The sequence below is a fragment of the Pyrus communis genome, chromosome 10 (assembly GCF_963583255.1).
Source record: "Pyrus communis chromosome 10, drPyrComm1.1, whole genome shotgun sequence".
Taxonomy (NCBI): Eukaryota; Viridiplantae; Streptophyta; class Magnoliopsida; order Rosales; family Rosaceae; genus Pyrus; species Pyrus communis.
In genome coordinates this window covers 19,069,238-19,141,326 of record NC_084812.1, presented here as the reverse complement: position 1 = coordinate 19,141,326, position 72,089 = coordinate 19,069,238, and the positions used below count along the sequence as shown (strand labels likewise).

At 35.3% G+C, this 72,089-nt stretch overlaps 1 protein-coding gene across 1 annotated transcript; it reads left to right on the top strand.

The window, feature by feature from the left end:
- Nucleotides 1–43,226: 43,226 nt before the first annotated feature.
- LOC137747698 (protein mago nashi homolog) lies at nucleotides 43,227–46,091 on the top strand. The gene is made up of 3 exons (XM_068487856.1): nucleotides 43,227–43,501; nucleotides 44,976–45,152; nucleotides 45,706–46,091. The coding sequence occupies exons 1-3, from the start codon at nucleotides 43,283–43,285 to the stop codon at nucleotides 45,763–45,765; spliced, it is 456 nt and encodes a 151-aa protein (XP_068343957.1). The 5' UTR covers nucleotides 43,227–43,282; the 3' UTR covers nucleotides 45,766–46,091.
- The last annotated feature ends 25,998 nt before the right edge of the window (nucleotides 46,092–72,089 follow it).

The following is a 72,089-nucleotide window of genomic DNA, read 5'->3' as shown; positions in this document are numbered from 1 at the left end:
GGTCTTTCGATAAGTTGTGAAACTCAATGCTCCAAGTTAATTAGGTCCGCTTAAATTAACTTTCAGATTTCCCTAGATTCGTTGGATTGAATGGAATACGCATTACAACCAAATTATTCTTAATCAAAGTCCCTAACTATGGAATACGCATGATAGAGACATTCAACAAAGATCATTAAGTTCAACGGAAATCATAAACATCGACGAGGCATTCGTTACTATGGAATACGCATGAAACTTATGCCAAGAATTCGTTTAACGCGATTGTTTATAAGCGACCTCCACTACTTGTGAATATAAGTTCATTACGATTAGGTGAAATTCACTTATATTCTAGCGTCATATTTATGCATGAAAATTAAGCGCGCATTCTTAATAAACATTCATAAATAAGTTATCAATCAAACGGTTAAACAAATTGAATCCACAACTTATGAAATTCCAACCAAAAGTAATCAATTCATATTGCAAGCATAAACATGTATTTTGAATCACCCCCTAGCTAAAGGGGGGTTTAGTTCCTCATAACTTTGAAATCAAAGAAACACCTAAACATTCCAACAACTCAAACTTGAATTGTATGAACGTTTAGGCACTCTTCTCTTCCATTACAAAACAAAGAAGATTGAATTTAAACATTGAAATCAAAGAAACACCTAAACATTCCAACAACTCAAACTTGAATTGTATGAACGTTTAGACACTCTTCTCTTCTTCGTTATTGTGCCACAAGGTCTAAGGAGATGTTAAGGGCTTTAGGTGTATGTGGAATGGAGTAGGGAGTGGTTGGAGATGGAAGAATGAAGAGAAAATATGCAGAAAATGAAGGGATCTGCACGGCAAGAATGGGTTTGTTGCTTGGTGTTTGTAACTGAAAATGTGTATGGAAGAGTGAATGAATTGTGGAAGAATGGATGCTTATTTATAGGTGAAATGGGGGAACATGGCAGCTAGGAGGGAATGTGGCTGCATGTTTGAATGATTAAAGGATGCATGTGGGTTGAAATGAAAGGGAAATGCATGTGCAAAGCTGGAAATGCATGTGAAGATGTTGGAAATGGAATGAAACTCACGGCAATAGTGTAATGGTGCTGAAAATGCATGTTTGTGCATGTGATTTGAAGTGATTATTGTTTGGAAATGAATGTGAAGGCATGTGAAAGCTGGAAATGCATGTGTTGAATGATTTCTTGGTGAGGGAATGCATGTGCAAATGCATGTGGAATGTGGCTGAAAATGAAAGGAGGAGTGCAATGGAATGTGCACGGCAATAATGTGTGTTTGTGCATGTGTTTTAGGTTGTAATGTGTAGATAATTATGAGTATGATAAATGATAAGTGTATGATATGTTGAGTGATATGTTGAGTGGTAAGTGAATGATAAGATAAGTGATAAGTGAATGATATGTTGAGTGATAAAATAAGTGGTTATTGATATGTAGATGAATGAATGATATGATAAGTAATAAATGAATGATATGTGGTGATGATAAGATAAGTGTATGATATGATAAGTGGTGAATGAAGGAGTGGAATGTTGGAATGTTATGCACGACTAAGGATATAGGAAAGGTTTAAATATCCTAAAACTAAAGGGAACAAGGTTCCAACACTTTGGTCTTCAATTAGGTTTTCAATTTCGTCCAACACTTTGGCTCCAAGCATAAGCTATCCATCCTTAGCCCAAAAGTGCTCCAAAAGTCTCCAAAATGCATCTTTTTGCTCCTTTAGCCCTTTCGGCCTACAAACACACGAAAATAGCTTAAAGTACTAAAATAACTAAAGAAACATAACGTAAATGTACGAGAACAAGCCATTTAAGTCGCATGAATATGCTCCTATCAATTAGCCAAGAAATACATACATGTTTCTTGTTTTCCAGTAATCTCCAAATCTGATTTTCCACCTTAACTTGATTGAATTGAATCACCAAATAATTTAAAAATACAAATGTAATTTGGAAACGAACTTAATTGCCAAAATATTGCTAAAAAATATTATCTTAGAGTTAATCAGTATTTATCCATGTGATTAACAAAAGTTATAATCAAATCAATGGAACCATTCAACACTCTAGTCGATGATAACAGCTCTACCATGATCGTAGCTCTCTTTTGGATGTCGTCAGTTTTGTCATCAGAGTTCTAGAGAGGAAAGCATGACTGAAGGTGTTCGGTTTAGGAGAGCAAAAGGGGAAGGAGAAGAAGAACAACCCCCTGGCTTAGGAGAGCAAAAGGGAAAAGAGGAGAGTAACCCCCTCTAATTTACACGCCAGTAAGAAAAAAAAGTAGTTTTTTTTTTCCTTTTTTACTTTCTGTAGGAAAAAAAGTTGTTGGGTTCTAGAATAATCTCTTGCCCATCAACGTTAAAAAATATGTAACTTCTTTGTTAAAACTCCAATTAGCATTCCGTTTGCGCTTACATGTTCATGACAAATAGTAATTTAATGATATCCTAAAAATAATAATTCATGAGTTGCACAAGGATGAAGATCGACAAAATCAACATTCACCCTCTATGGGCATTTTGGTCATTTCACATTTTAAAGGGAATACAATACAGTAAAATTAGGGACGGATAGTAACAATGTTTCATTTAGATCCATGAACCACACAGTTTGAAACTGAAGTGGTGGCGCATCCTAGACCTTCAGAGCATTGCTTAAAGCATCTCGAATGCTTTTACTGGTCTAGCGAAAATGACAAGATCACTTAAGCCATCTGCAAACGTGCATGCAAAGATAGACGTACCTAACAAAAGCCAAACCAATATCCTAGAAGGATGAGACCCCACGATCGTGTCAAGTAAGATGCCACACATAGTGGCCGATCTTATTACATTGGAGGCTAGCCAATCGTCTGCTCTCACCCAGGAGGGCGATATACCAGTTGGTTAAAGGATTCATAACATCAGAAGAGGAAACCCATGACACAGACTAATGAAACTAGTGTGGATCCGACCATCGCCTACTCATCCTGTCTAATGCATGAGGTCATTATAGATTATGGAAGCATCCTTGAAGAGACGAACATTCTCCCTAGGAATGAGATGATAGTCAATGATGCATTCGCATATGCCATAACTATTGATATTATGTTGGGTGATGACATTGAGCCATGTTTAGTTGATGAATGTCGATGACATTGGTCAAACTAGAAACAAGCAATCTAGATCAAATTTAATTCAGTTGTGAAATGCAAGGTGTTTAGGCTTGTAGTTCCTACACTGCCATATGTGAAGTTGTCAGCCATAAATAGGTTTTCGTAAGAAAGAGTAATGAGAAGAATGAAATAGAGCGATACAAAGCACGCCTTGTGTCACAAGGCTTCTCTCAACGCCTTGGGATTGCTTACGAGGAAACGTATTTGCCCATAATGGACGTAGTAAGGTTATGTTACCTTATCAGTTTGGTAGTTTTTGAAAACTTGAATATGTAGCTCATGGAAGGGGTAACCCGATATCTTTATGAGGATATTGATATAGAGTTCTTGAAGGACTTACATTGATTGAATCAAATAGTTCTATACAATTACACCATCTCGATTAAATTGAGGTGTTCATTCTATGGATTGAAGCAATTTAGACGGATGTGGTATAACCATTTGAGTGAGTATTTGACTAGTCAAGGGTATGAGAACAACGAACTATGCCCATGCGTATTTATTAAGAAGTCACATTCTGATTTTGCGATTGTTCCAGTTTATGTCGATGACATGAACCTTATCGGGACTCTTGAATAGCTTGAGAAAACCGGGGTGGACCTAAAGTTGGAATTTGAGATGAAAGATCTTGGAAAAACTCGGTAATGTCTAGGCCTGGAGATCGAGCATTGTTTGGATGGTACTCTTGTCTATCAGGCGAACTACATTAAGAAGGTGTTGCGTCATTTTAATAAAGATAAAGCGAAGCCTTTGAGTACTCTTATGGCTGTCCAAATGCTAGATGTAAAACAAGATCTTATCCGTCCTAAAGAAGACGAAGAAGAGGTCTTGGAGCCTGAAGTTCCTTACCTCAATGCAATCGGTGCTTTATTGTACTTAGAATAGTGCACTAGATCGAATATCTCATTCCTTATTAATATTTTCGCAACATACAACCATGAGCCTACATGTAGACATTGAACTAGTGTTAAAGACATATTCCACTACCTTAAAGGTACGACGGATTCAGGCTTGTTCTATCTTTACGAATCTTTGAGAAGTGTTGCTGCCTCCTCATTTTTTTGGTTGATTCTCACCTTATTGGTTATGCTAATGCAGGTTACTTGTTGACCTATAGAAGGCACGCTCTCAAACGGGTTTCATCTTTACTGTTGTAGGCACTGCAATATCTTGGAGATCAACCAAACAGACCTTAGTTGTGACTTCTCTTAACCATGCTAAAATTCCAGCCCTACAATAAGCCACTCAAGAATGATTCTGGCTGAGAGTTGTTGTCGATCATATTTGAAGCACATGCAGACTTTCTTCTGCCGTTGACTTTCCTATAATGATCTATGAAGATAACGCAACATGATCGAATAGATCAAGAAATGATACATCAAATGAGACAACACCAAGCACATTAAGCTGAAATTCTTTTTTTTGCTCATCAGCAATTAGGACATCAAAAGATTAAAGTCAAGCAAATTCATTCCTAAGACAACCAAGCTGACCTGTTCACCAAGTCACTACTGATGTCTATTTTTCAGAAGCTTATTTAAGGAATTGGTATACATAAACTTTCTGAGTTTTAACATAGTTAGTTCTCTTTGGAATTATGTCAAACTCAAAGGGAGTATTCCGAAGCAACTTACTTGACCTTAATGTACTATTTTTCCCTACAATTAGGAACATTTTCCAAGTGCCGGGAACACCATGACACATGGTGTTCCCTCACACATTAGGATTTAGTTTTATTTATTTATTGAAATATAAAATTGAAGGATATCCAAGATGTCAAATCCTAATGTGTGAGGGAACACCATGTGTCATGGTGTTCCCGGCACTTGGAAAAATTTCTCCTTCTGTTGACATATTGCATTCATCAAAACAGGTTGAAGTCTATGTATCTTTTTTTTTCTTCAGTCAATTGGTTCAAGTAAAAGTAAAAGATGGTGGCTGCTGGTAGGTAATTTAATAACCTAAAGTCCGTCGTTAAATTAGCCTTAATTTGTTGAAAACAAAAATGTATCTAACTATTAGAATTTGAAGCTGCCAGCGACTTGGGTCTTCTTCTGGTCGATCGAGTTCCCAAACTACAACCAGGCAGTTTTACACATCAAAAAGCTTGATTTTCCATCATGTTGCAATACTTAATTAATGCAAAAAATCTTATGGTGCATTCCATAACCATTTTAATTTTTTATTTCAAAGAAAATAAAAACAAGAAATTGTTTGGTAACTTATTTCAGTTTTCAAATAAGAAGTGGAAAACTGGAAATTGCTTGTGCTTTTAGATTTCTTCTTAAATGGAACTTTGAAATAAATCTTTCTTTTCTAGGATTCGAATTGTAAATTTGACATCTTAGAATGAAATAGCAATTGACACATAATCCGTACCATATTTTTCTGTGAATATTTCGAAGTTGACTTTTTTTTTGGTAAATACCGGGTCGATAATCCCGAGGCTATTTCTAGTGTCTCGGGGCTTGGACACAGTGCATGATGTTTTTTAGAAATTGAAAACTGAAATTGGACACAGTTCTTGATGTTTTTTACGAAGACTGAAATTTATTACCAAAGAGTTTTTCAATTTTCAATATTTTAAAATAAAGTAAACGAAAAATTGAAAATGATATAATTATCAAAACGACCCCTTAACTTTTCACCTCTATTTAGCCACCTCTAACGGATCATGTTTCGTTGTGTATTGCGTGGATCATGTTCCATTAATTTATGAGAGTTTTAACGAAAAGGACTTGACACTATCCATTCTTAATCAAAATGTTATTTTGTGTATGAAAAGTCTATAATGGGTCAAACTCTTTTCTTTATTTACTCTTATGCCATTAAAAGCGATCCACAATGATGTTGACATTTCTGTTTGGAAATACATTATTTTACATGATGCTATTCAACTTATGCTAATTTGCTGCCAACTTTTCATGCTTCCATCATGTTGTCGATGTTATGCAGCTCTTCTTCTGTCAAATTGTTCCAGTGTTGTTCTTTGCCTTCTACTAGCTTTGCGTCTCTTTCTCTATCTTCTTTCACCTTGTAATACATATCTTTTGTTTCTCCTTTGAAATTTTGAGGCTTCCAGTATGGCTAATGGCGGGCTTTTGACTTGCTGTAAATATGCATTCCTTCTTCTTCTGCTATTAATAACATATCATACCTAAAATCTTCAAACTCATCTAAGGCAAACATTTGCTTCCCTTGAAATTTTAGAATATTGTTGTATGAAGGAGTCCACCTATGAGGAGAGATAGTGGATGGTCTAAAGGACTCTTCATTAATTATGGCTATATGCCTAACTTTCTCCTTATGTATATATACATACCAATCTGGAGGACTATTAATAAAATTTATGCAAATTTTTTTCCATTTTTCCTAATAATCTTCTGCTACTTTCATAAGTTTTTCAGGAAATGATTCTAGTTGGGAAATATGGTTAATGAATATTTTATCGAGATAGCCTAACTCTAATAGTAAGGCTGGGGTAACTTCTACCACATTATGCTTTTTCTGATACTCATAACTAAAATGCCATGGTCTAAAATCTCTCATGTTAATCCTGGCCACAACTATGGTAACCTCTGGTTTACAAATACAATTCTCTATACTATCACAAAGACATGGTGGATACATCTTTGTAATAATATTCATCCCTGGTTTTGGATCAAAGATTGACTGCTACAAAGCACATTGTAATTGTAATTCTTTCATGGGCTGTGATGCTCTGCTTAGGATTTCATTTTGCATGTCTGGTGGCATTATTTTTAATTTTGCTTTTGAAATTTCTTCTAATAAAATATCATATAATATTAAGTCTAAAGGTAAATTTCTAAGAAAACTTTCATACTTTTCTTGTTTTTCTTTGTCACTCAGATGCTGATGCTGCTCATAATTTTGATGTTGCTCCATTTCAATGTATTCTTCTAAGAGCTCAATCTTAATCTTTTTCATGGGCTCATTAACCTCTTGTCTTATGGGTTCAATAACCTTTTTTTCTTTATTCTTATGCTGATCAGTTGCTTCCAAACCTATTTTCAATTCTCTTTTTAGGGTGTCACTTGCCTTTTGCTGCATTCTAAGAGATTGGAGTTCTTGGTTCATTTTGGTAAACTTACTAAGTAATGACTCATGGTCTTTATAAATGACTTGAAGGTTGTGCTCAAGGGAATGAATATAATGCTGGCTTTGATGGAAATTGAAATTAAAACTATCAAACTCCTGTTCTAAGGCTCTAATTAGTTTTTCATGACCTAACCTCATGCTTGGCTGTTTGATTTGGATGTTCCAAAAATTATCTAAGAGAATCTGTTGCTTATCAGAGAGTTTTGGTACCCTTGCCCTATACCTCAGAGTTGGATTTCTGATTCCTTCAACAATATTGCCATTAAAATTGAAAGTGCGTATTGGTGGTGATGTTGGTCTGCTTATGCTATTTTGGAATCTATTGAATGGTGGAGGTCCATGGTGCATCATTATGTTATTGAAAGATACTCTTCTGCCTTGGGGTCTTGTGCCATTTGAAGATGATGGTCCATGATATTCTATTCCTGTTCAAAAAATTAATCTTGATAAGATATCAGCTAATGTATTGTCATTACCTTTTATATGTTCAAAAATTGGTTTAAAACCATTTCTTGTAATTGAATCAACAAAATTAACTCATCTTTAGGCAGCCTGTTTGTTAGCATGTATCTTGTTATAATGAGAAATTATATTTTGACAATCTGTTCTAATCGTAAATACTTCATTATGTAAAAATAAAGAGAATGCCTCAAGTGAGTTAATTATTCCTAAAATTTTCAAATCCGTTTATGGAAATCTTGATTGTACATCACTAAATTTTCCTGATGAATATCTACAAACTTGTTCGTCAGACTTTGGAGACTCCTTATGTTTTTTTTGATATAGTATACATGCCCATCCTAATGATGAAACATCTATTTCAACTATTTTGTAACTATTATCTAATGGTAATGTTAATGGCTTAAGTTTAATAATTTCTTCCTTTATATTTTGAACTAATTTAATATCTTCACTATTAAAATACTTTTGTCTAGTTTTGCTAGTTTTACTGTGTAATACTGCTATTTTTCTTCCTAAACCAGAGATAAAATTTCTTGCATAATTTAACAATCCTAAAAATGCTTGTAACTGTTTTTTGTCTTCTAACTTCTGGAAATTCTAAGACCTTTTTAGCTATATGATCTTGTAATTGTATTGTATCTGACTTGATATACATTCCTAAAAATTCTATATTTTGCTTTTCTAATGCTATTTTATTTTTGCTAATCGCAATTCCATTATTGATAAATTCTTGTAAAACTATCTCTAAGTGCTTCCTATATTCATTTCTATTTTTACTATGTACTAAAATATCATCTACATAAATACTGCAAAATTTATCATATTTTTTGAAATTTTGGTCCATCATTCTTTGAAAGATTGATGGAGCATTTTTAAGTCCAAATGGCATAACAAGCCACTCAAAATGTCCTTTTGGACGAGTAAAAGCTGTCCACTCAATTGATTCTTCTGTTAATCGTATTTGCCAAAATCTTGATTTACAATCAAATTTGCTAAAATATTCACTCTCTTAAATCTTATTTATAAGCTCATCCTTATTTAGTAACTTATAACTATCTTTATATGTATTATTATTTAATCTCTTATAATTATAAACTATTCTAGCCTTACCTTTCTTTAATTTTGAATGTTTTCTCACAATAAATGCTGTTGATTTATGTCTAGACTTGGAAGGTCTAATTACTTTTAAATTTAACAACTCTTTTATTTGCTGCTCAAACTCTTGTTTATTTAATAAACTACAAAGCATATTAGCTATCTTAATGGTTAATTCTAGATTAATTATATCTAATTTTGCTAATATTTTATTTTTATTCCAATACAACTGAGGGTCTTCTCCTATAATTCTAATTTGTTCTGCTAATTGTAATAATTCTTCTAAACTCTTTGGTCTATCTAACTGTAATATTTCTATACGAGTTTTTTTTCTTCTAAAATCTGAGATTCATGTTTGAATATAACTTCATCAAACTCTTCTATATTATTATTATGCTCATCATCTTCTTTTGAGTTTTCTAAATAATAACCATTTTGACTGCTAGGTTCTTCTATACTTATGCTTTTATATGCTTCTACAATATTACTTTGATCAGTTATTGTAATACCTCATTTGAAAAATGTTATGCTAGGATTTATAAATAAAAAACCTTGTAAACTTTTCAAAAAATTCAAACCTAAAATGAATGAGTATGATCCTATTGGTAAAATAAATGTTAATGGTAAATTAAATTGTTGTTTTTCTACTTTGAAAATGGTAAATTAAATTGTTGTTTTTCTACTTTGATAGACTCATTATTAATACAATATGTTAAGTAAACTGGTCTTTCATCAAATTGTGTTATTCTCATTAGTTTTGCTAATTTTTGTGATACTCTTATGATACTCTTTGTACTCCTTGTATCTATCATAACTGTTGTTTGTATCTTATATTCTTTTGCTAATTCTATTTTACAATTTATGGTAATTAAAGAACTATATTTTAGCTTTTCTATACTATAAACAATGTTTCCTAATATTTCAGTATTTTCTTGTGATTCTGCTGAATTAATTTCTAATAACTTATTTTTGTAACACTTTTTGTACAATATTGAATATGTATTATCTATTTTTTTGCAAGTAATTTACTACACTAATGACATTTTTTTGGCCAACCTAAATTAATGTATTTATATTCTTCTTCATGTTATTCGTCTATAAATGCACACATATACTCTTCTAAATCACTATTTGTGTTACTTGAATCTTCACAATATGAATCTATCATGTTAATACTCTCTACACTATAAATACTCTCATTATCACTTAAATCATTTAAACTGTATATTGATTGTATGTCTTCATCTTCTTCTAACTTAAACAACTCCATTAAATGTACTTTTTCTCTTAGCTGTTTACCTAATTTCGGACATTTAGGTCTAATGTGTCCAGCTTCTCTACATGAATAACATTTACAGCTACTCTTATCCTTTGGTGCTTTATATTTTCTAATCCAAGGTCTACCACTTTTCCTAAATTGTTTTGGAAAATATTTTCTCTTCTTATATGTTCTTGAAGGTTTTATGCTGAAATTCTTATGCTGTTTGTATGGTTATTTCTTTTTATATGTTTTCTTATGCTTATCCTTCTTGTGAAAACCATATTGTTGTGGTAAATCTATATTTTTAAAAGTCATGTAAAATTTTTTCCTAATTTGTCTCTTAGCTTTTATTTGACTACACTCTTGTCTAAGTATATCATATACATGTTGAATTCTAAGTCCTATTGCAATATCATTATTCTTTGGATGCTTTTGCCATGCATTCCAAATCTTTTCACCTATTGGTCCTTTTATTTTTGTCAAATAAGTAACTAATAAATTAATATCACTAATTCTACCTGTTCTTCCTAAATATTTAAAGAAATCTGTGGTATTTTCAGTTATATACTGTAAATCACAAATTTGTAATTGTTCTAAATTTCTAATTGCTCTTTTCTGTTCTTGTTCGCTTCTGCCATCTAACCTATTATGATCTAAAAATTCTGGTTTAATCAAAGTAACAAAACCATCAATATTAAAATGTGTTTTAGCAGCCTGATGCTGTTCTAGATTTAGAACTTTCCATGACTGAAAATAATAAAAAACTAAACCATCTAAAATATGCTCAAAATAATCCAACATATTTTGTAAATTACTAAAATCTAACATTAATGCTGCATGTACGCAACCTTTTTCCCATCTTTCAATTGTTCTTTCCCAATCTTGTGGATCTACACTATCTAAGTTTAATATATTACCTGCTATATTAATTTGTTCTAAACCTCTCAACTATGGAATCCTATGTTTTCTAGGTTTTATCATGCTTTCTTCTATGTAGTCTACTCGTGCTCCTTCATTATAGTAATCATTTGTTGGTCTCAAAATTTGTTGATCAGTTCTACTTGCGTGTCCTGGATTTGGATTTTCTACTTTTGATGTACTACTTTTTTCTGCTGGATTACATTCTACTTTGAATTCTGCTCGCAATTCTAATAAATTATTATATTCTTTTGATCCTAAAATATGTTCTACTCCTATTTCTAAAATTAAAGTTTTCATCTCTTCATCTGAAATTCTATGTAGTCCTAAATCATATGTCTATATTTTTCTAAGTTTTGTTCTTCATCTAAATGATCAATATCTTCTATTAGCTTATCTACAATATGATCAAAAATTTCTCAACTAAATTAATATCTAAATTATTAAAAGCCATATGAATACTCTCATTTTCGATCTCGCTTTCATCCTCTTCTATTTTTTCTAGTTGCTTGTAATTACTAAACCTAATTATTGCTTGACCTGTGCTAGTTTCAGATATTTGTACTTTATCTGGTTGTCTATTTTTTGCTACTTGTAAATTAGGTAATGTCCACTAAGTTCCTTCTAAAAAGCTATTATCTACAGGGTTTTCTTCTATCATATTTACATGTTTACTACCAAATGTTTGAACTAAATTTTGAAATTCTAAATTATATCTATCTGACACTTTACCAATATACATTAAGCTAAGACGCAAATTTTTATACTCTCCTTTCATATTATAATTTTTTGTTCTTGTGCTTACTTTAATATATTTACTAAATTCATTAATTGCCATAACATAATTTGGAATACAACCTATGACTGCTAAGTTTGAACTTAAATCTACTTCAACTGTTGCTATTGCTACTTGTTGGTGATTATCCCATTTATCGTCATATATGTATACTAAAACTTTTGTGCCTACTTGTGCTTTGGTCAATCCTGCTATTCCAATTAATATTGTTCCTCTGTGAATTTGACTAAATTATGATTTTCTCAAATGAGTAACTGCTTCCTTACTAATTAAATTAAGTGTAACTTCTTTACCAATACAGCTAACTTCATGTTGACTGATGCTACTTACAATTTTGCTTCTATTTTCAAATAAACCTAATTGATACAAATTATATTTATTTTTCTGTGCTCTCTCAAAACCTCTTTTAATAAATTCTTGTGCTTCTTCTTCATTTGGATAAATATCTTCAGCTCTAACTACTTCTTTTCCTTTTTTTCCTAAAGAGTTCCATTTTCTGTTATCAAAAGGATTTAGCTTAGGTCTTCTATTATTATTTGCACTTAAAGTTAAATTTTCTAATTTATCAAGCAAAGATGGTGGAAGTGATGGAGATGCGTTATGTAAAACTTGGTTTATTTTTGCTATTTGTTCTTCAACTTGATCTAATTTTTCAGCCAAACTTAAAACTAATTGAATAATTAAATTATTTTTCCTAATGGAAATATTACTACTGGCTACTTATGTTGAAAAATCTGTTAAACCTACTGGTTCTTTGTCTAGCTTACTAATTTTTTTCAAAACTTGGATATATTTTCTACTAGTTCTAGAATCAGTCATTAAACTAGTAATTTATCTATTTTATTATGTAGCTTATCTACTTGTTCACTCAACTCTTTTTGTACTAATTGAATTTTTTGAACTTCTAATTTTAGCTGCTCAACTATTTCTAATAATCTAAGTTCTACTTGCTTCGGCTTACTACCTATGAGATCAACAAGCTCTTTTATCTCTCTTTTGCTAGGAAACTTTTAAATATTTTTATTATTATTATCTTCTAACTGAGATGTAATATAGTCTAAATTTTGTCTAATTGTTTTTGTGGAATTTTTCTGAAAATACTCTAACAACTGATTTAACAAATGATTATGCTTATTATTTTTTAATTTTATATTTTCTGTTTAACTAATAATAAGATCTACAATACTATTGGCTTGTGGATTTTTTTCACTATGCAAAATATGATTATGCTTTCTCAATGGAAAATAACAAACTAAACTATTTTGGTCTAAGGTTATTTTTCTTTTTTGAGGTTCGCTTATTTCTAAATTAAGGTAATCTATCATAAACTACAATCTACCTTTCTCTAAAGTTACTGCTAACTGGTTTCTTAGAAACTCTTTTTCTTCTCTCAAGGTCTCTAAAGTTTGATCTATTGCTCCTTTTGCTTCTTCAACTTTATGTTGCACTTCTGTATTATTATATTTATGAATAAATGAAGGATGTTCAAGATAACCAAGATAAAACTTTTGCTTCTTCAAAGTCCTACTAATTCTTTTGGATATGTATGCTAATCTTCTCTTTATGCTAGTTATAGTTAGATGTCTGGAACAATAAATACCTGGTGGTTGTGGTTGACAAGGTTTATAAGGACAATAATATCTGTTGTTTATGCAAAATAAACAAGTGTGATATCAGTTATGTTAATGACTTCCGTCTTCACGGTACTTTACTATTATAATTATACTATTAAAATGCTAAACTTGGCTCTGATACCAGATTCACAAAGCAGGCTGGTTAAATAGTCGAATGGCCATTATAAGAACTAGCCATAAAACCTTGCACATGGAACTCGACATGTTTCAACATGACGGCCACTCACATTGCAGGTATAAGGCCTTAACGGTTGAACTCAGAGGTACCCTGGTTAATGTCCAGTTATTTGTATGGCAAGCATTCAACTATAATAGAGTGCTCGAACAAAGTATGATCGTCAATTTAGCAGGTTAATAATATAACTACAATAGTGTTTCCCTATTTTGGACTAGAAATCTAATTAAGCAAACACACTAAAGAAAGAAAAGAAATCTTACTTAATATTGGAGATTGCTTGAATACATACACTTGAACTTTTATTGATATACAAAATGTTTACAAAAATAACTGTTTACAGGAACAAGGAAGTGTTTACAAGGATGCTTGAAGATGATGTGTGTAAATGGTGAGAGTAGGGTGTTCTTTTATGTTGAGAGTTGAGAAGTGTTTCAGATGTTGAGTTTGAGGTGCCTTTTGCAATGAAAGGAAAATCTCCTTATATACACTGAATAATGATACTAACATACAAAATTCTAATTGAATGGTGTGCCTTATCTTCCTTTTTTGGCACTGTTTCTGAATCTGTAGACACTGTTTCTGCATCTGCCAAACTTGGCTTTTCCTTTTGTTTTGAAAGGCCATGTGAACCCATGTGATCTTTCTGATTTCTTGTCTTCTTTCCCATGCCCAATTTGGGTATTATCACAAAATTTTGTCCTAATGATTAAAATGAAACCTTCGAGGGTGTTTTGGTTAGTTTTCCATTAATTTATATGTCATATACGCTCTTACCATGAGGTGAGTTTGGTATTGTTGTTGTTGTTGGTTTTTTTTTTTTTTTAAATTTTTTTTTATTAAATGCTTTTATTGTGATGTGAGAATAAATAGTTGTAAAATAAAGTTGTTGAGTGTTTGGTAAACTTTTTTTTCCTGGAAAAGTGCTTTTAGCAAAAAAAAATAGTGTTCGAGTGTTTGGTAAACTTTTATATAAATTGCTGATAATATTATATTAAATTACTAAAACTGATATGGTATTTAATATGATATAATAATTGTCAAAGAGAATAATGTAAGGGCAATAATTGTAATTTTATAAAATATATGAGGGTATACTTGTCATTTGAAAATTTCATTAAACGAACACTGATTACTATGCCTTGAAAAAACATTTTTTTTAGAAGCATAGTAGACCATGCTTCTGCTTTTCTATGGTCATTGACAATAGCTTTTTAAAAAAGATTTTTTTAATTTTTTTTAAATTTTTTTTTAAGCGCCACAATCTTAAATTTGCCTTTTTATGTACTAGGAAATTGTGTGAGGTGGAGGACCCTAAGTTATATTTATTTAGGTTTCTTCAAGGTTTTAAAAGACGTTAGGCGCTAGTCGAACGGCGGGCTGGGGCCTAGCGCTGGGTCTAGGTGGGCGCCTAGGTAGACTAGGTGGATTTACATAAATCCATTATATTTCGTGTAAATAAGTGTCTGTTTATAATTAAAATATATATAATTTTATCATAAACTACAAAATAGAATGACATGCATTATGAAGTATTTGAACATAATGAAAACATAAAGAACAAGCATATAGTGTGTGCTCATTTAAGTATTCAACAAGTCTCTTACAATTTATTGAAAAAAAATTAAATGCAAATTGAAAGTTATCTATTTTCTATCCAAGTGAGTTGCAACCTAGGCAGGTGCCTAGCGGGTCTGGACGAGCTAGACGGGCTAGGCGGGTGCCTCAGCTGGTCTAGGCACCATTTCTTAATTTTTAAACGCCTAGGCATTAATCGGGGCTGTGACCAGCTGCCTAGCGCCTAGACAGGGTCTAGGCGGCGCTAGGCGGGATTTTTAGAACAGTGGGTTTCTTATCTATACGTAAAACTCTAATACTTACCTTTTATTATATTGTCATAATTCATAACATAATGAGATAGATAATTCAGTTGAATTAGATTGTTACTCCCACCTTTGAAAAAATCAGATAACAAAATGATAAAACTCCTAATTAGATGTAACCCTAATATTTGTCTTACATTCGGCCACATCGTGTCACATCTATACATGAAATATTTCTTTATGATATAGAATTGATTTCCTTATGTGTGCATCTTTGGGAAGTATTTGATAACAATATTATACTCAGATAAGATTTGACATCAAATATCATCAAATTATAGGACTATGAACCATAATATCTAATGTAGCCTTTATAACCGCATACAAGTAAAGATATTCACATAAAGTATCAACATGTTATGAATCTGATTACATTAATTATGTTATAAACTTCTTATTTAAGTGTGATTGTGTAAATCCTATATTAGATATGGTTCTAGTTATTCTACCATATTAGGACTTGTTTTCCTTGGAGGACAAGGATTTATTCTCTCTCTTATTACTATAAATAAAGGCATTACGTAGGGGGAATAACACATCCTTTACACAACTATACAAACACATCTCGCTCTGTGCTGCCGGTCCTCTCTCTCCCTGTCAATTAAATATAGGCCACAACACGTTATCAGCACGCTCCTACCGCTACACTTAGGAATCTGACATGGAAGTTTTCTGCATCAAACCAGTTTATCAATATCACCACACAAGGAGGTTCTTTCAAAACAATGGTTTTTATGTCGATATTTTTGCCGCCCCGATATCATGAACATTCATCATATTGCGTGACCCAACTTTACATTTTTCAAATTTTAGATTCTACATAAATTGTGTATGCATTATATCCATAATTGTTGAATTGTGTGAATTGATATTGCCATGAATTGCATCATATATCTACTCATGCATTGAATTATATGTTAAATATGCATCAAATTTCATTAATTTTATAATCTGGAACTGAATTAAAAAAAAATAAAAAATTTCTTTAGGGTTTCGTTGAAACCCAATCATGTCGCAATGGCCTTCCCTTTCCTCGAGATGAGAAACCCAATCCTGGAGCCAAGGCTCCAGGCCCAAACCCTAAACCCGACGCCCAAACGGTGTCTGATGTGGTAGAAACTAACACACAAATTAAACCCTTTTTAGACAGTTGTAGTATTAGCAAGTAGGGATCGTTCTAGGCCAGAGATTAGAAGGGATGCTAATCAACACAAACTAAACTTATAAAATTGAAAACTAAGTTAAACTAAAAACAAAACAATGAGGGGGGGGGGGGAGTTTTTTGGACGAATTCTGACTTAAAACAAGTAAATTGAAGAAACAAAATAAGTTTGGTATGAAAATTGGGTGAAAGGCTAGCTAGAGGATTCTTCTCCACACATGAACCATATGCATACAAATCGATTTCCAGCTATTATTCCTATAAACCATGAATGACAATGCCCATTAACTCTCAGATTTTCCTAATTTCATTGAATTGGACTCAGCAATGCAATCAAATTATTCTTATCAAGTTCCCTATGTGAACAACATGATAGAGATACATATCAAAGATCATTAAATTCTGTGAAAATCAAAAGCATTGACAAGCCATTCGTAACTATGAACTGCGTGATACTCCTGCCAGGAATTTACCTAACACAATCATGACTAGTGACCTTTACTACTTGTAAATATAAGTTCATAATGATTAGGTGAAATTCCCTTATATTCTAGCATCAAATCCGTGCATGCAAACTAAGTGTGCACCCTTAATCAACACACAAGAACAAGTTCTTAATAAAACAGATAAGTAAATCGCATTCATGTTTTATGAAACAATAACTGGATGTAATCAATTTATATAAAACATATGATCATGGCTTCGAATTCACCTCTAGCTCAAAAGGAATTTAGTTACACATGTTTGTCATAGCTAAATAAAGACAATCTAATTTAAACATTGAAACTAAAACTAAGAATAGAAAGAACCCAGAAAAGCTTAAGCAATGACAGATTTGGCACCCCCTCTCCTAGATGGTAGATTTGGCTCTTCCTCTCCTCCCAAGGCTGCGGCACACCTCTATTTCTCTCTATTTTTCCTATCTTTTTTTTTTCCTTTTTTCCCCTGAACGTTGCGGTAATAACTTGTATTTATAGGGCTAGGGCACGACCTACTTTGTGGTGGAAAAGGATTGAGTTGTTTACAGTGTTTTAGGACTCCTTAAATCAAATTAGAAGTGGTTGAATGTGATAAGTAATCCCCCTTGGAGCTGGGGATAAGGTAAGATTGAATAAGGATAGGATAGGATTAGATAAGGTTTGTTAAGGATAAGGTTGGATAATGTTTCCCTTTAATTTCTGATTCCTTGTCTTCCAAGCCTTAATCCTAATTCTTCCAGATTGTAGCACATTCCTAGCCTTATTTGACCACCAACAATGTCCATCCCAAGTGCTCCCCACGCATGCTATCCAATCCAAGTCCAAAACTGCTCCAAATTGCTCCATTTTGCCCTTTTTTGTCACCTTTTCCAATTGGACCTACAATACTACGAAAATAACTTAAATTACCAAAATAAATGGAAATTAACTAGGTAAATGCAAAGAAAAAAGATAACAAAATCGCATAAATATGCTTCTCTCAAATTCCCCCACACTTAGCTTTTGCTAGTCCCTAAGCAAAACAAAGAAAACAAAACAAAACCTAAACCTTCCAATAATTGCCTCAGGGATTTCCAATAAAACATGACATGTTAAAAATCACTACCCACATAGATTTTAGCCATCCTTACCCTCAAGCTTATACTTAACCATAGTAACCACTCACTAGCTCACATTTAATCAATTAAAACAACATTTTGAATGTAGTAACATGCCTTAGAGAATTCACTCAATTCCTCACCGGGTATACTCTCTATTTTCACACAGATTTTCTGACTACACTCCCGATACTATGTATATGTGAGAAGATTGATGTAAACATGTAGACTAGCACTCACATATGTTATATCAAAGAGGGCACTTTTTGGAATTATTAATACAACATGTATATGATCTCATGAACGGAATGCCACTACATAGAAGCGATAACCGGGGATTCCATATGCTCGTACCAATTTCAAACTCCACATATTGAATCACATAACAATCAGGATAAAAGTCTAGGGGTTGTAATGGGGCTAAGATATTGGCTAACAAAGAAAGGTTAAGGATAAACAAAGGTTCTTAAAGTGATAGTAAGCAAAGTAATGAAATCAACACTTAGAATTCAACTTTTGATTGCAGCACCCAATTTAAAACACAAAGGGGAGATTTGTACAACTTTTGGGCCAGATTCACATTTTTGGACCCTTCTTCAACAACTAACACTTATTAACTCATTCTCACTTCTTTTCAACCTCTTTTTCTCTTTTCTCATCTTTTTCTTTTCCTTTTTTTTCGTTTTTTTTTCTTTTTATTTTATTTTATTTTATTTTATTTTTTCTGTTTCTTTTTCTTTTCTTTGAAACATACGCACTACTTCATTGGATTCAAAAGAACAAATTCTTCCCCCACACTTGTTTATCTGCAAATTGTAGATCAAAAGGAATTCCCAAGAAGTCATGCTTCACTATTCTTTAAGAATAAGGGTATGGATATTCCTATACTAGGCTAGGTAGGGATAATGCAAGCTAACAAAGAAGATAGGCTAAATAAAGCTCAAATGGGTTAAACCTACAATACATATGCAAGGGACCTTAAGAAATTGTGCCGCATCTAGCCCTATAAATACCACTTAGTGCCGCATAATTCTACCACACACCAGAGAGCCTTAGAGAGAAAAATCAGAAAGACACTTTATGCCGCAGGAAGGAATGAATGAGAGAATGAGCTTTGTGCCGTGCCCTACATCCAAGGATTGTGCAATCTGCCATTGGAGTGCTGAAGCGTTTCTAAGTGTATTCTATCCTTAGTTTTAGTCCAATGTTTGTTTTAATTTGGTTTTCAATTATGATGGACATGTGAAACTAATTTCTTTTTAGCTAGAGGTGAATTCGAACCCATGAACATATATGTGATATGAGTTGATTACATCCAGTTATTGTTTCGTAGAACATGAATGCAATTTACTTATCTGTTTGATTGATAACTTATTCTTGTATGTTGATTAAGGATGCATACTTAGTTTGCATGCATGAATTTGATGCTAAAATATAAGGGAGTTTCACCTAATCGTTATGAACTTATATTTATAAGTAGTGGAAGTCACTAGTCATAATTGTGTTAAGTCAATCCATGGCAGGAGAATCATGCAGTTCATAGTTACGAATGCCTTGTCAATGCTTATGATTTTCATAGAACTTAATGATCTTTGATACGTATCTCAATCATACAGTTCATATAGGGAACTTGATAAGAATAATTTGATTGTGTCGCTGAGTCCAATTTAATGAATTTAGGAAAATCTGATGGTTAATTTGTGCAGTTCACGGTTAACTTGGGGCATTGTCATTCATGGTTTATTGGAATAATAACTGGAAATCGATTTGTATGCATATGTGTCTTGTGTGGAGAATGACCCTCTAGCTAGCCTTTCACCCTTTAATTCATCCAAGGATTGTGCAATCTTTAGTTTGTTTCTGCAATTTACTTATTTTTAGTCAAATTCGTCAAAACAACCCCCCATTTAGTATTTTGTGTCTTTTAGTTTAATTTTCATCCAAACTTGTCTCTAGTTCCAGTTTTGAGTCAACTTAACTTAGTTTAGTGTTATTTGCGTCAATTTAGCTTGTTTTGAGTTGTTTGAGTCTAGTTTTCTGTTTTTGAGTCTAATTAGTGTAGATTAGCATCCCTCCTAATCCCCAGCCTAGAACGATCCCTACTTTCATATACTACAACTATCAAAAAGAGGGTTTAATTTGTGTGTTAGTTTATATCACATCAAATGGGAATATACATATAAGGCTTACAGGATCCTCACCCCTGGGCAATGTGGGATCTAACAATCCACCCCCCCTTAGGGGCCTGACTTCGTCATCGGCACACTTCAGGGCAGGGATTGGCTTTGATACCAAATTGTTACATCCCGGCCCGGGCCCCCACCACATCCCGAGCTCGACTCCGCCGTAGCACGATATTGTCCGCTTTGGGCCCCGACCACACCCTCACAGTGTTGTTTTTGGGAACTCACATGAGAACTTCCTAGTAGGTCACCCATAATAGGATTGCTCTTGCGCACTACTCGCTTAACTTCGGAGTTCCGATGAACTCCAAAGCCAGTAAGCTACCAAAAGGCCTCATGCTAGGTAGAGATGGGAATATACATACAAGGCTTACAGGATATAAACGATGTGGGATCTAACACAAATTATATAATTTTGCTTTAAAAAATGACTAGTTATAATATGCGTGGGACCTAAATGGTAAGGAAAAGATTAATCAAAATTTAAAAAGTAATAGATGTTTAATCAAAGAAGTAGTTCAACAAGAGCTTAGCATGAGCATCAGCCTTCCTTGCTTCCTCCAGGTCGCTAATTCGACCCCAGGTGACTTTCTTCCTTGTCTCTCCTCTCTTCTTTATTTTTATCTTTGTTTGCTTAATTTTTCTTCTTTATTTTTATTTTTGTTTGCTTTTTGTTTCTGTTTTATTTATGCACGATTTCTATTTATTTAGTTTTTTTTCTAGGTAGCTCTTTTATTTGCTTTCTGTTTTTTTTTTTTTTTTTTTTTTTATATTTTATTTTATTTTGTTTTGTTTACCACACCTTGAGGATAAGTTTGGGGGTGGGAAAGTAAAATTTAGGATTTTAATTTTTGTGTTTGTTAAATTTTTTCGTTTTTAAGTTAATATCCATAGATTATTTTAAATGTTAGGACAAATGGACATGGTGAAGGTTAATCCTATAGTAGAGCTTTTCTATTTATCATTGTTTAGACACTAATTCATGAATTGTACTTTGAAATTTGCACATCACACCAACATGGTTTGTGGGGCGTGAGATTGAAACACTTACTTTTTGTCTAAGTGCATTTTAATTTTTGTTATTTATAAATAGAGTTAGTATGTGTTATAAAGTAATAATTGTTCCACCCGAGACTTTGCTTAGGAACTGGGCCAGTCATGCCTTATCAACAATGATTCACGCGTCAAAAGGTAAAGTTTTGGCATGGGGCAGGGTAGTTAATTGGTTTTGTAACCTTTTCAGCTCGAGTTAGTATGTCCTTAGGGGTGTTCTACACCTAGTGCCTTAAAGCCTTAGTGGTTTGGGAGTAATTGACCTAAAGCTCGCTACATGGGTTGGATAGAAAGCTTAAGGAAACTGGCATTGCACGACCACCACTATTAAAAAAAAAAAGAAAAAAAAAATGTGAAGTATGAATAAAGAAGATGAGAGGTAAGGATTTTAATTGAGTCTCTTTAACTATGTTGGTTCACTTTACCAAAGGAAGTTCATGAATTGTTTTCTAATTGATTCTAAATGGCTTAGACTCTATGGTGGGATTAGTTGGAACTTTTGGAAAGATGTTCTAATTTTTAACGTTTTCTTTGGATTGCAACTTGACAATGAAAATTTTGTTTTAGTTAAGTTTTGTTTAAGTTCGTAGTTTGTTGGCTTTTGTTTTTATTTTTGAGTTTTGTTTTGCTTGAGGACAAGCAAAAAGCTAAGTTTGTGGGTATTTGATGAGTCGATTTTATATTATATATTATTCCCTATTCTTAGTATATTTTGGTGAGATTTTGATGCTTTGCTATGTGTTTTTAATGTCGGACATGAAAACTTGTTCTTAGCATAAAGTAATCAAACGATGGAATTTTTTAGTGATTCCAATTGTATTGGGTTCATGAATCCTTCAAGAATGTTGTCTCAAAATTTCATAATTTTATCTCGAAGCGTTTGATCGTGGCGAATTAATTTATGCCCAGCGTACAGTGCTGGCAGATTGGGCTGCAGAGCTTATTTGTAACTTTTAGGCTGAAAGATGATGGATTTTGGACTTGGACTCTTCTTGGAACTTGAAGAGGAGGGCCTAATCTTTAGTTTGAGTCGTTTTGGGCCTGTTTGGAGCCCTGAAGGTCCAAAAACGTGGCTATCTCTGTGTTGGGCAGATTTTCTAGTCATAATAGGAATGTAATTCCTAGTTATCCTTTTATTCTTTTATTTCCTAGTTATTAGAAAACCTTTTCTATGAGGGTTTTAATTTGGAGTAGTATAAATAAAGGCTTTTTAGCCATTAGGGTTTGGGGGCGGAGGCATCAATTTGGAGAACTTAGCTAGGCTTTGACGATTTGTATTTCAATGTGTTTTCTATCCTTTTTCTATTTCAATAAAATTCCTTTTGTTTTATAGTTGTTCGTAACTAATTTCCATTTGCTAGGGTGAAGCCAGGATCCTTAACATGAATATGTGATTTTATTAATTTTCTTATGAATGGATGCATGCTTGCTTTGAATTATTAATCACCACGATTAAACAATCTAATTGTCTTAATGATTCGCGACCATTAGAGTTTTTAGGGAAGTAATTTGATGCAATTTCTACTGGAACATCACCCTGAAATTGAAGAGGGCTTCCTATGAATACTAATTGTAAGTTCACTTAAGGCGAACATCCCGCTCTTAAGGGTTGTATGGTTTTTCAAAGGGTTTTCACGAAGCTTAATGAGTCTTGCATGTTTATATTTAATCTGAACATCACAGATGGGTTGCATGTTAGATACATGTTTTCGCTTGAACATCACGAGGAAAATATGTATTAGGAAAACCTAACCTTCAAGCATGTATGTAGAAATTCATAAGTAATTTGTAAAATTGCATAGGATTGTTAAGGGAACGGCGGAACCTTAGACTTTTACAATTTGGTTTTCAAAACGTTTTCCTTTGTTTTCTTTACTTTGCTAATTTCTTTAACCTTTTTAATTAAATTCGTTTTTATTATTTTGTAAATTCAAAATCAACATTTTCCTATCTTTGTTTTCAAATAATTACATAAATTATTCATTCAATCCCTGTGGAAAACGACCTTACTTGAGCTGCTATACTACGACAACCTTGTACTCTTGCAAGTATTTTTAAGTGTTTTTATCCCTACTTTTGTAGGCGGTAAAAATCCTATCACAGATTCTAGCTTGCAGCTGAAGAACCGGTGCACTGCACCGTGTCCCACCTAATCCATGCCCGTCTTGGGCCTCTGATATATTGGGCCTGAAACCCCTTTGGCCTGATTAACCAAACCTACCCGATTTTGGGCTTGGGATGCACAACACCCTTTTATTAAGCCTACTTGTGGGTTTAGGCCTCATTTTGGGCCCCGAGTTCAATTGCCTAATTATTTTTAGGCCCCAATGGGTTTTATATTTTTTTGCCCACACTTTAAATTGGCCCTAACTCCAAATAATTAATTCAATTATAATTATAGACCTGAAGTTTTACTTGCATATTTCCTTGTTGCATAATTTTTTGTGTATATATTTGCGTTTGCCTGCAAGAACATATGAACCTGAAGTTCATAATTATTTGTGTTTGTGTTGAAGTTCCTTTCGAGTGCAAATATAAGGATAATATAGTGGCACAAGTAAGGGTGTCGAACCACAGGGACTGATAAACAACTTAGTAAAACCTTTGACTCTTACATATTAGCATTAGTTAATGGCTCCTATGATTTAAAATTTGGGGGGGGGGGGGGGGGGGGCGGGTTGTTTAAGTAATTCTGGAAAAGAAATAAAAACAAAAAGAAAAGGGAAAAATTATAACTATCTAAACACAAACCTAAGACATGGAATAGGTTAAAAATGTTTTTAGGACATAAATCTGACTTCAAATGAACAAAGGCCTTCCCCTAAACATTCCTGAATCAGTGATATGATCTTTTAACTTATCCCTTTCAAATGCACAACTAAGATGTTCACATATCTAGCATGGCATATAACTAGATTGTATGAATCCTCTGTTATTTTGCATGTTAGATGCATGGCATATACATAAAACTTATATTTGTATGTGCAACCTAGCATGGCATATACTCAGATTTAGCACCTAGAAACTTATTAAGAACGAAGAGGATTATGAACATCACATGAACCCTAGAACATGGCATTTATCCTAGAACTTCATGGAATCAATTTACATGATTAGTTCTAAACCTAACCACATGTTGCTAATGAATGAAAGAAGATATGGCAGTCATCCATATCATTCTCAACAGAAATCAAATATAAACAAGGTAGCTAAGCTTGAAAATATGTGCTTGAAATAATTGAAATAGAAAACTGATTTTAGCTTGCAAATGAAATTGATAAACTAAAACTTCATCATAAAATTAATTCAATCATGTCTAGGGCTTCAAAGCAGCCCTAAGTATCCATAAAAACAGAATACATAAAAAGTCAGGAAAGCTAGAAGCTAGAAACGGCTCGAGGTGGAGGACTCCTCTTCCTCTTTGATGTTGTGTATCTCCTCCTTTTTTTTTCTCCTTCAGATTCTGTGTATTTTTCTCCTATTAAAAGGCTTAAGAGTTTTCTAACATCTGACACATTTACATCCTTAAATTGACTCTCACTTATAGCTCATTACAATCAGCTTTTAGAATAGGAGTAACTAAAAACTAGCTGTTATAGTAATTTGTAACTGAACAGCTCATCTTTATTCTGTGATAATTTCTTGTCAAAACCTCCAAATCACAAGCTGTAAAAACTGAAGACTTCTAGGGCTTTCTAACCATACATGGCCCATTTTCTAATTCGCTCTGAGCACTTCCGTGCAAAGCTCGCAAGTTGGCTGTTTTGCAAGGGCCTTTTCTGGCGGATCTTGGGCGAGTTGGCCTTCAAACTATCCATTCTAGGCTTTTAAGATATTCAAAATAAGATGAATTCTTCAAGCCCTTACTTTCATCCTGAAATACAATACAAACAACAAAATACCTTGTGATGCATAGAGATTTTAAGTCAAAAACCTAAGTAAAAGAGGGCATAAAAGTATAACTTTATGCACTCAACAGTTTGTCAGTAAGTGTTGGAAATGTGCCCTAAAACCAATCATATGATGATACTTTATGGACATTTCACATGTTAAACTAATCTAGTTTAATGTAAAGGGCAAAGATTATTGTTTGAGCCGTCTCATATAAATGTTATATGCTTAAACGATAAGTCCAAGGAATATGTGATTGGAAGAATGCGATCTAAAGAAGTTAGATTCATGAGACCATTCTTTCGTTTACACATCCTAAACGTTCCTGATCATAGGATTGTCAATTGGGCATTGACAGTCCGTTAAGATTAGTACGTGCTATGTCTTCTCTCAGGGAGAGTGACTAGTCTCGAGTCATTGGTGTGTGTGACATCAAGACAAGTATGTAGGTGCTCAATAGAGAATGAGTTCACTGAACACGATCAACGAAGAGTTCTCATAATCATGTCACATGAGAACTCATGGTTGGGATAATGCAAATTAGTCTTTTGACCTGAGGCATCACAGTTGTCTTGTGGTTAGGTCCTTAATCTTTGATTATGTCAAAGTCACTCCATCAGGAGGGTGTCCACGGCATCGTTGGGGTTAAGCCACTTAGCCATGGAGACAAGTGAATGCGCAACAAGGGATCTCTAACCTTCAAACTGTTTGAGGGAGAATACTCTATGATATGATTTAGAATCTCTGGCCAGAGTATGAATGAGATTTAGGAATGTGTTCCAAATCACATTCAAGGTAATCATATAAGCACAAGACTCACATTGGATAGTAGACATGAATAAACTATCAAACCAAACAATGTGGTCAAGAGTATTGTATTAGAGAAAGACCGTATTGCATTTGTAATCCTAAAACTGAATAGGTTCTCCACCTCTTCTGATTAGCTTGGGTAACCATGACATGCTGCTAGGCGTCAACCATGGTTTGTGGAAACCCTAAAAGTGTATTATCACTAACGGGAGAATTGAAAGTAAGTTTCAATTCACAATCGATTTGAAAGAGTTTGAATCGCCCACTGCCTCGCTAAAAGGAACCTAATGGATCGTACACCGTGTAAGGTAGAGATTGAAGATTCAACGGAGATGAGTAAGAATAATTAAATGGTTTAATTATTTATGGCAAGGATTAATTAATATGATTATTAATCAAACGAATAAGTTCGTTAAAAGACTACGGGATAGTTTTGGACCTTAAGGCCCAATGGGCTTCGAACGTCAAGTCCATTGACTTAAGTTGTGTGACAACTTAATGAATAATGATTCACAAAGGCCCAAATAGCCCAATAAATCCCATGTTAAAGAAGGAGTGGTTTTGGACTTATTTACAAGTTTGCCACTCAAATGAATTAAGGAATAAGTATGACTTTATAGCCAAAATTCATTAAGGGTAATTTTTGGGGAAAGGATGAGAACACAAGCTCTCCTTTCTCTCTAAAATTTCAGCCACCTTGGAGGGATCATCTAGCAATCAAACTCCTCCAAGGTCACTCATTTCTTCTACAATATGCCTTGGTGTGGAGACTTAGAGGTTTTCAATTTTGGGAACTTGGAGAAACCTTTTCATCCATCCAAATCCATGGATCTAAGATGCAAGGAATGAAGGCCCTCTCTTTGGGTGATTAGCCTTTGCTTATGCAAAGAGGAATCTACAAAGGTATTGATTTCTCAACTCACTTTGTTTTGAGTTGAGTCTTGGTTCACCTATCTACTAGGCTTTGAAGTTCATGGGTTAAGTTTTGTTTTTGAGTGCATATAAACATGATTCCGCCTTTTAATTGTTAATTGCATGTTGTTGATGTTGCTCAAATGAACTTGTTTTTCACAAATTTTCCTTCAGTAAGAACATATGAACCTGAAGTTCTATTTGTATATTTCTTTGTTGCATATTTCTTTATGGTTTTAGTTGACGCTTCCACATGTGTTAACAAAACCATAATGCTTTAGTTCAATTATAATTATAGACCTGAAGTTCTATTTGCATATTTCTTTGTTACATATTTCTTTGTATATATTTGTACTTGTTTGCAGGAACATATGAACCTAAAGTTCATAATTATTTTGAAACCTGAAATGTCTATAAACATGCCTTGTTTGAAAACCTGAAGTTTTTCACTTAAAAACATCACCTATGAAAACAAGAAGTTTGTCATGCAAATTTAAACCGATACATGTCTATTAGAGTGTGAATGTTCTACTCCTATGTGAATGGATTGATTTTTCTCCATTACACTAACCACATCTTGTCCATCTATTTTATGATAGGAACATGTTGAATTTGAACAAACTCGACTTCACTGCTTTGGAGGTCTCTGGAAAGAACTACCTCAAGTGGGTCCAAGATGTGAAGCTCCACCTCACTACAAATAACTTAGCATCCCACCATTGAAGATGAGATAAACAACCCTGTTGGTGAAGCAGAGAAAGCAACCGCTATGATCTTTATCTAAAGACATATTCATAATGCTCTACAAACTAAATACCTTGCTGAGGATGATCCATGTGCACTATGGGTTGCTTTGGCATATCACTTTGATCACCAAAAAGGCATCTTCTTCCCTGAAACAAGACACAACTAGCAGCATTTACGCTTCCAAGACTTTAAGTCTGTGAATGAATATAATTATGAAGTTTATCAAATCCGATCACTTCTCAAGTTTTGTAATGAAACTTTGACCGAAGAGGATCTCCTGGAGAAGACCTATTCGACCTTCTCTAATACTAATATTGTCCTGCAACAACAATATTGAGCTTAGAAGTTCATTAAGTCCTCAGATTCGATCTCTGTTTTACTTCTTGCTAAAAAGCAGAATCAGCTATTGATGAAAAATCATCAAGCTTGACTTACTGGAGCGACGGTTATGCCTGAAGCACATTATAGCACAAACCATCGCCCAAAATGCCAAAAGAAGCGTGATAGGGATGGCTATAAGCCACCCTGTCAAGGTCCATCTAAGGGAGGAAACAAAGCGCAGAAGTGCCCAAACCTTGCTCCCATGGCCCTTAACTTCAAGAATAAAGGCAAAGCACATGAAACCATGGATGTGGATATGTGTTATCGCTGTGGTTCAAAGGACAATTTGTCTCGTGTTTGCCAAGCTCCCCAGAAAGTTGTAACTAAATATCATTCTCGTCGTCGGAAGTTTGAATCAAACTTTCTGCAAGTAAACAAACTGGAAAGTTCGAAGATTGAGGTTTCTGACTTTCAAGAGGGTATCACACGTATAGAAGATTAGAATTTTAGGCATAGAGTTATTTTTTTAGTTGAAATAAGACATAAGGGCCGAATTCCATAGCAATGGCCGAACTCCACCCTTGTTTTTGGTTAATTTTGAACAATTTTCCTTTATGTTTGGATTATTGGTTGGTGATTTGTTTTGGGATATTAAGTTGTAATTAATTTCCATCCTTGAATACTTAAAATTATCTTGAATGGATATTTGTTTTAGAACTTTTATGCATGTGACTGATTCAAATTAATTTTTTCATTCTAGGTATGACTAGTAGAGAAGTTAGTTGTCTGGCAAATAGTGCAATCATGCACACCGTTTTGCGTGAACACATCTATTTCACTAACTTCATACCTAAGAATGCATCTCTGACAACCCTCTCAGGCTTATCCAACCTGATCGAAGGATACGGTAATGCATGTATAATGTTGTCTAATGGTACAATTTTGACCATTGATAAGGCTCTTTATTCTCCATATTCCGGAAGAATGTTGTTGAGATTTAAGGACATTAGAGATAAAAATTACCACGCTGAAACCCATGTAGAAGACGGAGTTGAATTTTTGTGCATCACTTCCTACGAATATGGCTATAATCGTATTATAGAGATGATGGAGTGTATCCCGAGTGTCTGTATACTACAACCATAAGCTCCATAGAAAGCCACTATGTGGCCTACCTCTAGGACCGCGCATGAATTTACAATTTACACTTTGACATGATATGGCATGATCATTTGGGACATCCTGGATGAATAGCAATGCATTGTATCCTCAAATCATCACAAGGGCATCCACTAACCCAAAGTTTACGTTCGATTAAGAGAATCACATGCCAAACATGTTCAATGGAAAAACTTATTACTAAGACTTCTTATGATAAAATTCGTTCGAATCCTCCCATTTTTCTACAAAGGATTCAAGGGGACATTTGTGGACCGATTCACCCTCCATGCGGCCCATTTTGAGTCTTTATGGTTTTGGTTGATGCTTCCACCAATTGGTCAAACTAGAAACAAGCAATCCAAGTCAAACTCAATTCACTTGCAAAATGTAAGGTGTTTGGACCCGTAGCTCCTACTTCTCCAATTATGTAGCCCGTTAGCTATAACTGGGTTTTCGTTCGAAAACATAATGAAAAGAACGAAATTTTGCGTTGCAAAGCTTGTCTTGTTGCGCAAGGCTTCTCAACACCTCGAGATTAACTATGACGAAACTTATTCACCCGTTATGGATGTGATTACTTTTCGTTACCTTATCAGTTTGGTAGTTTCCGAAAAACTAAGTATGTAGCTGATGGACGTAGTAACTACGTATCACTATGGGGATCTTGATATGAAAATTCCCGAATGACTTACATTAACTGGATCAAATATTTCCAAACCTTAGAACATGCTCTCAATTTGGCTGAGGCGTTCACTCTACTGTTTGAGGCAATTCGGAAGAATGTGGTTTAATCATCTGAGTCAGTATTTGACTAGTTAAGGATATATGAACAATGAAATATGCCCTTGTGTGTTGATTAAGAAGTCACATTCTGGTTTTTCCATAGTTGCAGTATATGTCGATGACATGAACCTCATTGGAACTCCTGAAAAGCTTGCAAGAACTGCCACGCACCTAAAGTTGGAATTTGAGATGAAATATCTAGGTAAGACTCAATACTGTCATAGTCTGGAGATAGAGCACCATTTTGATGGAATCTTAGTACATCAAACAAACTACACCCAGAAGGTGTTGCGCCGCTTTATTGAGGATAAAGCAAAGCCTTCGAGGACTCCTATGGTCGTTCGATCGCTAGATGCAAAATGAGATCCTTTCTGTCCGAAGGAGGTTGATGAAGAGATTTTGGAGCCTAAAGTTCCTTATCCAAGTGTGATAGGTGCTTTATTGTACTTAACTCAATGCACTAAACCCGACATCTCCTTCATTGTTAATCTTTTGGCATCATACAGTAAAGTACCAACACGCAGACATTGGAATGGCGTGAAAGATATCTTCCGTTACCTTAAGGGTACTATGGATTTGGACTTGTTCTATCCCTACGAATCCTCGAGTGATGTCGCACCCCCTGTTTCTCAAGTCAATTCTCGCCTTGTTGGTTATGCCAACGCAGGATATTTATCTGATCCGTACAAGGCGCGTTCTCAAAAAGGATATGTCTTTACTGTTGAAGGCACCGTAATTTCTTGGAGGTCAACTAAATAGACCTTAGTTGCCACTTCGTCTAACCATGCTGAAATTCTCGCCTTACATGAAGCAACTTAAGAATGCTTTTGGTTGATAACAATTATGGACCATATTTGAAGCTCTTGCAATCTTTACCCCGCCATTGATGTCCCGACGACGATCTATGAAAACAACGCATCATGCATCTAACAACTCAAGAAGCGTTACATTAAATGAGACAACACCAAGCACATTGCGCCGAAGTTCTTCTTCTCACATCAACAACAAGAGCATTATAAGATTGAAGTCATGCAAATTTGTTCACAAGACGATCTGGCTAACCTCTTCACCAAATCACTGCTGAAGGCGACGATTCAGTACTTGTTCATGGAATTGGTATGCGTAAACTTTCTGAGTTGTAACATTACTATTTCTTTTTGGAACTGTGTCAAACTCAGGGGGAGTATCTTGAAGAATACTTGCTTGTTCTTAATGTACTCTTTTTCCCTACGATTAAGAGCATTTTTCCTATTGAGTTTTTGCCACCTAACTAGGTTGTAGCGAGGCACCCACCTTTGGCTGGTCATATCCCTGATGACTTCCCATAGACGTTTCTTTTGACTTTGCATTTCGCATGCATTTTTCCTTAGACTATGGATTTTATCCCTAGTCGGGTTTTTTTAGTGAGACTTACTACTTATGCAAGTTCCTACCTTATTGAGAATAAGCGTTGTTCCTTAGAATTAGTGCCGACAAGTCGACTTCCTCAACTTCTACGTGCTGCTATGAACTTTCTTAGTTTACGAGTGATTGTGTAAATCCTACATTAGATTTGATCCTAGTTATTCTTTCCTATATGGACTTGTATTCCTTAGGGATGAAGGATTTATTCTCCCTTTTTACTACTATAAATAAAGGTACTACGTAGGGGGATAACATATCCTCAACACCCAATTTCCCTACGATTCTACAAACACATCTCTTAATCTCTTTTCCCTTGCCGCTGGCCCTCTCTCATTAGTAAAACCATAATGTATGTACAATTATATTGAAAACGAAAAACAAATTTATTTTTGATGGGAAACTGCTTCATTGTCACTGCTTCACCTCGAAAGACGTCCATTTCTAGAATTTATAAATTTTGAAAATAACTGTAGAGCCAATGCCACTTGTCCATCGTATGCTCAAATTCAGGAGGCGGATGGGTTAGATCTCCTTCATGAGTATCAAATGTTTTGTAGTGGTTGCGCAACTCGTACTTCCACTCCCTGAACCGATCATTCTATAGCCGAGTTATGTAGGTCGTCGTACCTGGGTCTTGCACGTCGATCTCGAAATTTATTTGAAATATTAGCCTCTAATCGTCATGGAGAAAAAATAGGATTATTCGGAGGAGTTGGAGTGGGTAAAATAGTGACAAAAACAAGATTATCTAGAATAATTACTATTTTCAAAAATATTAAATTAAAATAAAAAAACACATGTACCGAGAGCTTTGTCGTCAGTGCCAACTCCATCTATCGGTAGTCATGAGGCACTTATCCCTGATGAGGACTCCTATCGAATGATTCAATATTGAATAAACTCAGGCGTCTTCCACATGCATATGTTTTGAGTTGTATTCAACCCTCATTATTCCACCCAGACTAATGCTAATGTGACGATTATTGCCCAATCTAGGCATCTATGAAAAAAATTGTAAACAATTTCTAAAATTTCAAACTTTTATGGAATATTTAAAATATTCCATAAAAATTTATAACATAAAAACAAAGTCTATTTTATTTCCTAAAAAAAGTAATATATCAAAAATTTATTATATTTTATACTAATTTATAATATAAATAAAAACCAAAACCATTCCCACATCACCCACCCTCCTCATAATCCCCCAACACGTCACCCTCCTCAGCCCGTCATCCCGGTACCCGCCCAACTCGTCCAACCCGTCCCCCTCTCCAACCCATACCACCCCCTTCTTCAACCCCTAAAATCATCATCCACTTCCCAAGCCCGTTCCTCACCAATCTCTCCAAATTTTTCCAACCCACATTCTCACAAAAATTAAAACATACAAATGACAAATGCACATGCTAAGTTACACATTCAAATATAAATCACAAATCCACAATATAAATCACAAACACACAATATAATCATAAATTTCACAACTTCAAAATGATTGAGAATAAATATCTTACCTTTGTGTGGGAGCATGAGACTTGGAGAGATTTAGAAAGAGATGGCCAGTGTGAGAGCCAAGGAAGGAGCCGAGTTTACAGTGGAGGGAATTTGGAGAGAGAGAGAGAGAGAGAGAGAGAGAGAGAGAGAGAGAGAGAGAGAGAGAGTTGATGAAATGATGAATTGCTGCAAATGGAGGAGCCCTTGGCCTGAAAAAGAACATAAGGCCTTTGCCCGATGAACTAGTTCGTCAGGCAAAAGTCTTAATTTTTATACACATGCTTGGTTAGGGTTTGCTTGACGAACTGGTTCGTCGGGCAAGGGTTTTAGGGAACAAACACTAATTGAAAATTTTGGTGAAAAAAATTGGTGGGATAAACACTTCGCCCAATGAATTTTTGGTGATTTCGTCGGGCAAACCCAAAATTTGGAGGGAAATTCGATTTTTTTGAGGAAAAATTTTAAATTTTCTCAGCAAATAATCTATTTTGCCTGACAAATTTTTACACTTTGCCTTACGAATTCACTTATTTCCATTGGACAAGCTTTAAAATTCAAAAAATTCCAAAACTCTAAATTTTTTTTTTGCAACGGTTAAACGATAATCGAATTTGATGATCAGGTGTATTCATTATGGATTTGAACCCTCAAATAGAATCTTTGAAAAAAATCACCCAAATCAAAAGTGACAAGCCATTAAATCGTGATGATAAGTTTGTAATTGTCCAACCATTTCCCCAATCCCTACTCCCTAAAAGTTTATTTTTGGTGATTTTTTATGTATGTGATCTCTTACTATATTCAAACATGTTTGAGGGTTAGATCATGGAAAATAATTTTGTAAAGTTCGTATCCCCACAATGCAATTGATTCAACCAACACTTAGAGTTTTTTTCTATAGTTCTATTACGTGTAATGTATCATTTTATGGTAGTCACTATTGTAGGCATTTTTAATTCATGATAGGGTCCATTCATTGTATTCCTCTAGGGTCGAGAAATGTAGATGTAAAACATCATTACATTTAGAGCTGGTCCTAGTAAGGATTAAATGGAGGTATCATCCGGCAATAAGATGTTAAAGCAAGCGCTTATGGGGAGGCAACCCATGTGTTCAAATAAAGAGACATTGGAATTTCCAGCTCCTACAACCAGATTTGCTCTCTTTTACCCTTCTCTTTATTGTTCTTTGCCATGATTGTCTTGTTTGCTAGTTATCTTTTATTGCTTTCTTATGTAAGTTTATTTTTGAAACATCGAGGACAATGTTTGGTTTAAGTGTGGGTGGGGGGGGGGGGGGGGGAGGGGGGTAAACAGATTGCTTTTCATGACTTATCTTCAAATTTCACCACCTATCACTACAAATATTGTTATTCACTGTTTTAAAGTGTTTTCTTGAGAAAATACCAAAAAAAGTCGTTTTTGTTGCTTGTTTATGTCTTAGGGTACCTTCCAACACAATGATGAAGATTTGGTTTTCAATTGCATGACTGTTAAAGAAAGTTACAAACATGGGTGGAAGTTTGATATGCTCTTTGGTTAATACTTAGTTGTAGTTGCCATTTACGAATTCACATGTAATCACAAAGAAAAAAAATCAGTTTTTGTTACATGCTTGAAGGAAGAAACTCAAACTAACGCTACAACCCTTTGAGACTTGAGCTTATTCTTTGTTTGGAGAGTTAATAATCTGTGATATTCTTGTTTTCTAAAGTCGTTGCATGATCTCATTATTTCTTTGCTTGGTTACTACTTGGAATGCTTTTTCATCATTTTAGTTCCAAATACGAGAACTCATGCCGTTTCATTCAAAGCATAAAATTGATTGCATAACAAATAACAAGATGAAGTTGTTTAGTTACCACCAGAGCCAAAAAGCCTTATCCCTTGCATATGTATTGTAGGTTTAACCCCTTTGAGCCTTATTTAGCCTATTTTCTTTGTTTGCTTGCATTATCCCTACCTAGCCTAGTATAGGAATATCCATACCCTTGTTCTTAAAGAATAGTGGAGCATGACTTGTTGGAAATTCTTTTCGATCTACGAATTGCAGAAAAACAAGTGTGGGGGAAGGATTTGTTCTTTTGAATCTGGTGAGGTAGTGCGTATGTTTTATGTTCCAAAAAAAAGTTGAGAAAAGAAAAAAAAGAGGTTGAAAAGAAGTGAGAATGAGTTCATAAGTGTTGGTTGTTGAGGAAGGGTCCAAAAATGTGAATCTGACCCTAAAGTTGTACGAATCTCCCCTTTGTGTTTAAAGTAGGGTGCTGCAATCAAAAGTTGCATTCTAAGTATTGATTTCATTACTTTGTTTACTATCACTTTAAGAACCTTTGTTTATCATTAACATTTCTTTGTTAGCCAATATCTTAGCCCCATTACAACCCTTAGACTTTTATCTTGATTGTTATGTAATTCAATATGTGGAGTTTGAAATTGGTATGAGCATATGGAATCCCTGGTTCTCGCTCCTAAGTAGTGGCATTTTGTTCATAAGATCATATACATCTTTGTATTAATAATTCCAGAAAGTGTCTTCTTTGTTATAACATATGTGAGTGCTAGTCTACATTCTTACATCAATCTTCTCACATAGGAGTGCATTTTAATCTGTGTGAAAATAGAGAGTATACCTGGTGAGGAATTGAGTGAATTCTCTAAGCCATGTTACTAATTTCAAATGTTGTGTTAATTGATTAAATGCGAGCTAGTGAGTGGTTACTGTGGTTAAGTATAAGCACGAGAGTAAGGATGGCTAAAATCTATGTGAGTAGTGATTTTTAACATGTCATGTTTCATTAGAAATCCCTGAGGCAATTGTTGAAAGGTTTAGGTTTTGTTTTGTTTTCTTTGTTTTGCTCGGGGACTAGCAAAAGCTAAGTGTGGGGGAATTGGATAGGAGCATATTTATGCGACTTTGTATTCTTATTTCTTTGCATTTATTTAGTTAATTTCTATTTATTGTAGTAATTTAAGTATTTTCGTATTATTGTAGGTCTAATTGGTAAAGACGACAATAAATGGCAAAATGGAGCAATTTGGAGCAATTTTGGACTTGGATTGGATAGCAGGCGTAGATAACATATAGGTTGGACGTTTTTGGTGTTTAAATGGTGCTAGATATGTGCTAAAATCTAGAGAAATTAAAGTTGAGGCTTGGAAGGCAAGGAATTAGACAAGAAAGAGGAATCCTAGTTGGAGAGAAACATTATCTTATCTTATCTTATCTCCAGTTGTAAGGAGGAATCCTAATCACATTCCAAGACTCTCTACCTGATTTTTAGAGTCCTAAAATAATTCAAAATGCCAAAACCTTTTCCTCCTTGGATTTAGCCATTCCCCACCTATATATATGAAATTTCTGCAGAGATTGATAGTGTGTCGCGCCTACCATTCATCCATTGAAGTTGCTGGAATTTTAAGAGTTCTTTCTATCTTTGTTTTAAGTTTCAATGTTTATTTTAGATTGCTTTTCAGTTATGATGAACATGTGTAACTAAGTTTCTTTTTACCTTAAGATGAATTCGAAGCCATGATCATATGTTTTATATAAATTGGTTACATCTAGTTATTGTTTCATAAAACATGAATGCGATTTACTTATCTTCTTTATAGAGAACTTATTCTTGTATGTTTATTAAGGGTGCACACTTAGTTTGCATGCATGGATTTGATGCTAGAATATAAGCGAATTTCACCTAATCGTTATGAACTTATATTTGCAAGTAGTAAAAGTCACTAGTCATGATTGAGTTAAGTAAATTCTTGGCAGGAGTATCATGTTTTTCATAGTTACGAATGTTTTGTCAATGTTTATGATTTTCACAGAACTTAATGATTTTTGAGATGTATCTCTATCATACTTTTCATAGTTAGGGAACTTGAGAAGAATAATTTGGTTGCGTTGCTGAGTCCAATTCAATGAACTTAGGAAAATCTGAGAGTTAATTAGTGTTGTTCACAATTAATTTGGGGTATTGTCGTTCATGGTTTATAGGAAGAATAACTGGACATCGATTTATATGCATATGTTTCATGTGTGGAGAAAAATCATTTAGCTATCATTTCATCCATATTTCATTTACAACTTAATTTACTTACTGCCATTTAATTTTGTTTTAGTTAAATTCTTCCAAAATCTCCCCCCTCATTGTTTTGTTGTTAGTTTAACTTAGTTTTTAGTTTTATATGTTTAATTTGTGTTGATTAGCATCCTTTCTGATCCTTGGAATAGAACGATCCCTACTTACTCGTACTACGATTACATAATATACAGGGTTTAATTTGTGTGTTAGTTTCCACCACATCAAAGCACCAACACAATTTTCATTGCACATACATTGTATAATAAATCTAAACTCTTGGAAATTGTTTTAAATCTCAACCATGCATAGGTTAAGATGATCAGGTAAACCTTTTGTCTCTCCGATCTTTCTGTTTTTTCCCATTATATAGCACTTCTCGACTAATTAAGGATATATCTTGGTTCCACCTGCATCCATTTACATTTTGCGTGAGCACTCTCCCCAGTCCTGGAACGTGGCCCTAGGCATGCTAAATTAGCACATAGCTCTTTCCATTTAACTGGATCTGTTGTTGGCACCGACTGCCAAAGAGTCAAATGGGCATTTCTTACATACATCACTCTCACCCAATCTATTGTATTGCTCAAACAAACTTGTACGAGGAGATGAAAGTGGTACCCTTAGAGAGAGACCGTAATTTCCTTTATCACTATTTAATTTATATCAACGTATCACAACCAATATAGTTTATAGACTTGAAAATGTGTGCGAGTGCAAACCATCTCAGTCTAAGCACCTCTATGTAATTGTTTCATATATTTGGGACCAAAGTTAATCTTAACTGTTAAATTTCATACGAAATTAGAGTTAAGTCTATCGAATCATGTATCTTATCATCTTGAGCTATGTTTTAATCTCAACCATCCATATACTTAAAAAGTATGTGAGTACAAACCATCCCACTCTAATTGAACAACCCTGAGAAATTGTCTTAGATATTTGGGGCCAGATTTAACCTCACCCCATAAATCTCAACCATCTATAGAATTAAAAAGTCTGTGAGTACAAACCAGAAGTGGTGGTTTATGCTATTTAAAATTAATGAGGAGATCCTGAGTTCAAAATGTTATGTGTGTGTGTGTGTTTTTTTTTGTTTATTTTTTTACTTTTTTATTTTTAACTTTTCAATTTTCAATTTTTACGACATTCTTTTCATAGGAATATAAATTTATCAAATTTGGTTAAATGATCAAGAAGTTTAATCAAAAGCAGGGTTTTTGTTATTTAAAATTAAGGAGAGGTTCTGAGTTATAAATTTTGGTTAAATGATTAAGATGAGGTCCCTGTTTCGAAACATTATTTGTGTTTATTTACCAATTTTACGAATTTCTTTTCATAAGAGTGTAAAAATTTATAAAATTTGGTTAAATAATAAAAAGTTTAACCAAAAGTGGTGGTTTATGCTGTTTAAAATTAACAAGGAGATCCTGAGTTCAAAATGCTCTGTGTGTGATTTATTTATTTTTTTTTACTTTTCAATTTTTACGACTTTCTTTTCATAGGAATATAAATTTATCAAATTTGATTCATTGATCAAGAAGTTTAATCAAAAGCAGGGTTTTTGTTATTTAAAATTAAGGAGAGGTTATGAGTTTGAAATTCTAAGTGCATGTTTATTCTTTCTACTTTTTAAGAATTTTTGTTCGGTTGGTTAATTTCTTTTTAAGTACTAGTTAGTAGCTATGTAGATTGCAGTTTTTAAACATTGATTCCAATTGGAGTCTAACCTTCAACAAAGAGTAATGTGTGGACCAAATTTGCAAATCATATAACGTGTCACCAATAGGTTTAACTTAATGCTCATTCATTACTTATATATATATATATATATATATATATATATATATATATATATCAATTAAGGATTCAAAACTATGATTATTTTTAGTCAAATATTGACAAGGTTAGTAAAAGAAAACTCATCATCTATCTACTTGTAAGATTAGGGTTTTTTGGTTCCCTTCTCTTAATACAAAATAAATTAGTTTTTTCGTTTTTCTAAATTATTGAGTTTGAAGTTCTTTTCTAAGTATAATTTCATCGAATTCTTACATGTTAAAACAAATAATTTTCTTATATGAAGTTAGGGCACATTTTTTGGCGTCACCCTAGGCCCCAAAAATATCAGGACTAGCCCTACATTTTATACGCTTAAATGAGACAGGGCCTAAACATAAGTTTGATAAAGCAGGGCTCAATTTTAAAGAAATATTTTCTTGTGTTTTATCCATGAGCGATGAGCTATTTTTGTATACATTTTTCAAGGATGATAATCAATATTTTGGTCCTTTGGCAATTCGACAAAAATCAAGCCACCTCCTTCGACTGTCTTACTCGGTCGGAGACTTAGGGTGACTTCTACCATGTACTGCTACACTTCAGCACTTGGTAATTTCGTGATTATTCAGTGATTTAGATTTTACAAGCCCCTAACCAAGAATCCTTTCTCACTTGGGAACTTACGTCAGCACTGTTTATACCATATTTCACTAACCCATAAACTACCAAGCACCAATCAATTTTATATATTTGAAGGCCTACGGAAGGGTTCATGTTGAAGCACCTCTTCCGAAGCACGAGTCGCTCTCCAATCAAAAGATCAATAACAATGTGGCACGCATCAACACTAGAATAAAGTTCCTATAGTCCTAGATCGACCGCTGACGAGAATAAGGGACTCTCTTCAACTATAAAAAGAGACATTGTCCCACAAATAATCCCTAATGATATTATTCAAACCTTTATATCATGTAAACTCTACATTATTAATGAGGACTCATCTATCCTTGTGGTCTACCCTCATGGACGTAGCCCAACTTTGCGAAGTTCATACCTTGACACTTTATGTTGTCGGTAAGTCAACTCGGTTTTGTGCCGAACATCGCTCATCTTCTTCTTTAATCCTTCCTTAGTGTCAAAACGTAGAGGCCCTCTAGTTTGGGAGCCTTGGAGAATCATTTCAACCATCCAAATCCATGGATCCAAGGAGCCAAGAAGTAAGAGGATTTCATCCGTTTTCATGGATCTAAGAAGCTAACAGAAAAGGAGTGAAGGCCTTGACTTTAGGTGATTATCCCATGCCTGTACAAAGAGGACCTACAAAGGTATAAAGATATCTTAACTCTCTTTGCTTTGAATTTGAGTTGAATCTTGGTTGACAACTACTAGGTTTTATATTTCATTATTAAGTTTTTAGTTTTGTTATTGAGTGCATACAAGCATTCTTTCACCATTTAATTGTTAAATACTTGCATATATGTTGCTCCATTGACTTGGTATAATCAAAATTTTCCTTTAGTACATCCTTTTAGGAGATCAGGCCTTTGTTCGTCGAAAGCTTACTGCATACTGTAGGTATCGCAGGTCGAATAAAGTACATTGGAGGAGCAAGTTGCGCACTGCTTTAAAAGGCCATTTTTTGTCAGAAATTTGAAAGGGAATGTTGGAAAATCATATGTCTCATGGGAGGTTTTTAGCAAAAGAAGACTTAAAGAATTTGGGAATGGTGGAGAAAATGAAAGGAAGAGATTGAGTTTAAGTAGGGATTTATTCAAAATTGTATAATCACATTGAATCTAGAACAACTCACCTTGAGATCCACAACAAACAGTTTGAAACTTCTCAAAAATATAATAATCTTTCTCTTGAGCTTCATGGACACAAAATGTAACGGCCATCATCATCATTGTCTTAATGGCATGACTCTCGATGTCACACGCCTGAATCCAGAACGTCTCCACTATATGACATCAATAATAAGACAAGAAAGATACGTGTAAAACGATTCCCAATGACAAGCTATTTCGATCTACTATGAAAAGCATTGTCCTTAGGTAACTATCAATCCTGAAAAGCAATCCCCTTACAAAACATACTTAGTGGCATTTGTGGAACCATGACATGAATCTTCGTGGGCCAAAGTAAGACAGATCGAAACACTAATGCCTCATAAGTCTGGTCATGGACTTAATGGTTCCAAATTGGACTAGGCTAACTAAAGGGACGATCAGTGCTACCAACTTTGTTGGGCTCTAGAATGGTAGGCAAGGCCCACAAATCTTGCTGAGGTCAACCCTGCTTGTTTCGCAAGATAGGGAGACCTTATCTGACTAGGGATCAGATTAGTTTCCTATATTCTTAAAGAGTCTTCAAATCCTAAAGGAAACAATATCTAACGCTAGAAATCCTTTGGGATTTTTTCAGTTTAATACGGATTCTACATCCTAACATAAATGTCTCCCCCCTAGTATAAATACACCCATCTATGACTTATGTATGGTAACTGATAGGGATTTTTATCACATGTCAAAGTAGGGATAAAAACACTTTAAAATACTTGCAAAAGTACAAGATTATCGTAGTATAGCAGCTCAAGCAAGGTCGTTTTCCATAGGGATTGAATGAAAAATTTATGTTAAAACCAAATCTTGATTAATTATTTGAAACAAAATTTGGAAAAAGTTGATTTAATGACCTAAAATATTAAAAACGAATTTAATTAAAAACTATTAAATAAATAGGCAAAGTAAATAAGACAAAAGAAAATAGTTTGAAAATCTATTCAAGCACTAGGGTTCTGCCGTCACCTTAACAATATATGTAGTTCTTTCAATTACTTATGAATTACCCACACATATTTTGAAGGTTAAGTTTTCCTAAAGTATGCTTTACTTGGAACCTCTAACATAGAATGTATGTCTAACATGCAACCCGTCCATGGTGTCTAGATCGAATGAACATTCAAGACTTCTTAAGTTTTGTGAAAACCTTTTGAAAAACCATATAACACTTAAGACGTATCATCCATCCTAAGAAGTTACACATATTAACCACAAGAAGCCCTAGTCAATTTCAAGGACAGCCCTTTGCCAAAATGGCATCAAAATTACTTTTCTAAATACCCTAATGGTGGCCAATCATCAAGACAATTAGATAGTTTAAACTAGTGATTAATAATTCAAAACTTGCATGCATAATATCATAAGCAGATTGAAAAGAAACTACATATTCTTGCTAAGGCTTGTGGTCTCGCACTAGCAAATGAAATTAATTACGAACAATCATAAAACAAAATATTATTAAAAACATGAATAGAAAACAACTTGAAAATAAACTTGAATCGTCAAAAGAAATTCTCCAAAGTAGTGCGTTTGTTCTCTCCTCGTCCCTTTCTAATGGCTAAATAGCCTTATTTATACTACTACAAAATAAAATCCTACCTAGAAAAGGTCTTCTAAAAACTAGGAAACATAATAGAATAAGATAACTAGGATATAAAAAGTTTCCTATTTAAATTGGAATTCGGACTACGAAGAAAATCCATCTTTTGACCAACCAAATCAACTCCGATTTGGTCCCAAAAGGTTTATTTTTAAAGCTTGAGATGTCCCTAACAAAATCTTCCTCAAAATATGCCATATTAACCTTGAAAATACCCAAAACGTCCAGAAATGTCAATCTAGGAAAGTTGCACGCTGGGTATTTATTTCATTGCCATGGTCAAACGGCTTGGTAGAAAAATATGGAATTTTGATACAATCATCTTGAAACACTCATGAACATCCTTCAATTAGAATCACTCCAAAATTCATCCGTTTGATTACTTTTTGCTTTAGAGGAAGTCGAATATCCTACATTGAAAATACATAACAAAGTATCAAAGTATTATCAAAAGAACCAATAAATTATAACTAAAATTAGAGTAAAATATAAAGTATAATATTGACCCATTAGTAACGCTTTCATGATGCATACTTTGCTCTCTTATCTACTGGTTGAGTTCTAAAATTTGCACTAACTATACTATCGAAGAGCATTTGGCAGATACCTTAAGTTAATCTTTGTTGTTGTTCTTGCTTGTAGATGGCCACTCCTTGCCTACTCAATTATAAGGGTGGTGCGGAAATTTGATCCCAACATACCCACTCCACATGCCCACTCCCTGGAATATTACTTGTGATATAATATAACAAATAAAAAATTCCGTTTAAATATTATCAAATTTATCTCAATTAAAATTTGGTGCCCCACCCAGCCTCTCATGCCCATAGAACCAGCCCAACAAAGCATAAAAAAATTGTTGGCCTGGCCCAATGAAACATTAATTCACAGTTAAATCCAGCTCGACCCCCAAGTCTAAACCCTCCTTTGTTTCTGATTCCAAAACAAGAGAGAAAAAGCAAGCGACAGAGACGGAGATGGCCGGAGAGGAAGAGACCAGCGAGTTCTACCTGAGGTACTACGTCGGCCACAAGGGCAAGTTCGGCCACGAGTTCCTGGAGTTTGAGTTTCGACCAGACGGCAAGCTCCGGTACGCCAACAATTCTAACTACAAGAACGACACCATCATTCGTAAGGAGGTCTACGTCACGCCCGCCGTCGTCAGGGAGTGCCGTCGTATCATCTCAGAGAGCGAGGTCTGTCATCAGTTCTGAACCCTTTTGTTTCTGTCACTTGTAATCTCTTTATTGGGATTTAGGTCTCTGGTATTTTATTGATTGGTTTGGTGATTGGGGTTTTAGGGTTCGTCTTTTATTGGGGAGGTTTGTTGGGGTTGTGTAACGTCTCAAATTTCCTGCATTGCAAAAAGAGCTGCGAGATTTTAGTGTAGGGTATGAGTTTTGAGGCTCTGTATTATTTGTATATTTTGGAACTAGATTATGTAGGTTTGGGTTTGTTTTGAGAATTTTGAGGGTTTTTTTTGCTTTTTATTTATTTAAGGGAGTTTGGTTATGTGGGTTTTTCTTGGTTTTGAGAATTTGATGGGTTTTGGAGGTGGAATTTGGGATAAGTGGGATATAATTGTCTATTGATTTCGTTATTTATGTGTTAGGAACGTGAATGCGTTTCAGCTTATGACTATCACCCTATATTTTGACGAGGGAATTTAAACTTCCATGGACTTAGGCTGAATTTGTTAGGAATCCCCTACTAAATGACTAGATGCAATACCATTGACAGAACATTCTAATGACACCTTTGAAGGTTCTATTTTGAAAGTCCTTTGTTTAATGTATTTGTAGTGCTTGAGTGGTTCACTGCTGATATCCTTCTAGTGCATTTATAACAATTAAGTGTAATGTTCCATGTACTTCGAAAGCCCCTCATCCAAAACATAGGTTTATAGTCATCTGATTGATGGTTTACGCTTTTCTATCTCATCCTTGAGGAGTCAAGGGATTGAAATATAAAGTTATATATGTGTTTAGTTCTCGTAGAATCCAAGGAAAATAGTGGTTGTTTATAGATGTGATTTAATGTATGGTTTCAATACTATCTTTTGGTTAAATTTTTTAAGTTTCCTGCTTGGAGGCTGAGAGAGTATAAAATTTGAGATTGGGAAAACGGCAAGGAAATTGTGCATGTCCAATGGAGGCAAATATGAGATAAAATAAGGGTATTAAGTTTGAAACTGCAAGCCTTTGGTTTCCTATAGTCATTGGTGACTGGTGGTGGCATTTAATAGTAACGTTACTGGAGTGATTTTTGGATTCTCAGGTTTTGACAGCAATCTGAATTTTCTTGTAATATTTCAGTTAGAGTTAAGTTCACACTATTGGAATTGGGGAATCAAGAGCAAGGAAATTACTTCCAAAACATGAAGTTCTATCTTTCCATTGATTAATAACACTTGTTTCAGATGGCCATCTAATAAGGTTAAAGGAAACATTGGTATTGGGTGGAATTAGCTATGTCTTATTAAAGGACGGAAAATGAATGTATGTTCGTTTATCTTAACTGAACAGTGAAACTACTTGTCAACACTCAATTCTTACGTTGATTATTCATTCAAATTGATTGATCTTGGAAACTGTATTCTTCCCAGAATTTGATTATTGAAATTTTGTTGTCCTGGTTTCCTTAATTGGTTGCATGCTTGCTTTAATGTAGATCATGAAGGAAGATGATGTGAACTGGCCAGAACCTGACCGTGTTGGGCGGCAGGAGCTTGAAATTGTAATGGGGAATGAACATATCTCCTTCACTACTTCAAAGATCGGATCACTTGTAGATGTCCAGAGTAGTAAGGATCCTGAAGGTCTTCGCATCTTTTATTATCTCGTTCAGGTTAGTTGATTTGCATTTTCGTTTAGTATTATGATATGCTTTTCCTTTTTCTGGATTGTAATTGCATAAGGCTGTTAGCTCATACATGTCACTGCTGGAATTATGTTCTCAAATAAGGTGAGATTTCACTGTGTATAATTGCATCATGGTGTGTGCTTGTTTTGTAGAATACATTTCTAGTATTCAATGCATTCTTGTACATTTTGTCGTAGAAGGAGAGAACATGCTATTCTGTTCATTTGTGAGTTTTTGAGAATCAGGTGCTTAACAGCCTGGTGCTTTTTCCGTGGAAATTCAAAACCTTTGGGTATTGAATAAGTATCTATGCAAGAATGATACGAGGGTAGCTCTGCCCCATTTTGCATGGGTGATGGGTCTATGCTGGATCATCTATTTATGCAATGAAGTGCATTGGTTCCCTCACCTGTTATATATTTTGTCACTTTTAGCCTTGTATACGAGTTCTTTCATGAAGTCTTTCTTGTGTCCGCGTGACGCAGGATGAGTCTTCTGCCCAAGACTGTTTCTTGATGACGTTTTTATTTGACCGCAGGATCTGAAGTGCTTTGTGTTCTCTCTCATCTCGCTTCACTTCAAGATCAAGCCGATATAAGATGTATCAGTGTGTGCCCGACAAATTGCACTCCTTGGTTGTGTATGCCTTTCGATAGAGTTGACCTTTTTAATATGTAGGCCTTATCATTTGACAATCTTTCTGTAATTTCTGTTATTTGGATGGTTACGAGTGGATTTCGGAATGTATGCCAAAATGGAATGCCAGTTTTTCAGTTTCTGCGGCTCTGCACCTCCCTCTGTGTTCGGGACTGCAGCGGTTCAATGTATCGTGTGCGCTTTCTTATGTGCAACTGCCAAAGAAAACAGAAAGTCTGCAAAGTGATTTAGGTGGAATTTATGATATTCACATTAGCATTGTTGTTTCGCAGCTCAATGTATTGCTTCAAATGCATTGCGGTTCATTCCTTCAATATTCGTACTAACTTCCCGAAGGTCATCTTGAGTTCCTCCGGAGATATCCCATACAGTCGGGATGTTAAATTGAATTCAATTTGCGAAAGGATATGTTATTAAATAAACTTGGTCGAGAAGGGGATCCTAGTCTCTAAGACTAAGGTCTGGTTTGGTACTTTGATGTTAAATTGAATTCAATTTGCGAAAGGACATCGTTGTATAAAGAAAAGTTATCCAAATTGATTGTAAATGATAAATTGGTTAGGAAGGAAACTTAAACCTCTCAATATTGGTTTTTGTTTTTTATTTTTTATTTTTATTTTTTTAGTATAAGCGATATTTTACACTAATTTACGTTAGCAACCATAATGATTCCATTTAAAACATTTGCAAGCACATTTAACTAACAAAAATGATATTCTTATCACAAATTTATGCCATTATTTGTACCATCAGATGAGACCTATCTGTATTGGTGTGACAACCCGTTCCAAATTTTACGTTTTTATTTTATTTTAAAATCGTGAATTTACTAAATTGCCCTAGAGGCAAGGGCTTTGACTTATGTTGAGCATCGTCTAGAGAGACGTATGGCTTATTCTTTTAACATATTCTCATAATACTCGTGGATGTGAACGCAGAGGCGAAAGCCGTTTGCGAGTCCGGATTATAACGGTATAGTTACGGACGTTCGAAATTGGTTATTCAAGGTTTAATGTTTATTTAAATTAAATCCCCACTTTGTGGGGGAAGCCCAATCAGAAAATGGAGGGAGGAAAGAAGAAGTAAAGTTCGCAGCCAATCAAAAAGAAGGAAGAAAAGAAAAGAAAAAAAAAAAAATGGGAAAGCTCCCCCAAAACCGTGACCTGACATGCACGACCATCCATTTTCCAAGGCCGATTCCGGCCAACTCCGGTCGAGTTTTTCGATGCCACCACCACCATCTTGAAGCTCTCATTCCCCTCTACAAAACCCACCCAAGAACCACCTTGATTAACCATGGTATGAGGCGGTTTGAGGCCACGAAAGTTGACAAAAATCAATGGTGCTCTGGCCACCCTTTTCGATTTTTCGGCAAATCGGCAAAGCGATGGCCGATGCCACCACTTGGGCTTTGTAGCCCATCATCCCAGGAGCAAAACCCAACCAACCTTGACCCCATTGGACCACCGTGGACGACGAATCGACGTCGGGAAGTTTTAGGCACCCGTCGCCTTTGTGGGCAAAATTGACCATCTTCCGTCCACTTTTGGACTTCGTGGCAGGGACCAATCATTCAGGACGCCTCGATGCGTGCGCTAGAGAATCATAGCGTGGACTCCAGGTGAGTGCATATTTTCCTTTTTATCGTACATATTGTTGAGAGTTCTATCGACACTTTTAAATTGATTAGGCATATTACTTTCATATATAATTATGGTGAATGCTTGAAGTACCAATATGAACTACGAATGGCTTGATCCCTGTCTAGGGTACGTAGGCAGTCTAACGAGAGGTTAGATGCAGCCATAAAATATTTGAGACAAAAGCCTAATTTGGGAAATTGAGTAATGCGAAGGAAATTGATAAAGACAAGTTTTAGTTTTGTGAATTAGTTAGTTAATTAGTGTTAATTGGGTTATTATGGATAATCATCCTTGAAAATAAGTAGTTCGGGAGTAGAGCTTTATTGATTGTACATTTCACACCGTATTGTTTACAATTGAAAATGCTACAACATGGTTGAGTTTTAGATTGCATCATGGTATATCCATATGTATACTACTTGCATATAATTATTGGGAATGCTTTCAAGTGCAAAGGTGGACGCAGGACACCCAGGTAAGCTTCAGGTGAGTATATGTTGATGTTAGTGATGGTAGTGAGTACAATTGTGTTGAGACATAGTATAGCTCATAAACCTGCACCCCGGTGTTAGTGCTCCCGCCCGTGGCCAGGGCACAGTCCTTCACGTGATGTTCACCTCCCGCACCTTACGCTCACCATGGATTCAAGGTAGGTGCACAGTCTTGTCGTACAGACCACTTTAGGTGGTTCCGACTCGTAGGTGACTCGCGATTATTCGCCCAGTCTTCACGTGATTGTAGCACTTGAGCATATTTATTTACACCCAGTCCTGTCGTATAGACCACTTTAGGTGGTTCCGACTCGTGTGCAGGTATACTTATTGAGCTATTGGCTAGCCAGGACTAATGAGATATGGATAAGTCGTACAGGTCACTATAGGTGACTCCGACTTATATGCTAGCCAGGATTGATGAGATATGGATAAGTCGTACATGTCACTATAGGTGACTCCGACTTATATGCTAGCCATGATTGATGAGATATGGATAAGTTGTACACGTCATTTTAGATGACTCTGACTGATATATCACTTTGTATTGATTTAGTTCATTTGGCCTACTTATCAATGTATGGTGGAGTTGATGGCAAACCGTGGTTTTGGTCATTTCTGAGTATGGTTTGGATATATGTATATATGTTGTACTGTCTTATGGAAAACGATACGGGTTTTACAATTAAGGGCATTACTTTTAGAGAGGTAATAACTTTGGGAAGTTTGGTTTTATTGCTTACTCACACCTTCTGTTTGGTGCCCTCCAGGTTTTAGCTGCTGAGTTTGTATCGACAAGAATCTGTGGTGAATCTTAGTATTGATGGATAATTCTGAGAGTATGATTCTTACCCGCACTACTGTACCTTACCTATGCTCTGACATCGCGTGTGATATGGGTTCGTTCCCACTCAGGTACTTTGACACTTTTAGATTCAAATTTATTCACTTTTTCTACACTCTATCACATTTTATGGCTTCGTCACCTTCCAGGTGTCGGCCAGCACAGCTCGATTCAGGGTCCAAGTGGACTTTCTGGGTCGGGGTGTGTCAATTGGCAAGCTCTATCTCTATTAGAAAAATGGTACAAATGATGGTACAACTAGATGATAAGTGTAGTATTCCTCTTCTGCTAATGAAAAAATTGTAGAAAAAGTGATGCCGAAAAGAGAGCTTTTCTGTTTAACTTATTCGTTTCAATTTTGGTAAAACCCTTACAGACTTACCCTAAGGCTAGAACCCTCCCTAAACCCCATTTATCCCCTAAACTTAGATTATATGATAGGAGGTTAAATACAATCATTTACAATATATATAAGCACTAATTACAAATTTTTATTTTATTTATTTTATTTTATTTTTTTATTTTTTTATTTTTTTGTCCTTCATACAACGATATATTTCTACAAAGAGTGGATGAAAGTGAGGCTTCACAATGTTTCTGTCCATGTGCAGGTAGTCCACATCTTCACTAACATATGTCTATTTCACCGGCCATCTATTCGAGACAATTTCTATATCATTACACTTCAGAACTTACTCGATAAGAAATTTCGTTACTTTAGAATGACTACTTTGAAAGATGACTTGATGTAATTGAAAATAACTAAATTTTAGGTTGTTCGAGAAAATTGAAGCTTTTATAAATACAATAAAAGGATTTAATTTGAGTGACGTGTTTCTTTGATAATAAACGTGGTAATAAAATCAGTAGGTACACAAACATTTTTATAGTACAGCTGATACATGTATAAGCCAGAACGTATACAAATCGGAAATTAATAATTAGAGTAAATATTTTTCATTCATAAGACTTGCCCGAGTTAGTTGTGCAATCCAAGTTTGTCTTGACCATTGCTTTGTTCAATTCAAGTTCATTGTCTTTGACCCCTTCTTGTCTTTAAGAAATACGGATACTTCCAATACATTAAAACTCATTGCCCTTAAGTAGAAAAACCGTTTCAATATTAAAAACAACAAAAACTAGAGCAAACATATAATAACGGATTCTAAAATGTAATTATATATCTATAATAGGTCAACGTAAAGACATTGAACATATTGATTAAAATCTGCATTATTACATTTCTCTAGCAATTACCTTATCTTTCAATTTATTTTCTAGTTTCTATTATTCTTTTGGTTGCTTTCTGTTTTGTAATATCTAATTATAATTTGTTTTCCCTTCTTCATGGATCTACCTTATCATACAATATATACATGAATACATTCCGTTCTACTTTTAAGAATCTTTATGGAGCTCGGAAAAAAGAATGATTTAAATAGGAAAGGATATAAATCAAAGGCCAAAATTTCATAACAAGAAAAGAAAAAAACGAACAAATATAGAGAGCTGTTATTCCCACCCTAATATATTATCTTCCCACCCACATTTTTATGAATTTTTTAATTACAAATTTGTCTGTATGTAAAATGACTAATAAGGACCTTAGTTACCCCCTTTTGCATTACTTTTTTTTTTTTTAATAAAAAATAAAAGTTTGGGCGTGATAACTCTCACGCTATGTTTAGACGATTTGTCTCACTTAAACCTAACTCATAATTCCCATCTCCTTTCATTCAGAGAAAGCAAAAAGAACGAACTTAGAAGATAATGTTTCTATGGAAGAAGTAGATGATTATATTTCCGTCAAAGAGGTAAAAGATAATTTTATGTGGGTCATCTTGATTTGTCGACATCGTATAATTGAAGCATCGCTCTGTGACTTTTTATCTCTAATTATATATATATATATATATATTAAGGGTTATTTTAGGAATAATAGTGGGTGGGAAAATAACATTTTAATTTTTTAACTTTTTATAGTGGGTGTAAATATAACGTGGGTGAGAAAATAAGACAACGGGGTGGGTCTAGCAGCTCTCTAAATATATTACCATTCGACATTTGACTTTCTTTTATGGAGATTTTTAACTATTCCGTCTCATATTTTTCTGGACCTATAGTATAGCAAACCTTCATACCATTTCATTTCTGCAAAAAAATTCGAAGATGTCAAATATTCTTCAGTGGTGTGTTGCTCTAATCTTGCTAGAGTTTGGATTATTAGGGCAAGCAAACGGCCAAAAGTACAGAGTAGTTGGCAATAAGAAGTTGGCTTCACCGTCACCGTTGATCAATCTGGCCATGGAGACTTCACCTCTATACAATCAGCCATTGATGCTGTCTGTTAGAGATATTCCATCATGTCCACATCATTCCATCATCTCCACTTATCTCTCCCCAATCTTCTTGATTGAGTTAAATTTAGAATGTTGTATAGCATTGACTTGGTGATTTCAATTGTAATTAATTACAATATCAATTCTGTTCTATATATCATGTAACTATGGGAATGAATAAAATACGGGAATGAATAAAATACAGAAAGTCATTTTCTACATAGTATCACCAAGGTCTAGGCTCCTTCTTCTCAAAAAATCCTAGCCGATCCTTCTTCTCCCATGGCTACCTCCATTACTTCCTCTGGCCCTAGTACTGCTAGCTTTTTGAAATTAGATAAAGACAATTATCCTGAATGGCTTCGCCAGATGAAACCTTTCCTTATTGGCCAAGGACTCTACAAGTTCGTTGATGGCTCTCACCCCAAAACCTCCAGCCACCACTCTTGCCGTGCCTCCCACCATTCCTCAACCCACTGATGCTCCTGCTTCTGGTCATCTCCCTAATCCCGCTTTGCTCACATGGATTCAACAAGATCAACTTGTGGTCAGTTACATCACCACTACTCTCACCAAACCAATCATTTCTCTAACTATTGGTTGTGAGACTGCTCAGGTCATCTGGGAATGCCTTTAACCCCATTTTTCCCAAACTTCCATTGCAAGCTCTACATCACTCTAGTTTCAACTTCTCAACATCACGAAATGGACCAAATCCCTTAATGAGTACTTGCACCAAGTTAAGCACATTGCTGACTCCTTAGCTACAATCAACAAACCCGTGGATCCCAAGTATTTAGTCACTCTCTGATAGGAGCATATTCATGCGACTTAATTAGCTTGTTCTCGTGCATTTATGTTGTGTTTCCTTAGTTATTTTAGTGTTTAAAGTCACTTTTGTGTATTTTCAGATTATAAGGCCAAAGTGTGCAAGAAGTTGCAAATTGGAGTCTTTTGGAGTAAAAGAGGAATGAATGAGTTGAAGACTTGAATAAACGATGAATTCCCACTCCAACGATGAATTCCTACTCCAACGATGAATTACTACCAAAACGAGGATTCCTACTCAAACAAGGATTCTTACTTGAAGTAGGAAAGTTAACCCTAGGTTTCCCGTTTTGGTAACCTTTCCTAATCTTAAACGACCGTATTTTCTAGCCACTTTGAAGGCCTTGTAGGCACTTTAGGACACAAAACGAAGGCCCTAAGCCCACTTACACAACCTTGCCGTGCATTAACCCTAATCCCCTTCCCTTGCCGTGCAAGGGGGGGCATTTTTGTCCAATGTTGTGCACTTAAACCCTATTTCCCTCTTCTAACCTAAACCCTAGCCGCACCTTGCAACCATCCCCTTTAAGTTCTGATTTAATTCCCTAATTCTAGCAGCCTTTAACTTAATTTTAATTAACCAAAATAAATTAGGGTGGAAATTTCTGAAAACCCTAGGTAATCCACCATTTAGCCGCACCCTAGGGAGAGTTTTCATGCAATGTTTTCATCACACACATCTAAGTCGTCACTCCCATCATCCATAAACCCTAAGGACCCTAATTCCACATCTCAGCCGTACCCTCTATTTTCACCCTAGGTATTCTCTCATTCATTCTCTCACATTCAGCCATTCACTCATAAAACCTCTGAGCCGCAAGAACCTTTCCATCTTCTCCCAACAGCCGCACCTTTTCCCATCCATTCCAGCCATTACCCAACCTTGCCGCAGCCACTCCACCCTTCCAGCCACCATTCCCAACCTCCATACACCTTCCCACCTCCTTGCCGCACCACCACATCTCCCTAAATCCATCCCCAACCCAAAATAACATCCAAAAACCCCCTAAACCATCTCTGCCGCAGCAAGGAGAAGAAGAAAGAGGAGCTTAGACGCGCAGAAATTCAAGTGGATTCGTTGGGCGTTCTAGGTGTAATCAATCTTTTAATCTTTATGTTTAAATTCAATTTTATTTCTCTTTCTGTGAACATGAGAGGCTAAATCCCTAGTTAGCTAGGGGGTGATTCGAAACCATGTTTATGCTTGCAATATGAATTGATTACCTTTGGTTGGAATTTCATGAATTGTGGATTCAATTTGTTTAATTGCTTGATTGATAACTTATTTGTGTATGTTTATTGAGAGTGCACGCTTAATTTTCATGCATGAATATGACGCTAGAATATAAGTGAATTTCACCTAATAGTTATGAACTTATATTCACAAGTAGTGGAGATTGCTTATAAACAATCGCGTTAAATGAATTCTCGGCACTAGTTTCATGCTCATCATAGTAACGAATGTCTCATCAACACTTATAGTTTTCATGATGCTTAATGATCTTTGATTGTATCTTTATTGTGCTTTTCACATAAAGGACTTTTGGAGAATGTTTTGAATTGCGTATGCGCTGTCCCATCCAATTTATTAACTTAAGGAGAACTTGAAGGTTAATTTAAGCAGACCTAATTAACCCGGGGTGTTGAGTTTCATAATTTATCGAAAGACCAACTAAAAATCATCTTGTATGCAAGTGTGACATGTGTGGAGAAGAACCTTCTAGCTAGCGCTCCATCCATATTTTCATCACATTCATCTTTACAATCTGTTTTAAATTACAATCTGTGCATTTTATTTAATTTCGTCAAAAACTAAATCCCCCTTTACTTTAGTGTCCAATTTAGTTAGAAAGTGTCTTAGTTTGTGTTTCTAAGTGTTTTGATTCAAGTTATTACCCAAATTTGTCCAAATTAGTGAAAGTGCTCAAAACTGCCCAGAAAGTGTTTTTAAGGCAGTTTTGAGTCTTTTGGTTTGTTTTAGTGTTTTATTGTTTAGTTTTGCATTCTTTAAGTCTAGTTTAGTGTTTTAACCTTTGTTTTAAGTTTTTGAGTCAGTTTCCAAGTGATTTAGCAATCCCTCCTAATCCCCGGCAACGGCGCCAAAAATTTGATGCGAATTTGACACATTCTTACCCTTTTTGGCCGAATTGGACATCCTTGAGACGTTTCGGAAAGTTCAAGTGAACATACCCCTTTTGGATGCAATCAAGCAAGTCCCGAGGTACGCCAAGTTTCTAAAGGAGCTTTGCACCACTAGGAAGAGGATGTCGACCAAAGAAGTGGTAAAGGTAGGTGAAAATGTTTCCGCCATCTTGCAACACAAACTACCCCCCAAATGCAAAGATCCGGGTAGTTTTACCATTCCTTGTGTGATAAGTAATACTCGTTTTGAATCTGCCATGTTAGACCTAGGTGCCTCTATAAATGTCATGCCATATTCAATTTATGCATCTATGAACTTAGGAGTATTGAAAAATGATGGTGTAATCATGCAATTGGCCGATAGATCTAATGCCTATCCAAAGGGAGTTTTGGAAGATGTGTTAGTGCAGGTAAATCATTTAATCTTTCCGGCGGACTTCTATGTGCTCGAGATGGATGAATCTGACCATGCCCCTTCGTTGCCAATCCTCCTTGGACGGCCATTCATGAAGACAGCTCGGACGAAGATTGATGTGTTTAATGGAACTTTGTCCATGGAATTTGATGGGGAAGTTGTTAATTTTAGTCTTTCTGATTCTATTAAGTATCCTAGTGAGGATCATTCATGTTTCTCCTTTGAAGATTTGAACGCCGATGCACTAGAAAATGTCATTACACGAAGCATGGAAGTTAAAACCAAGGGAGGGGAGCTTTTGATAACCCACGACACACACACTCCATTGCATGCCGTGCCTCCTAGTGTGGAATGCCTTGAGTTGGTTGCCGCCCTGGAGTCACTGCCTAGGCACGATGGTAAGTTTTCTAACTTTGAGTCAATTCCCATTTCGACTAATAAGTTGCTTCCATCTATAGTTCAGGCACCTCTCCTTGAACTCAAACCACTACTAAGCCATTTGAAGTACATTTTCTTGGGGGAAGAGGAGACCTTACCGGCCATTATTTCTTCATCACTCATGGCACAAGAAGAAGAGAAACTAGTGCATGTTTTGAAGGAGTTCAAATCTGCCCTAGGTTGGACTTTGGCCGATATCAAAGGTATTAGTCCCGTCACATGTATGCATCACATATTTCTTAAGGAGGGGGCCAAACCAACTAGAGAGGCTCAACGCCGTCTCAACCCTCCGATGATGGAAGTAGTGAAGAAGGAGATAATCAAACTCCTTGATTGTGGAGTGATTTATCCCATCTCCGATAGTCGTTGGGTTTCACCTATCCAATGTGTTCCCAAGAAATCTGGAGTGACGGTTGTGGAGAATGCGGAGAACGAGCTTGTGCCCACTCGAATCCAAACTGGTTGGCGCGTATGCACTGATTATAGGAAGATAAACGCCACCACGAGGAAGGACCACTTTCCATTGCCGTTCCTAGATCAAATGCTTGAGAGGTTAGCGGGTCATTCATTTTATTGTTTTCATGATGGATATTCTGGTTATAATCAAATTGTTATTGCCCCGGATGATCAAGAAAAGACTACTTTTACATGCCCCTTTGGTACATTTGCTTATCGTCGCATGCCATTTGGTTTATGTAATGCACCTGCCACATTTCAAAGATGCATGATGAGCATATTTTCAGATTATGTTGAGAAAATTATTGAGGTTTTTATGGATGATTTCAGCGTTTTTGGTAATTCATTTGATGGTTGTTTGAATAATCTTAGTTTGATTTTAAAACGGTGCATTGAAACTAACCTTGTGTTAAATTGGGAGAAATGCCACTTTATGGTTAAACAAGGTATTGTTTTAGGTCATATCATATCTAAAAAAGGAATTGAAGTAGATAAGTCTAAAATAGATCTTGTACGCTACTTACCCTCTCCTACTTCGGTGAGAGAGGTTCGTTCTTTTCTTGGTCATGCAGGATTCTATCGACGATTTATCAAGGAGTTTTCCAAGATTGCACAACCATTATGCCGTCTCCTTCAAAAGGAAGTCTCTTTTGAGTTCAATGATGCATGCTCCACGGCATTCAAGCACTTAAAGGAGGCTCTCACTTCGGCTCCCATTATCACACCTCCGGATTGGAGCCTTCCATTCGAGTTGATGTGCGATGCTTCGGACTATGCAATTGGTGCTGTTTTGGGGCAGCGAAAGAACAAACAACCTTATGTCATTTATTATGCATCTAGGACACTAAATGATGCTCAATTAAATTACTCAACCACTGAAAAAGAATTACTTGCTGTGGTATTTGCATTAGATAAGTTCCGATCCTACTTACTTGGTACTAAAGTTATTATTTTTACGGATCATGCAGCTCTCAAGTATTTGCTCACGAAAAAGGAGGCCAAGCCTAGACTAATTCGATGGATATTGCTTCTACAAGAGTTTGACATTGAGATTCGGGATAAGAAGGGCATGGAGAACGTGGTGGCTGACCACCTAAGTCGAATGGTGCATGAGGAAGCATTGCCAATTTCTGAAACCTTCCCCGATGAACAATTAATGTCTATCCAGGTAAGTGAGCCTTGGTATGCAGATTTGGTGAACGTTTTGGTGTCTAAACATATCCCTAGCACACTTAATAGGAATCAACGTGATAAGCTTAAAAAGGATGCTAGGTTTTATGTTTGGGATGACCCATACCTTTGGAAATTTTGTCCCGATTAGATTGTACGACGTTGTGTGAATGAATCTGAGTTTCAATCTATTTTAACATTCTGTCATTCATATGCATGTGGGGGACATTTTGGCACCCAACGCACTGCCCTTAAAGTCTTAGAATGTGGATTTTATTGGCCAACCATTTTTAGGGATGCTAGGACATTTTACCTTACATGTGATCGTTGTCAACGAATGGGTAATATAAGTGTTAAGGATCAAATGCCACAAAACCCTATACTTTCTGTTGAAATATTTGATGTGTGGGGAATTGATTTTATGGGTCCTTTTCCTTCATCACATGGTTTTCTCTATATCTTGTTGGCGGTGGATTATGTTTCCAAATGGGTGGAAGCAAAAGCTACCCGTATTAACGATTCCAAAGTGGTTGCAGATTTTGTGAAGTCTAACATTTTTGCTAGGTTCGGAATGCCTCGAGTCCTTATAAGTGATGGAGGTTCACATTTTTGTAATCGCACAATCGAGGCATTGCTCAAGAAGTACAACGTTACACATAGGGTTTCGACACCCTATCATCCTCAAACAAGCGGGCAAGCCGAGGTGTCGAATCGGGAGGTAAAACAGATTCTTGAGAAGACGGTTGGGCCAACAAGAAAAGATTGGAGCTTAAGGTTAGAGGATGCATTGTGGGCTTATAGGACCGCCTACAAAACACCCATAGGAATGTCCCCCTTTCGGCTTGTTTATGGCAAACCATGTCACTTACCTGTGGAGTTGGAGCACAAGGCTCATTGGGCCGTGAGGAAGTTCAACATGGATGTAGATGAGGCGGGAATTCATCGTAAACTTCAATTGAATGAACTTGAGGAGATACGGAATGAAGCTTACGAGAATGCCCGCATTTACAAGGAAAAGACAAAGGCCTTTCATGACAAGATGATTCGCACCAAGTCCTTCTCTGTTGGACAGAAAGTGTTGTTATTTAATTCTCGTCTTCGTCTATTTCTGGGTAAGTTACGTTCACGTTGGATTGGACCCTTTGTTATTACTAATGTTTTTCCTCATGGTGCAGTCCAAGTTCGTAGTTTCAAAACAGGTCAAGAGTTCAAGGTGAATGGGCATCGATTGAAGCCTTACTACGAGAGCTTTGTAGAACATGATGTGGAGGAAACCACCCACTATGCCGTGGGTTCCCATGAAGGATGATCAATGTAGCATCGTCCAGCTGCAAGACGTAAAAGAAAGCGCTTCGTGGGAGGCAACCCATGCAATCACCAAGGAGAGGATGGCATTTACACTCCATAACCAGATTTGCGTCCCTAACCTCTTCTCTTTGTTATTTACATTCTGCCATGTTTAGGGTGTTTAGTTGCTGTTTGTGTGTTTACTTTTGTTTGGTGTGATTTTAAGCTTGAAACATTGAGGACAATGTTTGATTTAAGTGTGGGGGGGGGGGGGGGGGTAACTAATGTTGTTGATGCAAATTCGTGGGATTTTATCACCCATAACTTCCAATGTTGTTCCTTGTTGTTTTTAAGTGTTTTTAAGCCATTTTAGAGTGTTTTAGTGTGTGTTGACTTAAAAATCCGAAAATCCCATAAAAATTTGAAAAATTGTTTTGAAAAAACCCAAAAAGAGTTGTTTTTGTGTGTTTGTTTGTGTCGTAGGGTACCTTCCAACACAATGATGAGGATTTGGTTTTTAATTGCATGATGGTTAAAGAAAGTTACAAACATGGATGGACGTTTGATATACTCTTTGGTTTATGCTTGTTGTTAGTTATAGTTTACGAATTCACATGCAATCACAAAGGAAAATTAGTTTTTGTAACATGCTTGAAGGAATAACTCAAACTAACGCTACAACCTTGTGAGACTTGAGCCTAAACGTTATTTGGAGAGTTAAAATCTGTGCATTATTGTTTTCTAAAGTCGTTGCATGATCTCATTATTCTTTGCTTGGTTACTACTTAGAAGGCGTTTCATCACTTAGTTCCAAATGCTAGAACTCATGCCCATTTCATTAAAAGCATGTTATTGATTTGCATAACACATATTCAAGATGAAGTTGTGTAGTGTCCACCACCAAAGCCAAATAGCCGTGTGCCCTTCACTCATTATGTGTTTAAGTTTAACCCCATTGAGCCGTGTTAGCCATGTTCTTTGTTAACCCATATCATCCTCACCTAGCCTAGATTAGGACCATCCGTACCCTTGTTCTTGAAGCATAGTAAGCATGAATGAATTCCTTTTGATTAATGTGTTGCAGAAAATAAGTGTGGGGGAAGGATTATTGATGTGAGTTATGTGCCATAGGCACGGCTAGAAAAAAGAAAAAAAGAAAAAAAAAGAAAAGGAAAGAAAAAAAGAAGTGAAAAAGAGTTGAAAAGAGGTAAAAAAGAGTTCCAAAGTATTGGTTGTTGAAGTAAGGGTCCAAAACAATGAATTAGGCCCTAAGAGTTGTTGGAATCTCCCCTATTTGTCTAAAAGTTGATTTCTGCATTCTAAGTGAATTCTAAGTCTTAACTTCATGACTTTGCTTGCTATTGCTTAAAGAACTTTTGTTTATCCCTATCTTTCCTTGTTAGCCAATTGATGCTAGAATTATACGCACACAAATTAAACCCTCTTTTTATCAATTGTAGTATAGGTGCAAGTAGGGATCGTTCTGGACCGGGGATTAGGAGGGATTGCAAATCTCTTGGAAACTGACTTAAAAACGTAAAAACATAATATAAAACACTAAACTAGACTCAAAGAATGTAAAACTAAACTTTAAAACATTAAAACAAATCAAAAGACTCAAAATACTTTTAAAAACACAAACTAAAATGCTATACTAAACTCGAAGAATTCAAAACTAAAAATAAGAAAGATTAAGACTAAGACTTAAACGAAATATGGGGGGATTGATTTTGGACGAATTTAAACTAAAATGGATAGATTGTAAAGAAAACAAATTGTAAATATGAAATTGACGGAAATGAATGGATGGTATGGCTAGCTAAGGGGTTCATCTCCATACATGTTACACTTGCATAATAAAATGATTTCCAATTGCATTTCAATAAACCATGAATTCTCAACACCCCGGGTTAATTAGGTCCGCTTAAATTAACCGTCAAGTTTTCCTTAAGTTAATGAATTGGATGATTGCATACGACAACCCAAAGCATTCCTCACAAGTTCCCTACATGAATTGCATAATAGAGAAACAAGCAAGAATCATTAAGCATCCTGAAAACTATAAGTGTTGACGAGGCATTCGTTACTATGATTGCATGAAACTTATGCCAAGAATTCGTTTAACGCGATTGTTTATAAGCAACCTCCACTACTTGTGAATATAAGTTCATAACGATTAGGTGAAACTCACTTATATTCTAGCGTCATATTCATGCATGAAAATTAAGCGCGCATTCTTAATAAACATACATAAATAAGTTATCAATCAAACGGTTAAACAAATTGAATCCACAACTTATGAAACGCAATTAGAAGTAATCAAAATGCAAGCATAAACATATATTTCGAATCCCCCCCTAGCTAAAGGGGGGTTTAGTTCCTCATACAAAACAAAGAGAATTGAAATTAAACATTGAAATCAAAGAAACGCCTAAACATTCCAACAACTCAAACTTGAATTGTATGAACGTTTAGGCCCTCTTCTCTTCCTCTTTATTGTAGCATAAGGTCTAGGGATAATTGGTTTGGGGGATGGAAGTGTGGAATGGAAAAGGAGTGGTGGAGAAATGGAAGGGGAATGGAAAAATGGTTGGTGTTTGGATTAGTAGGGAGGGGGGACTCACGGCTAAGGAAAGAATGGAAGTGTTTGAGGGGTGTTGTGTTGTGAATGAGATGATTTGAATGATGGGAATGCAAGGGTATTTATAGGAGGAGTGGAGATGTATATGGCTATTTGTTTAAGGTGTTTGTGTGGAGGAATGATGGAGAATTGCATGTGGAATGGCTGCAATGATGAAGAATGAAAGCTGGAAAATAAAAGGGAAAGCTGGAAATCTGAAAATGCAAATGGGAATCCTGAAATGCAAAGGTGGCCACGGTTTTGAGTGTGTTTTGTGTTGGAAATGCATGTGAATGCATGTGAATGTTGTTTGTGTGAAGTGTGTGTGGGTTAAAGAGTGAATGGTGGTGTAATGATGAAGTGTGATGGCTGAAAATGTCAAGGGAAATGCATGTGATTGCATGGCAAAGAATTTCAGGATGCATGTGTGTTGGTGTGTTGTGTGATTGTTTTGTGGTTTAAGTGGCTTAATTAAAGAATGGGAGTGCATGTGGCTTAGGTGGTGTAATGATGAAGTGGGAATTGAAAGAATGTGGTTGGAAAGTGGAAGGGAAGGCACGGCACAAAGGGGGAAGTGTTGGAAATGCATGTGATGCATGCCAATGTTGTCTTTTGGTGCATGTGTGTGTTGAATGGTGTCCTTTAATTATGCACGGTTTAGGGCTGTTAAGGGGAGAGAAATGGGAGTGAATGTGGCTTAATGATGAAGGGGGAAAGCTTGGAAAGCATGTGGCAAGGTTGGTTGCATGATGATGATGCATGTGAGTTGAAATGCATATGTTTAAATGGTTGAAATGTGTAGATGATTATGAGTATGATAAGTGATAAGTGAATGATGTATTAAGTGATAAATGAATGATATGTTAAGTGATAAATGAATGATATGTGGTGAGTGATAAGTGAATGGAAGTGATAAGTGATAAGTGAATGGAAGTGATAAGTGATAAGTGATAAGTGAATGGAAGTGATAAGTGAATGGTTTGATAAGTGAATGATATGATAAGTGAATGCTTATAATAAGTGAATGATATGATAAGTGAATGATTTAAGTGTTTAAAATAGGGAACAAAGCCCTTCCTTGCATGGCAAGGAAGGGAGACACAAGGAAACACACGACAATGTCCTAAGGCTGCAAGGAATGTTGTTTTTGTGTTCTAAAATGCGTAGGAGTCTTCAATGATGCTCAAACATGAGGTCTTTTAGGATTTAACTTTCCTACTTCAAGTCTTTAATTTCGTCCATCCTCTTGGCTCCAAGCATATGATATCCATTCCAATCTCTAATTTGCTCCAAAAGGCTCCAAAAGGCATCCTTTTGCATACCTTGCCCTTAGAACCTGAAAACACACAAAAGAAGCATAAAGGACTAAAATAACTAGAGAAACATAACGTAAATGCACGAGAACAAGCCATTTAAGTCGCATGAATATGCTCCTATCACCAATACCCCAAGCTCCGTTACAACCCTTGACTTCTATCTTGAGTGTTGTGCATTTCAATTTGTGGAGTTTGAATTTGGTATGAGCATATGGTGTCACTGGTTCTCGCATCTAAGTAGTAGCATTCCATTCATGAGATCATATCTTAACATGTTTAATTACTCCAGAAATTGCGTTCTTTGTTATAACATATGTGAGTACTAGTCTTTCATGTTTACATCAATCTTCTCACATATAACTAGTGTAGGGTGTGTAGTCAGAAAATCTGAGTGAAAATTGAGTGCATAACTAGTGAGGAATTGAGGGAGTTCTCTGAGGCATGTTACTACATTCAAAATGTGTTTTAATTGATTAAATGTGAACTAGTGAATGGTGACTATGATTAAGTATGTGCTCGAGGGGAAGGAAGACTAAAAGCTATGTGAGTAATGATCTTTGACATGTCATGTTTCATTGGAAATCCCTGAGGCAAACGTTGGAAGGTTTAGGTTATGTTTTGATTGTTTTGTTTCGTCTTATTTTCTTTAGTTGTTTTGTTTTGCTCGAGGACTAGCAAAAGTTAAGTGTGGGGGAATTTGATAGGAGCATATTGAAGGGAAATCTATGAGATTCATGTGGGATTTCTAGTGACTAGCATGCATATACAATTCAAAATTTATATACGAAAGCAACGGAAGCATGTCATACATTTTATCAAAGCTATAGTCATGCAAATCCCCTTCAAGATGCATAGGTTTATATAAGATGCATCAAAACAAAATTTAGAAGAAGAACAAACTAGAGGTTTAGTTTTATACCTCTTGATCTAGATCTTAGACCAAGGATGGACCACCTTCAAGATCTTTGCTCCTCAAACTCCTTGAGCCTAGCCTCCCTCCTTGCTTCCTCCACTTTGTAAAGTAAGTGCTCCTAGGTTCTCTTCAAGTTTCCAAAGATATGAAAACCTCTAAAGATCCTCACCCACTTTGTAATGAGAAAGATGAAGGAATAACCAAAAGGGTGTATAGATGATTAGTTAAATCACCCCCTTGGTGGCCGGCCCTTTGTGTTCAAGAGAGAGAGCTTTTCTTTTCTCTTTTGTTGTTTTTAGAACACATAAAACCCTTATGAACTTTGTGTTATAAAGTTCCTTTTATAGACAAAAGAAACAAGTCAACATTTTGACCTATCTCTCCCTTGGTGGCCGGCCATATGTGTTTGGTTTGGGCTTTGGGCTTTTAATTATTTCAAGTCATCCAATGCTTGAATAAAAGCCCAATGGGTTTTGGCCCAATGGGCCTAATTAAACCCGAACGTTTCTTTAAGCCCAAAACGATCTTTATCGCTTTTATGATTTCTTTAGATTTTCTAAATTAATCAAAACACTTAATTAATCCAATTAATTATTTCCTTCATCCATTAGTTACTCACTACAAGAGTGTATTGGTGAACAATCTTTTAGGTTCTAATTAGCAAGGCAGTGAGGTGATTGGCACCAATCCAATTGATTATCCAATCACTTAGTGAATTAAAACTTACTTTTAATTCACCTTCCTTTTGATGACTACATTTAATCATCTAGAAGAACTCACAAGCCATGAGTGACATCTAACCATATATCATGGCTACCCAAGCTAATGTAGAAGTTATTCGGAGAACCTATTCAGTTGGAATTACAATGTAATTCGTGAAGGAAGATTTGTGAAAAACAAGTTCATTTGAGCAACATCAACAACATGCAATTAACAATTAAAAGGCGGAATCATGTTTATATGCACTCAAAAACAAAACTTAACCCATGAACTTCAAAGCCTAGATAGGTGAACCAAGACTCAACTCAAAACAAAGTGAGTTGAGAAATCAATACCTTTGTAGATTCCTCTTTGCATAAGCAAAGGCTAATCACCCAAAGAGAGGGCCTTCATTCCTTGCATCTTAGATCCATGGATTTGGATGGATGAAAAGGTTTCTCCAAGTTCCCAAAATTGAGAACCTCTAAGTCTCCACACCAAGGCATATTGTAGGAGAAATCAGTGACCTTGGAGGAGTTTGATTGCTAGATGATCCCTCCAAGGTGGCCGGCCTCTTTGAGAGCAAAGGGAGGTTTGTGTTCTCATCTTTACTCCTAAGAAAAACCCTAAGGATGAAATGACTATAAAGATGTCTTTATACCACCTCACAATGGAGTGGCAAACTTGCAATTAAGCCAAGTTCACTACCCTCCTCTAAATGGCCGGCCTAAGGGGATTTATTGGGCTAGTTGGGCCTTTGTGAATCTTTATTCATTAAGTTCTCATACAACTTAAGTCAATGGACTTGACGTTCGAAGCCCATTGGGCCTTAAGGTCTAAAACTATCCCGAGGTCTTTAACGAACTTATTCGTTTGATTAATTAACATATTAATTAATCCTTGCCATTAATAATTAAACCATTTAATTATTCTTACTCATCTCCGTTGAATCTTCAATCTCTACCTTACACGGTGTACGATCCATTAGGTTCCTTTTAGCGAGGCAGTGGGCGATTCAAACTCTTTCAAATCGATTGTGAATTGAAACTTACTTTCAATTCTCCCGTTAGTGTTAATACACTTTTAGGGCTTCCACAAACCATGGTTGACGCCTAGCAGCATGTCAAGGTTACCCAAGCTAATCAGAAGAGGTGGAGAACCTATTCAGTTTTAGGATTACAAATGCAATACGGTCTTTCTTTAATACAATACTCTTGACAACATTGTTTAGTTTGATAGTTTATTCATGTCTACTATCCAATGTGAGTCTTGTGCTTATATGATTACCTTGAATGTGATTTGGAACACATTCCTAAATCTCATTCATACTTTGGCCAAAGATTCTTAATCATATCATAGAGTATTCTCCCTCAAACAGTTTGAAGGTTAGAGATCCCTTGTTGCGCATTCACTTGCCTCCATGGCTAAGTGGCTTAACCCCAACGATGCCGTGGACACCCTCCTGATGGAGTGACTTTGACATAATCAAAGATTAAGGACCTAACCACAAGACAACTGTGATGCCTCAGGTCAAAAGACTAATTTGCATTATCCCAACCATGAGTTCTCATGTGACATGAATATGAGAACTCTTCGTTGATCGTGTTCAGTGAACTCATTCTCTATTGAGCACCTACGTACTTGTCTTGATGTCACACACACCAATGACTCGAGACTAGTCACTCTCCCTGAGAGAAGACATAGCACGTACTGATCTTAACGGACTGTCAATGCCCAATTGACAATCCTATGATCAGGAACGTTTAGGATGTGTCAACGAAAGAATGGTCTCATGAATCTAACTTCTTTAGATCGCATTCTTCCAATCACATATTCCTTGGACTTATCGTTTAAGCATATAACATTTATATGAGACGGCTCAAACAATAATCTTTGCCCTTTATATTTAAACTACATTAGTTTAACTTTGTGAAATGTCCGTAAAGGATCATCATATGATTGGTTTTAGGGCACATTTCCAACAATCTCCCACTTGCACTAGAGCCAATCAGCTTGGTTATCAGTGATGATACCTCTTCTGTAATTCATTTCATAAATGGCTGAGTAGTAGGCCTAAACAAGATGGATATCTATATGTTATCCATAGAAGCAACCTTGAGAATAACGACGTCACCATTATTCATGATTCCTAATCATGTGGTTCAGTCTCTCATTTGAGTTCGGACTTTGATGAGACCTTGATTCCTTGGCTTGAGCTATCGCCCCATTAGTGTCATACACTTTCTGGTTGGAACCGAATGGAGAGTTCATAAATGAACTTTCCCATCTAAACAACAATGTTGTAAGCTTCTATATGGCAATATATTTTGCATACATGATGGAACACATTAAAGTCATTACTTTTAACGTTTCCACCCAAATATCTCTTTAGTCATAATAAAGAGATATCTCATTATCACTTCATTCATAATGAAGAGATATTCTATGATGGATTAGATTCATAATCTAATACATTTACGCTTCCATTACGTTACTCTAATTCTTCCTCATTCTTGAGGAATCCATCCTTAGTATTTCTTAAATACCTAAGGATTCACTTGACAGTTGCCATGGTTCTGATCCTGGGCTTGCACTGATATCATCTTGTACCGTTCTAGGTACAACTTATATCAATGTTTTCATACAATATGAAATACATAAATCACCTTTCTGCGTATGCATAAAGGATTCTATTTACGCATTATTTCTTTGGGAGTCAAAGGGTACATTCCCTTTGAGAAGAACAACTTCCTAGTCTCACTAGAATTGTCATTCTAACTGAAGTTTATCATCATATGAGAAACTTCCTAGCATCTCTTGTCTATTTTAGGGATTGATATAATCCAATTATATCTTGAAATATATCATTATAGATTTCCATTCCATTATATAGACTATATCTCCCATATACATTCTATCATTATAGAATGTTTAAAGTCATAACTTTAACCATGAAGAATTCCTTTCATTTTCAAAATTAATATATATCATGTATATATATTCAAATTTAGGAATATGATTAACTCCCACTAATCTTTTGTAAACCTAGTAAACAAAAGATTCATTTACATCTTTATGAGAAATCAAACAATTGATCTTTTCTCATAAGACGCTTATAGCTCCCACTAGCTTGCTAAGATCCATGATGGATGGATCTCTACAACTAACCTGTCTTGTGATTTATAGTTTTAGACATATATTATCAAGACTATCTTAATAATGGTTTCGGAAACCCATATTATGTCCAAACATTAAATCACCATTTAGTTGTAGCTAGCAATTTTCGAATTAATTGAAACCAAGACTACGTCAAAGATGGTTTCTTCAAAGTCAACCATTCTCTTTGAGTGTAGTCACCTTAAGCTACCAATTAGCTATGAAGGTTTCATTATTTCGGGTCAAATGGTACTTTACCATTTCCTTGAGTATATATCGTATATACACTCAATGTAGTCATAAAGATTTTCATTCTTATTTCTTTCGAATTAAGAGGTGCAACTCTATGACATAGTCATAAAGTTCAAACCATTCAACTGAGACGGTTTATAAATCCTTCTGGACTACCTTGGAGCTTGTTGTATAGGAACTAGATTGTCTTAGAAGTATATATCATATATATATGGGTAATTGATAATGTCCAACGAACTAAATCTTATTCATGTTCATTCTTCTCCTAATGGAGAAATTCATTATCTTACGATGCTACTTTCCTTGATATTTTTCAAGGAAATTAATCTAAAGTGTTACTTTTTCCTTGGATCAAATCTAAGGTGGTAAATACTTTAGACGTCTTACTCATCTACTTACATTTCTTGAATTCTTTGAAACCTTTTGCAAAGTATTCGGACTTTATAAACTATAGTCCAACCGAGAGTGATCTTCGGTGAATGTCATACAACATGAGTAGTATTATGTTGTGGACAAGTGCCACTAACATCTAAGTGAATTAACCTCAACAACTTTGTGATTCTTTCTTCTTTCTAAAAGAATAAAGATTCGAACATTTCGCCTCTATACAATTTTAACAAGAAGGTATTGGATCCGGATCTAACGATCCAAAGCATCCATTTATGACCAACTCGTAACTTATGTTTTAGAGGTATCACAACTCAGTTGGGATTAGTCACTACCTTGCAACCTTTTGGGTTTTAAGCATCATCGTATTCTAAACAGTTAAACTACTATATCATCTCTACTATAGAGACAACCAATTAAATTACAATAATCTAATTATTGATTAATAAAGAACAATGTTTTGTCAAACAAAACATTTATCCATCTCTACTATAGTGACGGATTTAAGTTCCTTTAACATTGGAATGTAAAGACAATCTTTAGTATTTTCCAATTTCTTTGGTAGTTCATATGAGGAAGTAAGTACAATCCGCTTTCGCAGAGATCTATATTTTATTCACTTTCCGAATGTGAAGTACTTTCTCTTCTCTCATTAATCTTCTACTTTTTATTAGCACACTTTTACAACAATTGTAAAACATAGTTACTAATACGGAATCAAGCATTCAAGTAGAAGAACCAACTGTTTTGAACTATTTCAAGAACATATTACAACACCTTCGAAAGGTGTGTTCTTGACACTTACAAGACATTTCTTGCAAATACCCCTTCCAATGTCCATCCTTTCATAAAGAAAGTTTGTTCCCTTGGAGTTATTTTGCCTTCTTCATTTGACTTCTCCTTTGACTACAATAGTCATGGTCCCTAAACTCCCACTATCTCTCTTGAAACTTATTTCAATTGTGTTATACACATCAAACAATTTGGAGAGTGTGTGGTTATTGTTCACTCTATAGTTTACAATAAACTTAGTGAACCATTAGGATAGGGACACAAAGGTGAAGTCCTTGCCTAATTTCCGTCTCGTTAAGTGGTTTAACACTTCAACACTCAATGATTCAAAATCATCATAAGTCCATATTGATGGACTATTTTTGTCAACCAACCATTATGTTCTAAACATAATTACAAACTTTCAAGAGTTGTTCAAGGCAACTCTCATTTCTTCATACAACAATTTGTAAGTGAAGAATCATGGCACATAAAGCGTCCATGCCTTTGTGCTTACTTCAAAAGTTCCTTGTTTATGTAACAAAGAAACAAGCACTAAAGTTTGTGTTGATTAAGGGTTGTTCAAAGCAACTCTTATTTCTTCATACAACAATTTGTATTTGAAGAATTATGACATTAAAAGTGTTGTCCTTCTCATGTTAGACTTATCTAACATATTCTTCCAATGATACAATATCAATAGGAAGATTGTGAGGATGAGACTACTTAGTTACATCTACAAGCCATTAAAGACAATCTATGGGATTGTAGAACTAAGTCTGGAAATTAAAGCATTCGGCTTTTCTTTGTCAAGTTTTGGATAGCGTTTGCAAATATATTGGTAAACAAATACATAACGAATATAAATTGATTGATTTTAAGCCATTTGATTCGGGTCTTTAAATCAAATAGCACCACCCACTATTTTTGGCAAATTCCATATCCCTCATCGGAATTCGAGAGTTATGTTGAACTCTTAGCGGGGTATGGGAGACTCACCATTACCAAGCCCACCTCAGAATTATATCATGTTGGTTAGCAAAAATAATGATGAGAGAATAACACTTTAGTCATTTACAACTCTTGTAATTACCCATCGAGTTTGGCCTCTAGAGAATGAATGCCTCAGAATTATATCATGTTGGCACCATTGCACTTAGTTAAGTTATTCCCACCATGCTTAGTTTATGTAGAGGTTCAAGCATAACCTCAGAATTATATCATGTTGGTCATACTCGTTGTCTACACTCACCTCATCATATGTTTATGGACTCCTCCTGGATGTAAGCACATACTTTGAACTTCCCCATTATAGGGTGAAGCCGGTGTACAAGTCACAAACGATTGGAGCCCACCACGGTGGAAGGCCTACGAAGAAATGTTCAAAGCATCTCTCGCTTATCAACTTAATAATGGTTTGGTTGAGGGTTTTAGGTCTCATCACATAAATATACATTTTAATCCAATTAAAACATTTTGGTCCTATTACAACTATTGGTCCATATGATTGATTTAGTAGTATATAATACTCCCACTATGCTTTTTAAACGGTTTTTAAAGCAAGACTATATGGTACTACTAACATAAGATTTGCATTCATTGATGGACTATATAGTTGCCTTAGGGCCTTAGGATGACTATGAACCTTTGATTCGATTCAACACGAGCCTAGTGTTGAATCTCGGTCTAGGGATGGTGATTGATTTTAGTTACGCGTTTAATCACATTAAGGCGTGTTGTCTTATTGGGCGTTGGACCCAACTACTCCAATTTCATGCATATCGAATAAAACAAGAAAGGAGTACTTCAAAGTAAATAAGAGCTTATGCTCTTTTACAACAATTGATCAAATCAAATTACTTTAAAGTAAAGAAGAGCTTATGCTCTTTTACAACAATTGATCATATCAAATTACAACCAAAATTTAATCTACACATTCCCATGGTTCAAACAAATTTGAAACGGCCTTTCACATAGCTCAATTATAGTAGGCTTAGGTTCATAATCACCCTTTCTTTAATTAATTAACGCTTTAACTAATTAAACTTGAATGCAACATTTTCATTTGGTTTTTGTATCCATAGAATTGATTTAAATGGAGCTAAATGAAATGAAAATCCAATTCTCATTTAAAGAGACAAAACAATTTTGTTCTCTACCTAATTTGGGCCAAAATGCTATGACCTCAACTTGTTTGGGCCATAGTGCAATTAACCTCAACTTTTGGGCTATTTTGCAAAAACTTAAACTTTTGGGGTCACTTTGTAAAAACACAAAAGTCCACTACTTCATGTAATTACAACGAGAACCCAAAAATTTCCACAAAAGCTAAAACTTCATTAAAGGAGCAAAACAATTTGTCCTTTTAGTGATTTTGGACCTTTACGTAAAAACGTAAACGTTTGGGTCATAGTACAAATACACAAAAGTATCAAAACTTTATGTAATTGCATGAAAGCCCCACAAGGACACAAAAGTATCAAAACTTTATCTAATATATTTAAACATAAGAAATATTTCAAAACAAAAACTTTATGAAATAAATCAAAACTTTGAATCAAAACACCAAACCTTTTGTTCTTGGCAAGAACATATCAAGAACAATGAAGAACATTCATGAAAAACCCATAAGAGCTCCATGAACATTCTTCACCCAAAAACATCCCAAAACCACTCAAACTTAAGGGAAATAACATACAAGCATACTAGGGTATATAGGGGTTCCAAAAGTCACTTTAAAACACTTTTAACAAGTCAAACAAGAACCCAAAAATCCACCCTTTGGATTTGGCCGAATTTCCCCAAAAACATGGCACCAAAATTTAGCTCCAAAATTCATGCTCATATGAACTACATCTACAACATTTGAGATGGCAAATTTTCTAACAAAATTTACATTCAAAGAAGCAAGAATAAAGCTTGTAACAATTACAACATTCAAATCACAAACTATGAACTACAAAACCTAAAAGGATTCACCAACTACAAGACTTAGGCTCTTGATACCACTTGAAGGAAGATTTGTGAAAAACAAGCTCATTTGAGCAACATCAACAACATGCAATTAACAATTAAAAGGCGGAATCATGTTTATATGCACTCAAAAACAAAACTTAACCCATGAACTTCAAAGCCTAGTAGATAGGTGAACCAAGACTCAACTCAAAACAAAGTGAGTTGAGAAATCAATACCTTTGTAGATTCCTCTTTGCATAAGCAAAGGCTAATCACCCAAAGAAAGGGCCTTCATTCCTTGCATCTTAGATCCATGGATTTGGATGGATGAAAAGGTTTCTCCAAGTTCCCAAAATTGAGAACCTCTAAGTCTCCACACCAAGGCATATTGTAGAAGAAATGAGTGACCTTGGAGGAGTTTGATTGCTAGATGATCCCTCCAAGGTGGCTGGCCTCTTTGAGAGCAAAGGGAGGTTTGTGTTCTCATCTTTACTCCTAAGAAAAACCCTAAGGATGAAATGGCTATAAAGATGTCTTTATACCACCTCACAATGGAGTGGCAAACTTGCAATTAAGCCAAGTTCACTACCCTCCTCTAAATGGCCGGCCTAAGGGGATTTATTGGGCTATTTGGGCCTTTGTGAATCTTTATTCATTAAGTTCTCATACAACTTAAGTCAATGGACTTGACGTTCGAAGCCCATTGGGCCTTAAGGTCTAAAACTATCCCGAGGTCTTTAACGAACTTATTCGTTTGATTAATTAACATATTAATTAATCCTTGCCATTAATAATTAAACCATTTAATTATTCTTACTCATCTCCGTTGAATCTTCAATCTCTACCTTACACGGTGTACGATCCATTAGGTTCCTTTTAGCGAGGCAGTGGGCGATTCAAACTCTTTCAAATCGATTGTGAATTGAAACTTACTTTCAATTCTCCCGTTAGTGTTAATACACTTTTAGGGCTTCCACAAACCATGGTTGACGCCTAGTAGCATGTCATGGTTACCCAAGCTAATCAGAAGAGGTGGAGAACCTATTCAGTTTTAGGATTACAAATGCAATACGGTCTTTCTTTAATACAATACTCTTGACCACATTGTTTGGTTTGATAGTTTATTCATGTCTACTATCCAAT

What these genes read in the sequence shown, in the direction of transcription:
- LOC137747698 (XM_068487856.1), top strand. Translation starts at nt 43,283, where the DNA reads ATGGCCGGAGAGGAAGAGACCAGCGAGTTCTACCTGAGGTACTACGTC. An exon ending in GTATCATCTCAGAGAGCGAG is followed by an intron (nt 43,502 to 44,975) that starts GTCTGTCATCAG and finishes GCTTTAATGTAG; the next exon opens with ATCATGAAGGAAGATGATGT. An exon ending in TCTTTTATTATCTCGTTCAG is followed by an intron (nt 45,153 to 45,705) that starts GTTAGTTGATTT and finishes ATTTGACCGCAG; the next exon opens with GATCTGAAGTGCTTTGTGTT.